This window comes from Oryza brachyantha, chromosome 10 (assembly GCF_000231095.2).
Source record: "Oryza brachyantha chromosome 10, ObraRS2, whole genome shotgun sequence".
In the NCBI taxonomy this organism is placed as follows: domain Eukaryota; kingdom Viridiplantae; phylum Streptophyta; class Magnoliopsida; order Poales; family Poaceae; genus Oryza; species Oryza brachyantha.
Genome location: NC_023172.2, coordinates 10,296,998 through 10,348,656, shown reverse-complemented (window position 1 = coordinate 10,348,656; position 51,659 = coordinate 10,296,998). Strand labels below are relative to the sequence as shown.

Sequence of the window (51,659 nt, the reverse complement as noted above, 5' to 3'; positions counted from 1 at the left end):
AAATTTGAATAAAAAATGATTAATGGATAAGTGATATTATAAATAGTACTAGAAATGTCTATATCATCTAATAATATTTGAATCTTAAAATGCCTATATTTTAGAAAGGAGAAAACTCTTTTTTATAATTATACTTCTATATCAAATAAATTATAGAGAATTTCTTATGCGCACATGAGTTCTCTCTCAATTTCTTATATACCTATGAATTTTGTCTTATTGCCTTTATGAATTTTCATTATCTTCCTATACTCATTCTGTAAGTTGAATGTGTGTTAACCGTTAGACTTCTCAAATGGAAAATAATTGTTTGATGTTAAATTTGAAAACAAAAAAAATCAAAATTTCAACCATATTTTAAAAAATATGATCAAATACATACATGAGTTTCACTAAGAAATTGAGACCATAATTATTTTTATTTAGTTTAAATTTTGGTAAAAATTTTGTTCTAATCTCATCAAATTCACTTTGAAATTTATCTATTTTTTATTTTACTTTTCAAATTTGTTGTCAAGTAATTCTACCCTCTTTGGTTTTTTAAATTCAATATTTTTCTAGAATTGTGTTTTTGTATTAGGCTACTCCTATATTTATCTATCTAGATTTATTAGTACACATATGAATATAGGTAAGCCAGAAAATCTTATAATATGAAACAAAGGAAATAACACAAAAGCGCTAGAGATAAGCAATATCGGTACGTTTAGCTCACGGTGTTAAACGGAATAGACAAAAAAAATCAAAATAAAATACTTATAGGCAAATAAGAGATGTGACAAAATTAAGAGGCACAAAAGGTATTAAGCAAAAAAACTGATATGCACATAAGGAATTTTATCTAAATAATACTCACTTCGATTGTTAATACACAACAAAACTGGTTTTAAAGATACATTTAATAATTTATCGTAGTTAAAAGATCGTGGAATTATTATTTACCTTTTCGTGAAGCTATCTATCACCAAGTGTTTCTTTTAGCATAACCTATATTTTCTATTTTTACATAAAAACATTTGAATAAGATAAATTATCAAACCTAAATACAAAAGCTAATCCATCCAATATTAAAAACTAGATGGTGCATATTTTTAAAAATAATGGTGGTCCAAAACAAAACAAAATTTTAGATTATATTTTTGTACGGAGGGAGGGGACCGATGATTTGGTTCAAATTAAATGAGGAGCAGTATTAAAAAAAAAGGAATTTACTACTACTATCTCGCTAGACCGCAGGACTGCCCCCAACTCTGACAGAAAGTCAACGTCCGACTTTGCCGGTGTATTGTTTTCTCTTTTTTTTTTGTTCTTAAAAAACATCGAGAAAAGTCAACTGCCTACCAGAACAACGAGTTCTTGATCTCCTTCCTCTCCACTTACCACCTCAGCCACTCGTCGTCGTCGTCGTCGTCCACCACCTCCTCCTCCTCGCGCGATCGGGCGCTCCGCGGCCATGGCGAGGCGCCTCTCGTGGCAGGACTTGCAGGCGTCGGGCTCGGCCATCGCGACCCGCCTCTCGCTGCAGGACTTGCAGTGCTTGGTGCGGAGGAAGCCAGCGTGCTCCGCCGACCGCGCCGAAACGTCGGCGGCGGCGGCGGCGGGGGGCGATGGGAGCAAAGGCCGGCACCTCGCCAAGGCGCTGTCCGTTCCCGACCTCATCGCCATCGGTATCCGCCTCGTGTCCTGGTCTCACCCCTCTTCGTTTCATTCTGCACAGAAACACACAAAAAAATGCATTCTTTTCTTTCTGAAGAAACAAGATGGATCATATTTGGGGTTGATCTTAGAGGAATTCGGAACCTGTCTGGCCGGGTTCTGGATTGCTTCAAGATGTAGAAATGTAATGCGTTCTTAGAATATTTCTCTATTTCAGTTTGTGCCTAAGGCAGAAATGCATTAGCACCTTGTTTCAATTGGCACATAGTGTGACATAGTGATAGGGATCTTGATTTTGCTGTATGAACGCGACAACATGTGCTCAGGTGATTAGCTCAATCGTAGTACTGTCGTCTCACTGTCAGTCTGTCACACCACTTATATAGCAGTGAAACACAAGATTACCAAGATATCTCAGATGTGCATGGTCAGGTTTCAGAATTTTCATTGTCATGGAGGATGACATAGGTTCTTGTTTTAGATAATGGATATCAATCCGGCCTCTACGTCCCACATGGAGTTTTGGATTTTTCAATCACCTTAGTCAATAATCATAGAAGTTCTTTCTGCTCTTCCATTGAGTTTGCTTTGCAAGAACTCAAGGTGTGGCATATCTCACCAAGTTACTTTGATGTTCGTCAGGTGTTGGCTCGACAATTGGTGCTGGCATCTATGTCCTGGTAGGAACTGTGGCTCGTGAGCATGCAGGGCCAGCCTTGACCCTTTCCTTTCTGATAGCTGGCATAGCAGCTGCTCTTTCAGCGTTATGCTATGCAGAACTCTCTTGCCGTTTTCCGTCAGCCGGAAGTGCCTATCATTACTCCTACATTTGCATTGGAGAAAGGTATAATACAACTGTACTGCCCCATCATTCTCTTAGAATTAACCTCTGTCCTAGATACTTTCTTATTTTTTCTCTCATTATCAAATTATGGTTAGCGTCGCTTGGTTGATTGGTTGGGCTTTGATTCTGGAGTACACAATCGGTGGATCATCAGTGGCACGTGGCATATCACCAAACTTGGTAATACTATAAAGCTCTCTTCAGATGTATGAGCTATAGATAAGCACTTACTGTTCTGTTTTTTTCAGGCTCTATTTTTTGGTGGCCATGAGAAGCTTCCCTTTTTTCTAACACAAATACATGTTAAATGGCTTAACACCCCGCTTGATCCTTGTGCTGCCATTCTTGTATTGATAGTTACTGCATTACTTTGCCTGGGAATTAAGGAGGTAAATTGTGTTGTTTGATACCTATACATAGTTTGGAGTACATGAATTACCTACTAGTTCAACTCACAGTTACATAGTACTGAAGTATGAACAATGTCCTGATCAGAGCTCATTTGTGGAAGGCATCATCACCATTGCAAATGTTATAGTTATGATGTTTGTCATTTGTGCTGGTGGATACTTAGCATTCCAGAATGGCTGGAGTGGATATAATGATAAACAAGGGTAAAGCCAAGATTTGCGCCTCAAATTTTTAACACATAACTCCATATGCGTATATCTCTGACATTTGCCTGGTTGGAATGCAGTTACTTCCCTAATGGTATGGCCGGTGTTTTGTCTGGATCAGCAACCCTCTTCTTTGCGTACATTGGATTTGATGCAGTTGCTAGCACAGCTGAAGAGGTTGTCTTTTATTCTGTTTTATTAATGTATTTTGAGCAAACTTCATGAAACAGCAAAACTTTTGGTAAAACTATAACAATACGACACCTTTAAGCAACAGTGTCATGGAACCACGCTTCCTTTTGCATACTGTTTCACTAAATTACATTTTAAGTATCCTCATTGTATCCAAGGGATTGGGTTCACGCAGTGGTCTCACAAGCTTACCCATTCCATTTGACAAAATGGATAAGTTTGAGAGACCATATAGTGGGTCTGAATGTCAATACAGTGGCCATGCAAGTCTATTTTTGTGGAATGTATGTAAAAGAAGTGTTCATATAGAATGGCTGCTTGAGTATGTGTGTTTATTTATTTTTACCAAAGATATTGTGGTTTTATGAAAATTACTCACTTAGTCCTGTTCCTATCTGGTGCTAACTCTATCCAGAGTCTGGTACTTCAGGGAAGGCCATTATAAATCTGCAGTTACACGTTTATCTTTATTTGTCAAAGTAATTTGCAGGTGAAGAACCCCCAACGTGATCTTCCATGGGGAATGTGTCTGACCTTGTCCTTATGCTGCTTCCTCTACATGATGGTTTCTGTTGTTATTGTTGGCCTGGTGCCATATTATGCATTGGATCCTAACACTCCTATTTCATCTGCTTTTGCTAAATACGGAATGCAATGGGCAGTGTAAGTACCACATATATGCCATTCAAATCTGCCTAGGTATTAAGGAGATTATGTTTATGATCACATGCTGTATATATGTCAGTGTTAGGTATCCATGTAATTATGTCTGTTATTATGTAGGTACGTTATTTCCACTGGGGCTGTTTTTGCTCTTATAGCATCCTTGATAGGTGCTATTCTCCCTCAGGTATGTATCTATAGTGAATTGAGAAATTAAAGCATCTGTGTATCTCCTTCCAGTTCATTTCCTTTCTCCTGCTACATGATACATAAATGTAAGCTTGACTAGAAAATGTAATAAACGAAGCTTCTTAACCTTTACCTTATTTTAGACAAACTACCATATGTTTATATATGATAGATGATCATCATATTTCCTGACAAACCAATGATCATCCAAATTACACCAGGAAAGAAAACTGACTAATTATTTCCACATATTGCCGTTGGCTAGCCAAGAATTGTGATGGCTATGGCAAGAGATGGATTGCTTCCGCCACTCTTTTCAGCCGTTGATCCAACGACTCAAGTCCCAACTTTGAGCACAATATTGTCAGGGATATGTGCTGCTATCCTGGCTCTTTTCATGGACGTCTCAGAATTGGCAGGGATGGTAATACGTTACTTGCCATTGAAATGGTAGCTTTGCTGAGTGGAGAGCTACTCCAGGTAGTAATAATCTCTTGATTGTTTGTTCAGGTAAGCGTGGGCACACTATTGGCATTTACTATGGTTGCCATTTCTGTTTTAATAGTGCGATATGCTCCTCCAAGTGAGATAGCAATGAAAGTGGCTCTTCCAGGTTCATCTGAATCACTAACTTCACTCTCTGGGTCTTCAGAGCCAGATGAGGAAAATTCAGGGGATCTTTTTGGCAATGGTAACAAAAATACTAGTGATTTGTATACCTGAGTTGATTTTACTTGACACTAAACCCGGCTAAATTTTACTTGGCGTTAATGGTGGTAAGATAAAAATCATTATTGACAAATGGATTATTTAATTAAACCTCATCGAAAGTACTGCATATGCCTAATTTAGTTCTCATTCTTCCTCTTTGCCTTTACCAGATTTCTTCTACTAACATAGATTCTAGGGACAATTGCAAATTTGCCACTGGTTTGAAACGTTATTGCAAAAATGCTACCAGAAAATTGCAAAAATGCCACTAAAACTGTCATTCGAGTGGCATCCTTGCAATTTAGAAAAAAACAGTGGCAAATTTGCAATGCCCCTAGATTCTATGTTCAATATTTTGGTAAAAAGATATCTCCTCAGCAGTATTGTCTTGTTTTATGTTCTAATCCCACTTCTGAATTGCCTTTCATGATATTGATGTATTATCTGTTGCCAGTAGTCCATCACATTGAAAATACATCGCATTACAGTCTGCTCTCATGGTTACTGAATTTCTGATTATTTTTTCCTTCTTTATGCATTCAGTTCAAGAAATACCTACCAGCAATGAAGCTAACAAGATAAGGCGACAGAAAGCCACGGCATGCATCATACTAATTTTCCTTGGGGCTGTCATTGTTGTATCTTCAGTTTCTTTTTCCTTTTTGCCAATGTAAGTAAAAACGAAACCAAATTTTCTCTCATGCCCTCAATATGGTTTCCATAATGCCAAAAGTGGGGTTAAGCCAGATTCTTCGCTCGAAGTGGGGATACAATCACACAAAACCACCTATTAACATTATGTTAACTAATATCATAAGCATGCTTCACTGTTAGACACCACACTCATTTGATCTGTTTTTCTTTGTATAGTTATTTGCGGTCCATTGGATGTGCTTTTGGTGGTTTGGTTTTGGTTAGTGCTACCATTGCACTCTGGTTCATTGGGCAAGACAAGAGCTCTACAAGACAAACTGGAGGTACAAAGACTATGGCCATTATACTACTAAGAAATTGGTAAAAATTATGTAATAGTAAAATTTACAAGTAACATCAAATTGTCTCCTTGTTACCCAGGTTTTATGTGCCCATTTGTTCCTATACTTCCAGTCTGTTGCATTCTCATCAACGTATACCTGCTTATGAACCTTGGGTAAGCAACTTAGGTTCAGGATTATGTTTTGCTCCATTTTACCTTGAGTTTTGAAGTGTGCACTATTTGTTATTATGTTATCTAGTGGAATTGCAAAATGAACCAACTAATTGTTGTTTTCATGAAACCAGAATCACCATTATTTAATTCACAATGCGTTGTAAACAGATCATCTGGATAGAGTAAACTAGGGTGAATTATCTAAAACCTACTGTTGTGCGTTGTGAGATTAGCAACTTCTGAAAACTATCTCATATCATATAACACACTCACCTTTTTGATTCATCATTCGCAGATTTCATACCTGGATTCGTGTTTCTATGTGGCTAATGGTTGGTGCCATCATATATGTGTTCTATGGGAGGAAGTACAGCTCACTGACAGGCGTAGCCTATCAGCGGATTTCATCTGAATAGTTCACTGCAGAGGGTGTTCTACGTCTTCATCTATACATGTCGATTATCTTGTGCAGCTTTCGTTGATTTTCCTTTGAATTTCACAGTTCCAATCTTCCTTGACCTATCAAAGTCTTCAAGCTCCCAAATCATCTCACAGAAATGGCCCTCATGTGTGGTCCAGCCTGTTTGAGCAAGAATCTGAGGAGTCTGAATTCTGAACTTTGAAGAGGGGTCAAGCAAAAGCATAACAAGAGTAGCAGCAGGAGAAGCACAACATTAGTATGTAGCTAGCTGCTTAGAATTTTGTTTCTCTACAATCATTTTTCACAAATTTTTGAACCCAGAAGCTGTAAATAATAAAGAGTAAATATATTTTTATCGCTGCAAGGAGATAAATTGCAGTATGGCACTATACCTGTATATATATGTGAAGTTGTGCGAGCTCAATTTCAGGGCCGGCAATGCTCCGGTGTTTGGATGAAGCAGGTAGGCAGTCGCGCCGCCTCTCGTCGGAATTCCGGCCCTCGCCGACTCGCCGGAGTTCCACCGCCTCCGTTCAGTAAAATTTGGCCAAATATGACTGTAAACTGTAATACTTTCAATAAGGCCTAGGAAATAGACGATGATACTGCAATTGGACCGAATTGAGGCGCACATTTGGTCCTAACTGATATAGATTCGGCCCTAATCGCGCCAAATCTTGGGCCAAATTTACTAGCACCTTCGGGCCAGATTGATGTGGAACTACAGGCCAAATTGACTATGAGTTATGGGCTAAATTCATGAGTAGTTTTGGGCTAAATTCACGCTCACTTGTAGGCCGAATTTAAGCATGCTGTGGACTTAATTGGTGCACATTTCAGGGCCGAATTGATGTGCAACATGGGCTGAAATGACGTTCACTGACGGGCCGAATTGATCTGAACTTTTGGGCTGAAATTAGGTGGAATTATGGGCTGAATTTACGAAAAGTTTTGGGCCAAAAGTACATGAAAGTATGAAACTATAGGCCGAATTTACATGCGCTTGTAAATAAGTTTTATGGGCAATACGGGTCAGATTTGCTCTCGCTTTTGGGCCAAATTGATGCACACTTTGGGCTGAATTTTCGCATATGTTTGCTGGCGGATTTACGATCAGTTTTGGACCACATGTTCACCCATTTCGGCTGAATTTCCATGTGCTTTTGGGCTGAAATGACGTTCACTGACGGGCCGAATTGATCTGAACTTTTGGGCTGAAATTAGGTGGAATTATGGGCTGAATTTACGAAAAGTTTTGGGCCAAAAGTACATGAAAGTATGAAACTATAGGCCAAATTTACATGCGCTTGTAAATAAGTTTTATGGGCAATACGGGTCAGATTTGCTCTCGCTTTTGGGCCAAATTGATGCACACTTTGGGCTGAATTTTCGCATATGTTTGCTGGCGGATTTACGATCAGTTTTGGACCACATGTTCACCCATTTCGGCTGAATTTCCATGTGCTTTTGGGCTGAAATGACGTTCACTGACGGGCCGAATTGATCTGAACTTTTGGGCTGAAATTAGGTGGAATTATGGGCTGAATTTACGAAAAGTTTTGGGCCAAAAGTACATGAAAGTATGAAACTATAGGCCAAATTTACATGCGCCTGTAAATAAGTTTTATGGGCAATACGGGTCAGATTTGCTCTCGCTTTTGGGCCAAATTGATGCACACTTTGGGCTGAATTTTCGCATATGTTTGCTGGCGGATTTACGATCAGTTTTGGACCACATGTTCACCCATTTCGGCTGAATTTCCATGTGCTTTTGGGCTGAAATGACGTTCACTGACGGGCCGAATTGATCTGAACTTTTGGGCTGAAATTAGGTGGAATTATGGGCTGAATTTACGAAAAGTTTTGGGCCAAAAGTACATGAAAGTATGAAACTATAGGCCAAATTTACATGCGCTTGTAAATAAGTTTTATGGGCAATACGGGTCAGATTTGCTCTCGCTTTTGGGCCAAATTGATGCACACTTTGGGCTGAATTTTCGCATATGTTTGCTGGCGGATTTACGATCAGTTTTGGACCACATGTTCACCCATTTCGGCTGAATTTCCATGTGCTTTTGGGCTGAAATGACGTTCACTGACGGGCCGAATTGATCTGAACTTTTGGGCTGAAATTAGGTGGAATTATGGGCTGAATTTACGAAAAGTTTTGGGCCAAAAGTACATGAAAGTATGAAACTATAGGCCAAATTTACATGCGCCTGTAAATAAGTTTTATGGGCAATACGGGTCAGATTTGCTCTCGCTTTTGGGCCAAATTGATGCACACTTTGGGCTGAATTTTCGCATATGTTTGCTGGCGGATTTACGATCAGTTTTGGACCACATGTTCACCCATTTCGGCTGAATTTCCATGTGCTTTTGGGCTGAAATTATGAACAAGAATTGATGTGTATTTGGGACGTAATTGTGCGCATATTTGGGCTGAATCTGCACTTTTTGTGCGGGTCGAATATATGATGCGGCCGAGCCACCTGGTATATCTTTCCGTGGAACAGCTCAAGCCACTGGCGGCGTGGCGACGAGAAGTCCACGGCCGGCGACCTCACCTTCGTCACTTCCTCCCGCATGTTCGTCTTCCCCGATGGCCTCCTGCAGCTCATCTCTCAGGTTCAGTTTCTTGGCGTTATAGCGTTCTCCTTTCCCTTTTTTTTCGTCAAGAATTTACTCGAAGCAATTCTGTATCTTCGAGGGTTTGTTTAGATTTTGGCCTGAATTGAATAGGCTCGACTGCTAGTTTCCATGTGATCTGTCGTTGCTCAGTGCTCACAAGTCACGTGCAACTGTGCAAGTACTGCTTTGCAATTGGTGTCACCATTTAAAGATCTCCTAGCAAGGATTTTGAGATGGAATGGCATTTGCCTATGTATGCGTATGCTGAATTGCTAATCATCTTTTACTGACAACTCACAGGTCAGTAACCAATTTCTAATATTATTAGTGAATTTATTTAGTTTGATGAACAATGTGCATCACTTTTATATTTTATTGAATCCATATATTTTACTCTAGCTTTACCACTAGCTGCAGTAACCGCGACCTCCGTCAGGGTCGTGGTAACGCCACGACCGCAGTAGGCCCAATAAATTTGGGGTGAATTCATAAAATTTGAGGAAATTTAGCGAAAAAATATATGTAGTAGAGGTTGATTTATAGTGTAGTTTTATGTGAAACATAGATGAAAAATTATATTTCCCGACCATTTAAAAATCATCTCGCAGAAATAGCCCTCATGTGTGGTCCAGCCTGTTTGAGCAAGAATCTGAGGAGTCTGAATTTTCTGAACTTTGAAGAGAGGGGTCAGGCAAAAGCATGACAACAGTAGCTGGAGAAGCACAACATTAGTATGTAGCTAGCTGCTTAGATTTTTGTTTCTCTATAGTCATTTTTCACAAATTTTTGAACCCAAAAACTGTAAATAATAAAGAGCAAATATATTTCTATCGCTGCAAGGAGATAACTGCAGTATGGCACTATACCTGTATATATGTGAAGTTGTGCGAGCTCAATTTCAGGGCCGGGCAATGCTCCGGCGTTTGGGCAATCGCGCCGCCTCTCGCCGGAGTTCCGCCGTCGCCGTTGTTTCACCGCCTCCGTTCAGTCAAATTTGGCCAAATATGACCGTAAATTGTAATACTTTCAATAAGGCCTAGGAAATAGATGATGATATGCAATTGGGCCAAATGTATCCCTGAATTTGGGCCGAATTGAGGCGCACATTTGGGTCCTAACTGACACAAATTCGGCCCTAGTCGCGTACAACTTTGGGCCAAATTTACTGGCATCTTCGGGCCAAATTGACGTGGAACTACAGGCTGAATTGACGATGAGTTACGGGTAAATTCGTTAGTAGTTTTGGGCTGAATTTACTTTCACTTGTAGGCCGAATTTAAGCACGCCGTGGGCTTAATTGATACTCAGCATGGGCTGAAATGACGTTCACTGACGGGCCGAACTGATTTGAACTTTTGGGCTGAAATTAGGTGGAATTATGGGCTGAATTTAGGCTAACTTTTCGGCCCAAAGTTCATGAAACAATAGGCCAAATTTACGTGCACTTGTAAATTCAGCCCATAACTTTACGGTCATATTTTTCCCATAAAACAATGGGCCTAAGTTTTATGCGCAATTACGGGCCGAATTTGCCCTCACTTTTGGGCCAAATTGATGCACACTTTGGGCTGAATGCGCATATTTTTGGGGGCAGATTTACGGTAACTTTTGGACCACATTTTCACCCACTTTGGGCTGGATTTTCATGTAATTTTGGGCTGAAATGACGAGCCTTGCTGGGCTGAATTCATAAGCACATTTGGGACAAAATTGTGCACAATATTTGGGCTGAATTTGTACCTGTTTGGGCGGGCCGAATATATGATGCGGCCTAGGCACCGCATTGTACATTTTTCCATGGAACGGCTGAAGCCAGTGGCGGCGCCCGAGATCCGGCGATCACCCGACGAGTCCACGGCCCGCGACCTCGCCTCCGTCGCTTCCTCCGGCCTGCTCGTCTTCCCCGATGACCTACTATCATGTTCAGTTTCTTGGCGTTCTCCTTTCTTTTTTTTTCATCAAGAATTTACTCGAAACATTTTTGTATCTTCGAGTTCGAGGGTAGTTTCAACGAGATTTTGGCCCGAATTGAATAGGCTCGGCTGCTAGTTTCTATGTGATCTGTAGTTGCTCAGTGCTCACAAATCACGTACAAGTACTGCTTCAGGAAGTCACGTACAAGTACTGAATTGTCAAATGGCCCGTTATGACTAGTGTCACCGCACATTTGGAATACAATATTGAAAACTTCAGAAATCTTCTCACCTACTAGCAGTGATCATTTTTTTGCTTTATCAATGCTTTAACCAAGAAGTGATGCCCAGTAGCGGCACTGCTCGCTTTGCCAACGCCAAGAAGAAAGCTGCAAACACCTGTTTATGGAATGTCCTTATGTCCTAAGGGGTTGGAGGCTGATCAAAGGTTGGTCCGGTGCAGCGTTTCAAACACCAGGCGAAACAAACGACAACCTGGGCGATTGGTGGACGGCAACAAGGAAAGTGTTTCGGAAGAGCTACAGGAAAAACTTTGACACACTGGTGATGCTTTCATGTTGGCTGTTTTGGAAGGAACGTAATGCAAGAATTTTTAACAATGTCAGTCGTTCAGCGGTGGAGTGGCTGAGAGATTTCAAAGAAGAAGCTATGATTTGGAAGGAGGCAGACTTTTTCAGAATCCCACAGGGAATTGGTTAACTGCCCTGGTTTTTTTCCTCCTTTTATTGCTTTTCGTTTCTCTTGCCTAGCCGGTTTCTAACGGCTGTTTGGCTTTGTTTTTCTGTCTGTGTTCTTTATACCTGTTTATTCTGATCTTAATGAAATCTGGAACCCAACCAAAAATATGCACTGATGCCCAGTCGATGCAGGGTAGTTTTAGAGTGCAAGTTAACAAAGAATTTGTTAGTTTCAAGAAAATAAACATTGGTCCTTTCAAAGTTTATTGACATGGTACAGACATCCTACTAGAAGTTTGTCACCCTGAAATTTGAGCTCTTAATATTTTTCTGAACCCTACCATGATTGTGTAATGGTAGTGTCGGCAACAGCATCATACCATTGCTGATGAGTATTTCTATAGGAATGTGTTTTCAATCAATTATCAGGCTGTTGCTTCACTAGTATTTATAAGTTCATTTTGCGACAATAGCACAGAAATTGAAATACCAATCTAAAAAAATATTTACATGGTGGTATATTACTTCCAGCACATAGGACAACAGTACAACTCCATAAGAGTTTTTTGCACATATAGATGTTCTATGGGAGGAATTACAGCTCACTGACAGGCGTAGCCTATCAGCGGATTTCATCTGAATAGTTCACTGTGGAGGATGTTCTACATCTTCATCTGTGCACGTCGATTATCTCCTACAGCTTTTATTGATTTTCCTTTGAATTTCACAGTTCCAATCTTCCTTGACCTATCAAAGTCTTCAAGCTCCCAAATCATCTCACAGAAATGGCCCTCATGTGTGGTCCGGCCTGTTTGAGCAAGAATTTGAGGAGTCTGAATTCTGAACTTAGCAAAAGCATAACAAGAGTAGCAGCAGGAGAAGCACGACATTAGTATGTAGCTAGCTGCTTAGAATTTTGTTTCTCTATAGCCATTTTTCACAAATTTTTGAACCAAGAGCTGTAAATAATAAAGAGTAAATATGTTTCTATCGCTGAAAGGAGATAATTGCAGTATGGCACTATACCTGTATATATGTGAAGTTGTGCGAGCTCAATTTCAGGGCTGGGCAATGCTCCGGCATTTGGATGAGCAGGTGGGCAGCCGCGCCGCCTCTCGCCGGAGTTCCGCAGTCGCCGTTGTTCCACCCCTCCGTTCAGTCAAATTTGGCCAAATGTGACCGTAAATGGTAATACCTTCAGTAAGGCCTAGGAAATAGACGAAGATACTGCAATTGGGCCGAATTAATCCCTGATTTTGGGCCAAATTGAGGTGCACATTTGCACATTCGGCCTTAATCACGCCAAACTTTGGGCCAAATTTACTAGTATCTTCGGGTTGAATTGACGATGAGTTGCGGGCTAAATTCATGAGTAGTTTTGGGTTGAATTTACGCTCACGTGTAGGCCGAATTTAAGCACGCTGTGGGCTTAATTGGTGCGCACTTCAGGGCCGAATTGATGCGCAGCATGGGCTGAAATGACGTTCACGGATGGGCCGAACTGATCAGAACTTTTGGGCTGAAATCAGATGGAATTATGGGCTAAATTTAGGCTACCTTTTGGGAAACTATAGGCCGAATTTACGTGCACTTCTAAGTAAGTTTTATGGTCAATTACGGGCCAAATTTGCCCTCACAATCTATTCACACTATGGGCTGAATTTGCGCATATTTTTTGGGGCGGATTTACGATTACTTTTGGACCACATTTTCACCCAATCTGGGCTGAATTTCCATGTACTTTTGGGCTGAAATTACGATCCTTACTGGGCTGAATTAATATGCACATCTGGGACGAAATTGTTTGCATATTTGGCCTGAATTTGTACTTGTTTGTTCAGGTCGAGTATATGATGAGGCCGAGCCAACGGCTTGTACATCTTTCCATGGAACGGCTCAAGCCAGTGGCAGCGTGGCGCCGCCGAGATCCGGCGATCACCGGACGAGTCCACGGCCGGCGACCTCGCCTTCGTCACTTCCTCCGGCCTGCTCGTCTTCCCCGATGACCTACTATCATGTTTAGTTTCTTGGCGCTCTCCTTTCTTCTTTTTCATCATGAATTTACTCGAAACATTTTTGTATCTTCGAATTCGAGGGTAGTTTCCATGAGATTTTGGCCTGAATTGAATAGGCTCGGCTGCTAGTTTCTCACGTACAAGTACTGCTTCAGGAAGTCACGTACAAGTACTGAATTGTCAAATGGCCATTATGACTAGAGTCACCACACATTTGGAATACAATATTGAAAGCTTCAGAAATCTTCTCACCTACTAGCAGTGATCATTTTTTGCTTTATCAATGCTTTAACCAAGAAGTGATGCACTGATGCCCAGTCGATGCAGGGTAATTTTAGAGTGCAAGTTAACAAAGAATTTGTTAGTTTGAAGAAAATAAACATTGGTCCTTTCAAAGTTTATTGACATGGTACAGAGACATCCTACTAGAAGTTTGTCACCCTGAAATTTGAGGTCTTAATAATTTTCTGAACCCTGCAATGATTGGGTAATGGTAGTGTCGGCAATAGCATCATACCATTGCTGATGAGTATTTCTAGAGGAATGTGTTTTCAATCAATTATCAGGCTGTTGCTTCACTACTATTTATAAGTTCATTTTGCGACAATAGCACAGAAATTGAAACACCACTCTAAAAAATAATTTACGTGGTGGTATATTACTTCCAGCACATAGGACAACAGTACAACTCCATAAGAGTTTTTTTTTTAACTCAGCAAACACATTACACATGTTTAAATGAACAAATAATGCAATCTTCTGTCTTCTGAAATGCAGGCAAATTGGCTCCCCGAAATCCAACAATGCCACCACCTGTTAGCCCCATGAAAGAAAGTGAAAAATCGAGGCAGATGCTGAATGTTAAATCCTGTCAAATCTGCAACCTTACTAAATGGCCCATGTTCTTATTTCTGTGAGATTACACTGTCACTAACCTCCTGACAACCAAACTCCAAAATTGCGCCAAACTTGCTGTAATTTGATTTCGTCTCTATCCCATACACATGACAACATCTGATCAAGAACTACACTGTATTATAGCACTTGCTTTCACCTACACTGTTGCCGTCTGAAATTCTTCGCAGACATCGTCTTGTTGAGCATGGCCCTGAGCCTCCTCGACCCAGCACCAGCCTTGATCATGGCCTTCCTGCCGGGCTCCAGGGGGTTGGACCACAGCCTCACTTCGCCGTCGGAGCACCAGCCGCCGTAGCTGAAGGTCCGCCGTCGGGGTTTGGTCGACGCAGGTGGGCAGTACGCCGCCTCTCGCCGGAGTTCGGCCGTAGCTGTAATTGCACTCCTCCGTTGAGTTAAATTTGGCCCAAATACGACCGTAAATTCTAATACCTTCAGTAAGGCGTATGAAATAGACGATGATACTGCAATTGGGCCAAATTTATCCCTGAATTTGGGCCGAATTGAGGCGCAAATTTGGTCCTAAGTGATACACATTCGGCCCTAATCTCGCCAAACATTGGGCCAAATTTACTAGGACATTCGGGCCGAATTGACATGGAACTACAGGCCGAATTCGTGAGTAGTATTGTGCTGAATTGACGCTCACTTGTAGGCTGAATTTAATCACGCAGTGGGCTGAATAGATGCGCAGCATGGGCTGAAATGACGTTCACTGACGGCCCGAATTGATCTGAACTGTTGGGCTGAAATTAGGTGAGATTATGGGCTGAATTTAGGATAACTTTTGCAGCACATTTTTCACCCACTTTGGGCTGGATTGCCATGTACTTTTCGGCTGAAATTATTAGCCTTGCTGGGCTGAATTCATATGCAAATTTGGGACGAAATTGTGCGCATATTTGGGCTGGGTTTGTACTTGTTTGTGCGGGCCAAATATATGATGCGGCCCAGACACCGAATTTCATCTGCATAGATCACTGCGGAGAGTGTTCTATGTCTTCATCTGTACATGTCGATTATCTCGTGCAGCTCTCGTTGATTTTCCTTTGAATTTCACAGTTCCAATCTTCCTTGACCTATCAAAGTCTTCGGGCTATCAAATCATCTCACAGAAATGGCCCTAATGTGTGGTCCAGCCTGTTTGAGCATGAATCCGAAGAGTTTGAATTCTGAACTTTGAATAGGGATCAAGCAAAAACATAACAACAGTAGCAACAGGTGAATCACAACATTATTAGTATGTAGCTAGCTGCTTAGAACTTTGCTTCTCTATAGTCATTTTTCACAAATTTTTGAACCCAAGAACTGTAAATAATAAAGAGTAAATATATTTCTATCGCTAAAATTAGATATGCAGTATGTCATTTTTCACCATTTTGCGAGCTCAATTTCTAGGCCGGGCAATGCTCCAGCGTTTGGCCGACGTAGGCTGCATTTGGCTTGAGTTAACTTATTCTGATACGGAAAATGTAGTAATAGATTAGTACATGATTAATTAATTATTAAAAAATATAAAATAGATTAATATGATTTTTTTAAAATAATTTTCCTATAGAAATTTTTAGTATAAGATACACCGATTAATCGTTCGGAAAGCATACGTAGAAAACGAGAGGTAAGTTAGCTTACTGGGGCCAAACGAACTCGGCCGTAGGTGGGCACTCCCACCGCCTCGCCGGAGTTCCGCTCGTCGCCGTCGTTCCACTCCTCCGTTGAGTTAAATTTGGCCCAAATATGACCGAAAATTCTATAGACGATGATACTGTAATTGGGCCAAATGTTATCCCTGAATTTGGGCCGAATTGAGGCGCACATTTGGTCCTAACTGATACACATTCGGCCCTAATCGTGCCAAACCCTGGACCAAATTTACTAGCACCTTCGGGCCGAATTGACAATGAGTTACGGGCTACATTCATGAGTAGTTTTGTGCTGAATTTACGCTCACGTGTAGGCCGAATTTAAGCAGGCCGTGGGCTTAATTGGTGCCGAATTGATGCGCAGCATGCGATGAAATGACGTTCACTGACGGGCCGAATTGATCTGAACTTTTGGGCTGAATTTAGGTGGGACTTTGGGCTGAATTTAGGCTAACTTTTGGAGCACATTTTTCACCCACTTCGGGCTGGATTTCCATGTACTTTGGGCTGAAATTACGAGTCTTGCTGGGCTGAATTGATACGCACATTTAGGACGAATTATGCCCATATTTGGGCTGGATTTGTAGTTATTGGTGTGGGCCGAATATATCATGTGGCCCAGTCACTGCCTTGTACATCTTTCTATGGAACGGCTCAAGCCAGTGGCAGCGTGGCGCCGCCGAGATCCGGCGATCACCCAGCGACCTCGCCTTCGTCACTTCCTCCGGCCTCTCGTATTCCCCGATGGCCTCCTTCAGTCCTGCAGCTCATCTGTGAGGTTCAGTTTCTTGACGTTTTCCTTTCTCTTTTTTGGTCAAGAATTTCCCTCGAAACAATTCTGTATCTTCGAGGGTTTGTTTCCAGGAGATTTTGGCCTGAATCAAATAGGCTCGACTGCTAGTTTCTACGTGATCTACCGTTGCTCAGTGAGTCAGTGCTCACAAGTCACGTACAAGTACTACCTTGCAATTGGTGTCACCATTTACAGATCTCCTAGCAGTACTTGTGAATATAAATTTCCTTCAAAATGCATAACATTGAGATATGGTTCTGCCTAAAAATACAAGACTGTTTGGAGCATTTAACAATTGTCAATTGGCTGTTATGAACTAGAGTCAGCACACAATTAGAATGCAATATTAGCTCAAGCTTCAGGGATCTTCTCACCTACTAGCTGCGTTCATTTTTTGCTTTATCAAAGCTTTAACCAAGAAGTGATGCACTGATGCCCAGTCGATGCAGGGTAATTTTAGAGCGCAAGTTAACAATGAAGTTGTTAGTTCCAAGAAAATAAACATTGGTCCTTTCAAAGTTTATTGGCATGGTACAGACATCCTACTAGAAGTTTGTCACCCTGAAATTTGAGCTCTTAATAATTTTCTGAACCCTGCCATGGTTGGGTAATGGTAGTGTCGGCAATAGCATCATACCATTGCTGATGAGTATTTCTAGAGGAATGTGTTTTCAATCAATTATCAGACTGTTGCTTCACCACTATTGATAAGTTTATTTTGCGACAATAGCACAGAAATTGAAATACCATTCTAAAAAAAATATTTACATGGTGGTATATTACTTCCAGCACATAGGACAAGTCAACAATACAACTCCACAAGAGTTATTTTTAACTCAACAAACACATGTTTAAATGAACAAATAATGCAATCTTCTGTCTTCTGAAATGCAGGCAAATCGGCTCCCCGAAATCCAACAATGCCACCACCTGTTAGCTCCATGAAAGAAAGTGAAAATCGAGGCAGATCCTGAATGTTAAATCCTGTAAATCTGCAACCTTGCTAAATGGCCCATGTTCTTATTTCTGTGAGATTACACTGTCACTCTACTCTTAACCTCCTGACAACCAAACTCCAAAATTGCCCCAAACTTGCTGTAATTTGATTTCTCTTCTCTATCATATACACATGACATATCTGATCAAGAACTACACTGTATTATAGCACTTGCTTTCACCTACACTGTTGCCGTCTGAAATTTCTCACAGACATCGTCTTGTTGAGCATGGCCTTGAGCCTCCTCGACCCAGCGCCGGCCTTGATCACGCCCTTCCTGCCGGGCTCGAGGGGGTTGGAGCACAGCCCGACGCCGCCGTCGGAGCACCAGCCGCCGTAGCTGAAGGTCCGGCCGGGGGCGGCGCCGTCGCGGCGGAGGATGTCCCTGTCGATCCGGTCGAGCACCGGGTCGTCCTCCCGGAACTTGCGGGCGAAGGCGGCGGCGCTGAGCAGCATCCGGCGGTAGTCTCTGGGGCCGAGGTAGAGCGGGTGCTGCTTGGGCGGGGTGTCCCAGCGGATGAAGTGCAGGTCGTGGTTCACCGTCGTGTTGCGGAACCGGCGGGAGTTGCAGGCCAGCGTCTGGAAGTAGAACTCCGGCGAGGAGATGAAGTTGGCATAGTAGAGCAGCAGCGTCCGCGGCAGGTTGTCCCACCCGACGGTGAAGTACTCGGCGAACGACCGCGACATCATCGTCCACGCTGACCCTGCATTTGAAGGTATGCTTGTGATTGTTCGGTTTTATGAACGAAAAAAAACCAAACGACATACGTGTAAACAAACAATTGAACTTTTATACAATGTTTTTAGTGATCTGAAAGCCAAGATAAAAAATAAACAACGAAAAAAATATAAAATTAAGATTAAAAATTTAAAGATTAGCTTATAATCAAGACGAGGGTGAAACTGTTGTTTTTTTCCCACGAATTTTCTATATTGCCAATCAAAAATAATATCATACAGACCTCCCTTGAAATGGACATTCTGCAAAAAATTAACTAATCCATGTAGCATAGTTCTGCAAAGTTTCTAAGCCATAAACTTTATACTATATACCTACCGTTTCTTGGAAGCAAGTGATTAGAGCAAGTATAATAGCAGGCTATAAGCTGGCTATATGCTTATGTGGAGAAAAGAGAGGATGAGAGAGAGTGTAAGCAGACTGTTAGCTTGTATCCAGTTTGGGCACAAGAACTAAAAAACTATGTGAAAGTGACATGTGGGTTCTGCATTAATAATAAAGATCTAACTAGTATATAGATGTGACTAAGAGAAGACTATAAAAAATCTTATAGCCAGCTTGTTGGCTATATTAACCTTGCTCTTAGTACTCCATCAAGCTTTGTCTCAGTGGATCAAAACAAAAGCGGCTTTTGCTTTGCCGATGCAACAGCACAGCACATTGGTTGGTCTGCCTGGATTTGCCAACTCCAGAGCATAAACTAAGCACTAAAAAATTCCTCGATCTCCACTGATTCAGATCTATCTCACATTAATTAACCATCTCCAGTACATAGATTGACGCATTGGCTTGGCTTAGCACAAGCTGCTCCATTGACTTGATACGTTTTTCAGATAAAGTTTGTTTTTTTACGCCAGATTCCAAGTTAGAGTACAACTACTACCGGTCTTACAATTTATCTGTTTCAAATATAACTATTTTTACGATTCAAATTTTATACCACAATATAACTATTTTTATACTGACTCCTATGATTCTAATCACTCCTATAATTCCAGAGCCAATCAAATGTTTAAAAAGAGAATCTAATCATTTCAAATATAAAAATTGACCACCAAAATAACTAAAAGTAAACCTTTTAACGTCTGTTTAACCTAAGCTAAATAACCTAGAAATACGAGTGAGGTACTACCACGCCTCCTATTACTTCAACGACAAATAAAGCCACGAATCCAACGACCAATCTGTACAACTATACCGTCAATAGCATTGGTTCGGTGTGACAGGTGAACCGGCGCAATGTACGGTACCGTACTCACTTGTCCGGTCAGCAATGAGTTGACGAAAACGCATCCCAAATCGGTCGCTGACACGCATACTTTTTCTACCGGTCTTGCGTACCTGCAGCATGGCATGTTCTTGCCATCACCGGAGGTTTTATGATTTGTACCACTTTGTAATTTGTACTCGATCTTTTGCCTTCTTGATATAATGATGCGCAAATCTTTTGTTTATTTCCGGAAATATACTGAGAGGTCTTCGTGGTGAAACTGAGGCAATAGATCATCTCTTCGTATTTTTTTCAAAAAAAAGTCAAACTATATATTTGCAAACGAAAAATAATTTCTAAATAAAACTTTTATGGTTATGTTCTTATTGATCTCAAAGTAAAACCTAGAAAATAAACTGTGATAAAAAACCTTAAATTCAACTTCAAATTTAAGATTGAGAATTTAAATTTTAGATTATAAACATAAACAAAAACGAAAAGATGGGAGCGGTGTTTGTGTGTACCTGTGAAGAGCTTGAAGGCGGTGGGGAGGTTTCGCCGGTTGGTGGTGAGGTTCGCCGGCCGGATGAGCTCCGACCGGTCGGCCTCGTAGAGCGCTGTGTCCAGGATCACCGGCCGCGCCCTCTTCTTTCTGCAGAGCTACCATGTTTCAATCCTCTTATCAAAATAGAGCCTTTTCTAACTTTGTAGACAATAATTCGAATTCCAGGGTTTGGAATTGATGTCTCATTGATGCCAAATTGAATTGCTTTTGCTCCTAAGAAATAATTCGAACCTATTAATCTTGAAATTGATGATCAATTGAAGTGATTGGAATTCTTACATCTTCCATCCAAGATGGCTGGTGTGCTGAATGAAGTTGAGATCCCTGGGCAGCCGGGAGAACACCTCCATCAAATCTGCCAAGAAGCAGCAGATTGTTTGATTAGCACACGCCAATTTTTTAGATAAAAAGCACACGCTAATGATGGCGATTAGCTGTCGTGATTACGGGTTAAGGAAAGATTTGGCATTACCGTCCTGGGTGACGAGCGGGTAGTCGGAGGCGCTGAGGTTGACGAACCAGTCCCACCGGCGGCCGAGCCGGAGCAGCATCGCCACCGCGTGCAGCGTCGTGGACAGCATCGTCGGCCCGCGGTAGGTGACGAGGTTGGGCCGGCCGACGATCCACACGTTGCCGGCGCGGGCGTACACCGGCTGCCCGGACACCAGCTCCGCCAGCCGCCGGTGCTCCTCCGCGGGGGCCTCCCGGTCCAGGTGGAGGAGGTAGCAGTTGGCCGGGTGGTACAGCGCCGCCAGCAGCCGCGCCGCCCGCGCCGCGTCCCCGGTCGACGCCGAGATGAGGTACGCGAACGACACCGGGTACGGCGAGACCTCCCCTCCTCCTCCTCCTCCGCCGCCGCCGCCGCCGCTACCGGTATCCCTCACCGCCGCCAAGAACGGCCAGTTCTTGTACGACCTTCCGCCGCCGCGGGTCGTCAGGAGCAGCGACGGGAGGGAGAGAATCGAGAAGACGAGCAGCGCCGTGAACACGCCGGAGACCACCACCTCCCTGCCCACCGGAGACCTCATCTCACCCACCCCGCACGCATCCACCTATCGATCTCTAGCTCCTTCCGAGCTTCCGCCACCCAGCCAGTGCAGCTTAGCCCTGTACCTACACCCACCGGTTGGTAGGCGCTCCTGCGGGCGAACGGCGGCGGCCAGGACGTCGCCGGAGCTGGAGGAGAGAGACGCGGCTTGAGCAAGCTTAAGCTAGTATTAGCTTGGGAGTGGCTTCTGTTGGGCTCGAGATAAGAGCGGGGTGGGTTGGAGTGAGGTCACTGTCGGCCGGTGGTGGGGGGTGGCTGACAGGTGAGCCCACCCAGCGAAAGTGGAACCGGTTAGAGCAGGTTCAATAGTACAGACAATCGACCAGTAGCTCCAATTTATCTATAATCAATCTAATAGCTAATTTATACCATAGTTAACTATAAAATATCAATACATGGTCTCATATGTCATAGACATATTTTATCTTGAAGCACGTGTATAGCTGGTTACAAATTAGTAGCCCACTTATATTCTCTTTTTCCTCTTATCTCTTTAAAATATGATTATAGCTGGCTTATAGCCTGCTACTGTACCTTCTCTTAGAATTGGAGGTGAAGTTGTGTGTGCATTTCTGTCCTGACCAACGAACCCAAAAGCTCCTAGAATGAAAGCGCAATAAAAAAGGAGTCCAAAAATGGGTAAAAAAAATACACAACGATAAGAGTGAAAGATATCGTATGCTATACCTTCGTTCCATAATAATTTTATTTTTCGTTTTTCCGAGTCTACCATTATCTTATTTAAAAATTTATTAAAAAACTTAAAATAATTAGTCACGCATAAAGTAATATTCATGTTTTATCATCTAGTAAGAATAAAAATATTAATCATAAAAAAGTTCAAATAAGACGAAGAGTCAAAACATTGTATCAAAAAACTAAAAAACGATCTTATTTCGGAACGGAGGTAGTATATTAGTGTATGTTTATCTATAATAGTATAAAAAGTTAAGGCCCTCCGTTGATTTGATTTATTCAGAATTCGAATTGATAGTTATAGCTTTTCTGGCTAGCGACCCCTGTCCTCCTTTTTTTTTCTAAAGACGCAGCAGAATCGTCAAATGGTGCGTCCTCCTTCGCGGAAACGTTTTCAATCACACGGACTATCAGTCGCTTAAAAAAATAATCTATCAATCGATTTGTGATATATTGGATTAAAATCAAACGGCAGAGTGGCACGTGGACAATAGATCTTAAAACAAATAAAATAGATAAAGAAATAAATTGATATATTTCAAACGATTAACAAATAGCAAATATGTACAAAGTTTGTCGAAATTTATTATGACTTTGACTAGAAGCTAATTATTTTAGCTATATTAAAGTGATTGACACACATGCCATGCTACTAGGGTAATACCTCCGTTCTATAATAATCTTATTTTTTGTTTTTCCGTATCAAACGTTTGACCATTCGTCTTATTTGAAATTTTTTACAATTAATATTTTTATTGTTACTAGATGATAAAATATGAATATACTTTATACGTGACTATTTTTTTAAAAGTTTTTATACAAATTTTTCAAATAAGACGAATGGTTAAACTTTGGACACGGAAAAACGAAAAATGAATTTATTATGGGACGGAGGTAATACTTCTGATTTCAAAACCATTGAATTCATTGTTTCACCCCCACCCCCCAAGTAACAAATGTTTACAGACCGGTAGAGCATCCAACCCTATGCGGTTCTGTTTAAGAAGCTCGAAGAAATAGCTGTGAAACAATTTGTAAATGTCAAATTTTTCAGTTTTTGATTATTAATTTATTTTGTAAATTCTAAAACTATATATTCCCAAAATCTATATATATGTCAAAAGCTGAAAATTTTTCAAAGAACTGTAGCCGTCAAAAAGCTCATCAACAGGACCCATATAGCTCGAAGATTCAGAGGAGTTTATTTCGTTACAGTACACACTGCCGCAAGCAGCAGAGGTTTGCAGAGGACGTGTCCATGAAACGCTTGGCCTTCATCGCCTTTTCGCTGGGCTTGGATCTCTCACGGGGGCGCATGCATCCAATTGGATTTCGCTTTTCCACATGCTCTCGTCACATGATTGATAAGATGACAGATGCCTGCACTAACTTTGTTCATGGTATTTTATTAGTAAATATTTAATTTTTTATACACATTTAACCATTCGTCCTATTTCAAAATTTACATAATTATCAATTATTTTTATATCATTTTATGTATTGTTAAATATATTTTTATGTGTATATATACCTTTAGATATTTTACAAAAGAAATTTGAATAAGACGAGTAGTCAAACACGTATAAAAAAAAGTTAACGTCGTCAAATATTTAGTAACGGATCAACTATTTCTATTAGTGATTGTTCCTCCGTTAATTTAATTCGGCAGTGCTGATCATTTGGAGATAGGGCAGAGAGTGACTGCCCTTTGGTGCTGCCGATTGTGTTTCGCACCAGATTCTGTCTGTTTTCGGCCTTTTTTGGGTTGGTGCATTCACCTTTGGAGCAAAGGACCCCAAAAAAGGCGTATTTTTTCAATGCTCCTTTTTTCTTTTACACAAAACGATTTTTGTAGGATTTTTAAATGTTTTGGTTTATTTCTTGTAAAATTCACAGAAATTTTCTCCATTCAAAAGAAAATCTTAGGGAAAACTAAGAATAGTAAAATATCTAGTTAAACAAATCTACTTTTGCCTAATCAGCAAAATGATGTTTAAAAAGTAAAGCACACAGAATGGAGGCACATTCGCGAATGATTTTGTTGTCATTTGTTTCAAAAAAATTACTACATCCTAAAATATAAGCATTTCTAGTCTATTGAGCATAGACTAAGGTCTAAGGGATATATCAAAAGATTTACTTTTAGTCACCCCAGCTATTAATTTTTGAATTATGTATTGATTAGATTCCTTTTATAAGCATATGATTGACTCTAGAATCATTTAAAAGATTGTAATTATGAGAACAAGTCTAAAAATATTTATATTATGGTCAAAAATTGAATACTAGAAATTCTATTTTTTTTGTAATGGAGGAGTATCATATTATAATAATATAACACCATTTAAGTATTGTTCGGGGTATATTTATTCGTGGTGTTTTCATATACGAAAACCACATATTTTCGTCTGAATTATTGTGGTTTGGTCATATGCCTACACAAAAAGCTTTTGCGACCGAGAACGAGTGAAATTTTGCTCAAATTTGACGTACCATGGATATCAAAGCAGCATTCCTATCTTGGAGATCTCCTTATCTTGCACGCTATTAACCCACCGACAATGTTTTCTAGACGAGACACTATTCACTAATTACAACATTGATTTTCTGAAAGAGAAACAATCCGATGATTACAGCATCAATTTTTGTTGCCTTGAAACAAACAAACAAAAAAGAAAACACCGACTGTTTTCTGAACAATGAATCTTTGCGTTCTAACAGCTGCACCGTACAAGGGTTTCCTTCAGATCACAAATCTTTTTCCAGGTTTAATTCCCAGCAACCTGAGGTGCCTTGCACGTATGCACAGCAGTAGGGCCACCTGATGATCTTTATCTTGGCTTAAACTCGAGACAATTATTCAGAGAGGGAAAGGTTAAGCTGGTACAGCTAACTACTGACGTGGACCAAAATTTTGGGAGCACGTTTTGCCAGAATCGCCAGACACATGGACGCGGAAAATAAAAAACATGAAACAAATCAAGAGATTGGGATGAAGTCGACGCATCGACGACAGAGGGAGAAGTAGCTAACGGTGGGCCTGATATGTCTGAACTCTGTTGATTCTGGAAGGGACAGATTAAATCCTGACACTGCAATGTTTATGCTATGCAGATCTCTGCTTCTTTTTTTTTTCAGATGATGAAGGCTTTAAAGGTATGATTGTTGGTTGGCTGGGAATGGGCTGGATGTGAGCTTTGTGGTTTTCGATCTTGTTGTGTATGCTGCTAACCTGGCATATCTGAAATATGATACCAGTCTTCAGAGTTCCTACCCGCCAGGACAATTTTTTAATGATGAAACAATATCCCAGTCTCTGCGCTCAAATACACTGAACCATATTTTTCCCTTTTACTTATATTTATAAATCAAAATTTATATGTTAACTTTGGAGTTTTACTATCATAGTTGATTTTTCAGCATTTACTTTTAGAAAGTTAAGAACGTAAAGTTTTATTTATAAATTATTTTTTATTTGCAAATATGTTATTTGACTTTTTTTTGAGAAAAACTAAAAGATGGCCCCATGAAGATGCTGAAGCCTTGGGCTTTCAAATACAAGATTCTGGAACAAAATGTGTCGAAAAAGATATTAACCGGTCATGTTCAGTGAACCATTATGTATTTTATTGTTCATTTGTGTTGTTTGGGTGCCCCATGGGAAACAATGTGAAGGGTCCTATTCCTACCGTGTTAATGCAATAATGCTTGTGTTGGTAAATTTCTGGTCATCACCCTTAAATGTATTGCTAAAAATATACATGCTATATTCTTCAGTATATTAAAACAAATAATTTCAGCTACAAAATCATTAGGGGGCAAAAAGTTCATAATAACGCAAATGCTTGTGAAATGTTGATGAATAGAAAGCACAAGTAAATGGCCAGGAGCCCAATCCCCAGCGTCCTGTCCACCCTCATCTCCCTCCTGGACATCACCGCCACGGCCCAGAATACGCCGGCGGCGGCGAAGCCCAGCGTCTGGAACGGCCCGGCCTCCGCCGGCATCGCCACGGGCCGCGGGTGCGCCGCCCAGGAAGCCAGGAGCATCGACACGCCGAGGCCCACGAGCACGTCGAACACCGGCCCGCCGTAGCACCCCGCCACGGCCACCTGCGCCCCGCCGCCGCCGCCGCCCCCGCGCGACGCCACGGCGAGGTTGGCGACGAGGTCGCCCAGGGAGTTCCCCCAGGCGAGCACGGTGAGCCCCAGGGACGCCGAGTCCACGCCCACGAGGTGCGCCGCGGAGACCAGCAGCGCGAGGAGCTCGCTCGCCACGGCGTACGCCCAGGCCACGCTCATGACGAACCCCGCGGCGATACAGGCGGCGAGGTGGTGGCTGGTTGGTGGGCCGTCGGAGGCGGTGTTGAGGAACGCGAGGAGGCCGAGAATGGCGCCGGCGAGGAGGGAGAGGGTGGTGGCGAGGGGTGAGGCGCTGCCGCCGGAGGCGGCGTGGCTGCAGAGGTGGGACAGGAGGACGGGGGCGAGGGTGGCCGCGGTCACCGCGGCCGGCTTGCTCCACCGCTCCTTGCTCGCGTCCGGGATGGTCAGACGCCGTGGAAGCCATAGCGGGAGCTCCAGTACGCGTAACACCGACCAGAACAAGCTCCTGACCTTCTTCTTGGTGCCTCCACCGTCGCCGTTGCCGTCGCCGGCGTAGTAGTTGAGTAGCGGCGCGGTTTCCGGCAGGAGCGGTTCTTGGTCGGCGTAGAACTTCGTCTCCGCTACGTTGCAGAGCTCGGAGAAGGCGTTCGCCGTGTGGTCGGCCTCCCCGCCGTCGCCGTGGCCTTTGCTCGTGACGCGGTCGTGGGTGAAGGCGACGGTGACGACGTAGACGACGTAGAGGGAGGTGAAGGCCAGGGCGCCCCAGATCGTCACCTCGCCGGCGGCGAGGACGACGGCCACGGCGGCGAGGGCAGCGAGGAGAAATGACGCGTCGCGGTAGAAGCTGACCCTATCGACGGCGACCCCCGCGCCAGCCGAGGCGGATGCCGATGATGCCGAGCACCGCGGAGGACACGAGCACGGCGCCTCCCAGCACGCCGTTGAGCCCCACGGCGGTGGCCTCTCCCCCTCCCCCGCCGCCGCCGGAGGCGAACGACGCGACGGTGGAGAGCGCGTCCGGCGCGCCGTTCCCGAGCGACAGGAGCGTCACGCCGGCGATCGCTGGGGAGAGGCGGAGCAGCCGCGAGAGGCCCTCGAGGCTGGAGCAGAAGTACACCGCCGCCGTGTCGCCGAGCAGGTAGAACAGCACGGCGAGCCACGCCGCCATCATGGCGTACCCAAGAACCCGCCGCTCCTCGCCGACGACGCAGTAGAACAGGTACACGTAGTCGACGTAGCCACGAGGCTGCTGGTATCGCCGGCGACCAATCCCACCCTCGGCGACTTGCTCGCACCTGTCCCCATACCTCTCACCCTGGAGCACACCGCCGTCGCAACCCCGGATCCCATCCCTGCGCGGCGAGACGACGAAGAAGGCGAGCAGGAGCAAGAAGGCCACGTTGACGCAGGCACCGATCAGCGCCCTCGCCGGCGCCGGCGCCGGCGCCGCCGTGGCAGCAGGCGGCCTTGCCATGCATAATGGTTCGGCCGGCGCAGCGCGAGTGGCGTGTGGGGAGATCACAACCGTAGCCGACAAAACGGATCACCGCCTATCACTCAAGCCCATCAGTAGCAACGTCACTGTTAGCCCAAACAAACGAACTCTCCCCGAATTTTGTCGAATTGAACGATTTTCATTTTCAAATCTGTGTTGTTTCAAATTGTGCTTCATACGAGGGCGTCAAATGGTGGCAAGCATGACATGTTGGATGCCATGAGACATTGGATGCAGGAAAAGGATAGAACTTCTTGGATAAACGATGAGTTGGGTGAAGGAAAATTAAAGATTGGGTTGGATAGTTGCAGGAGCAGGATGGCCAGGCAAAATTCATGGTAGGAAGTTAGCATGCAATGCATCTTGGATGTCTCTGCCAGATCGGTTCGTGACATCGACTCATGACCATATGAGGGCTACACCATCCGTCTAAAAAGGAATAAACGGCAAACAACTACGGCCTCTCTTTTCGCTTCTTCTCATATTTATTAGTCAAAATTTAAATTTTCAATCTAAAATTTAGAGAATATTTTAGGGTTTATTTTTTCAGTCTTGGCTTTTAAATCACCATGACAAGTATACAAAAGTTTTATTTATAAATTATTTTTTATTTACAAATACGCTATTTAACTTTTTCAAAAAAAAAACAAACAATCAATTCACGGTGAATGGAGTACGATGGTCAATTCAAGGACAAAAAGGGCTTGTACCACGATATCAACTTGGCAAGTGTGATCAAGGTTCACATTCCCAAATCCTGATACTAGATAAAGAAAACAAGCACTATCAATTGATAAAGCAACAAAAATTGATAAAAATAATATAGATCTTTTTTTGTCAAAAGTTTAAATTTGATTTGATTTTTTTTTGAACTTGACAAAAAAAACCGAGCAGTTTGTGTTAAACTGTCAATCCAATCCTGGAAGATTGAATTTCACCAAAACTGTCGGCTTCCATCAGTTTTGTAAACTGACTCAGATATCAATATGTTTTGGTGAATCTTGAAAGGAACCAGCGCAATTTCAAACAACTCAAACATAGACGGCAAACCTTAATAGTGCTAACAAGCAGACTAGCTACAGTGGTCTTTTGAAAAAACGCAGATCAGCAGGAAATTAACACTTCCCTTTTGGTTTCTCAATTATTGGCCTGGTCCAATTTACACCATGGGTCCTGATGGGTGTCGACAGCATTCAAACCATCCTACTGCCTTTGTAACCGCTAGACTACAGGCCTGTTCGTTACCGTGGTTATAAGTGTTAAATCACTTAAAAGCCTAAAACCATCCCCAGACCTTTGAGATGTGATTTACGCAGTTTTAGGAGTTATACGAATATACGATGTTTTCCTAAGAGACATTAGAGTTCATGGTGTAGGTTAAATCTAAGCAGGCTTGCGGTAGTACCATGTACATATAACATATGCATCTTTCATGTAATCGGGAAAAAAATGGACCAAGAGTTGAGGAGACTCGAACTACAATTTTCCAAGTGAAAAAAAAAGGACAAACCTAAATTTAGCCAAAATAATTTAGACCACCGAACGAGACGCAGCTCAAATATATGAAACTGAACTAATTGCATGGCCGTGGTGCAGTTGCAGTTTTAACCATGTTGGACAGAGCAAGAAGCACATGACATACCTGGGACTGGGCGGCTGGGGGTGGGACCAGTGTAGCTGCAAGCAGCCATCACAAGCCAATGCGAGTTTTCAGATCTGATGCTGTTCACTTGAGTCTTTGTACGTAATAGCCTGAAATCTACAGCTTGGAACGGGGAGGAGGAATAGGGAGAATTGCATGGATAGACAAGGCACAGACATTAACATTACCGTCCTCACATGGGCAAAGGCAGTGACCACTTTCCAGAACTGCAGTGCAGGGATAGTCCCAGCAACAAACATCTTAAAGCTGCCTCAGAATCCAGCCTAATTCAGTACACAACTAAAGTCACCAATTTAGCACCCTGTTTCCAATCTGGGGAAAACACAAAATGATGCCACAATTGCTGAAATGTCTGAGGTACTGTATAAAGCTAGAGGGAACATGCAGTTGTGTCAAGACAGTCCCAGTGACAACCGACGGACCTATATCTGAATGAGGTAGTAGTTACATGAGCTATATACCACTGTCTGCTAAGAACAAAGGCATGCCAGAGGCGAGAGCTATCTACTTCACCTGATCAGAGGTCTCCAGCAAAAACTTGCATATTGTGCAGCAGAGTTGGTCAGTGATGATGATGATATTGTCAAGTGAATTTCACGTTGCAGGGTTCCCAGCTGGACACACAGGCGCACAATTCACCAGACCCATTCCGACCCTGAGAGCCACACGGAAGGGCGCCGTGTCCGCTTGGCCACTGGTTCAGACGCGCGCTGGACACTGCGCTTGCGTTGTGATCTGAGTGACAGTGTGCGTGATGTGCTGCAGGTGGTGGCAGAAGTGGGTTGGTCCGCTGCTGCATCGAGGCCGCCTGGTCCGCCGGAGTTGAAGGGCTCCACCTTACCCTTGTCGGCCACGGCCACACCACGTCGTGGCCCTGGCTGCGGAGGCGCCTCCTCATCGCTTGAGCTCACCGGTTTTTGTGGCGTCTCGCTGTCGTTTGTGCTTGCTGACTTCTGAGGCACATCGTCGTCGCCCTCACACTCATCGTGCTGGTTGAACTCATCTGGCTGGTAGCTGGTACTGAAATACTCCTCTACAGAGTAAAGGGGCCAAAGAGAAGGTCGTTGAAATAGGAAAGTCAGTACTAGAAAATGAAGGAAAAAGCAAATAAGAAATGGTGTGTAATTTTTTCAGAGGTATTTGATAGGGGTCATGTTTTTAAGGGTCAAGAATTCAGTAATTTCAGGTGAAAAAAGATTGTTATATTTGCAATGCATAATGAAAAATCTCGCAGCACATTCTAGTATGCCAAATATGGACCACAATAACTCAATATCCCTTTATATCCAAGTGTTTTGTAAAATTCTAAGAGGACTAGTCAAGTAGTTGATCGGTATTAAACATTATGATGGTGATGCAATATTTTTTTGTTACAAAATGTAAAAGCCTGTAGAACCCCCTATAGTAGTGTAGTTGATGTATTAACTTGAGATTGCTACATAAACAGACTGACATTGTTAAGCTACGAGAAAACAGGAGTTTATATGAAGCAACTTACCGACATATGACATTTCAGAAAGTTTAAGAAGTGCATCTAAAAGGACCTTTTCTTGTTCCTGGTTCAAGTTTAAATGTCATTGAAGTTATGAAGTGCATTATGCTTAGAATAAGAGGAGATTGGATGAAAACTTTATGCTATCATATTGAGTAATCTAATTCAACAGGGTTCTCACCTTGAGGGCCACCTTTGCTGTCCCTAAATCAGCTGGGTTTGGATTTTCCCTAAAGAGTTTCTCAACCTGTAAAAAAATAGGAGTCTAAATCAGCTCCTCTTTAACAGTTTTCTTGTAGTATCAAACATTGCAAATCAAACAAGGCCAAATGGTATACACAAAAGACGGGGAAAAGACAGAAATAGTGGACAAAGACACACCTTAACCAGATAGTCTGATAACTTGATAGTTGATATAACTAAAAATAAACAGGCAGACAACCACAAAGAGAGAGAAAGTGCTACAAAGAAAGCGGTATATGATTAATGAAAATTTAACTTCTAGGAAACGTCATTAGGGAAAGAAATATTTAAAACAGTCCAGTCAGATATAAGAGTTTACATGGAGTTCACAGTCTAGACTCTAGAGACAAGTCTAATGTTAATTATAAGGATGATACATGTACCTTGCTCAGGAGGCTGGCAGTTAGCTCAAGCTTGATGATGTCAAAACCATGTTCTATATTTCCAATAATTGGCACGATGACAGTCAGGCTCTTAGATCCCATCACTCCTTGCACTTCAGTTTTCCTTTTCATTGATGCTTTCATGTCTTGATGAATGCACAAAGGAACATGACCAGTATTTGCTTGTCTGTGCTTTAATTGGATGGGAGATTGATTGCAGCCAGTAACTTCACAAGGTAATGTCTTAGTATCAAGCAGATCATCTGTGCTACGTTTCTGTCAAAAATTATAATCAGCACACAGGGCTAGAGCGCTGGATTATGAGCAGTGAACCTTCAGCAGTTTTAGCTGATTTATTGAAAAAACTTTAACTGATTTTTACTACAAAAACAGGTATATAAGTGGCAAAACTGTATACTAAACCACAGAGGCATTCATAATTTACAGTTCCACATAAGCATAATGGCACTTTACCAATTAGCAAGGGTGGTTTCCTTCTGAATAGTGTGGATTTTTTGTGATATTAAGATCATCATCCAGAGAAAATATTATTATAATAGAAAAAGGAACACCAAAATAAACCATAATAATCCAGAATAGCACAAGTTTGTTGTTTAAGATGTTAGCTGAAAAAGAAACAATAATATACCACCTGCGCAGAGGGAACTGCCACTGGCAATTGTTCAGAAGGATAGGATTTTAAGTATGCTAATGCACACCCATTTCCAGATTTCAACTCCTTAGCAGGAACTACTGCATGGGGATCAAGGCAGTATTGATTTTTGGTCATGAAGGGTTCTTTTTTAGTCATGTAGGAGCTGCCTAATATGTCAACACTCCTGTTTCATAAGAGATAAATTGGTCAGCAGACTTAAAATCCAACAGTTACTTGATTTTAGAACAATCTCAACATATGCGAAATAATTAAAGAAAACATTGTCACCTCATGAATGGCATTGCACACGAATATATTTGTGACTCCTGAGCCAAACTGTTTGTGAATGAGTTGAATACTTGTCCATCTTTGACAATCTTATCAGGAACCATGGCACGTGTATCAAAAGCAGAATCCTTAAGACCAGAGTTGTTTGCCAAACTACAATTCCTGCTAAGTGCAAAGATATAATAAACATCTAATTGATCAGCATGAATTTTGTTTCCTGGGAGGCTGTAAGTAGATATGCTCACCGCAAAGACTTGATATACTCATTTGAAGTAACATTCACAAGAACTTCTCTGAGCTCGGCATCTGATATTCTAAGTTCTTTTCTCAGTTTAGTAAGAAGCTTGGCCTGTGACTGTAAGGTAAAAAAAATAACATTATATACCGATGAAGCAATGACAGTTGATAAATCAAAATAACTCACCATAAGAATATAGTGACTACAACTGCACAAAAGAAAGATACTCTGTCCGTTTCAAAATGTAAGGTTTTTTGGTTTTGTTCAAAGTTAAACTTAAAGTTTGACCAAGTTTATAGAAAAACATAGCAATATCTACAATATCAAGTTAGTTGCACTAAATTCATTGTATAATATATTTTTGGTGTTGAAAATGTTGTTATGTTTTTCTATAATATTGGTCAAACTTAAAGAAATTTGACTTAGAACAAAACCAAAACACCTTCCATTCCGTAATGGAGGGAGTAGTATGGAATGGGCAATAATGTGAGCCTATTTCTTCAGCACTAACAAAAAAAAATGAGGCATCAGACACCTTTTCCCCAAAATTAAGCAATGAAAGTTTTGTACAGCAGAAGTTGCATTGCATAGTGATATCTCACACTCTAACTCATAGAAACAAGTGGACAACACAGTCACACTCATAGAAACAAGTGGACAACACAATCACATATATATGGTATACCCGTGTGAGAAGTTCTGACTGAGCAAAGAAAGCTCTTAACACACAAGCATATGCTGATCGCTCCAAGCAGTGAATCTGAAATGCAGTATCTTGAGCATCTTTTATCATGGGTACAAGATCTAGAGAATCCTTAATAACTTCAACATTAGAAATGCCTGCCTTTTTCAAACCAACACTGCAACAAGAAGTGCAGCACCATATTAGTCGATTTGTTTCATGATACTTGTCATAATATGACAAATTTTTGCACAACCAAGGAGATTTGAATTTTTCAATATTAAAATGACTGTAGGAAAATGAATTCAACATTATCAAATTTAAAGGGTCATTGGAAATTTGAAACGGTAGAAAAGGTAAGATCATGAGCAATTTTACAGTCTTTGAGAAGGTACCAGGAGGTATCAAAAATTCAGTGTAAAATTTTGATACCTCTTGGTATCTAGGTATTAGGAGGTACCAAATTTTACACTAAAATTTTGGTATCTCTCAGTATCTACTCAAGGATTGTAAAATTGCTCTAAGATCATTAGTCATTATAAACATATAATTTATATTATAAAAAACAATACTACTTGATTTGCGCACCTTAAAGACCTGATATGCTTATTTGAGATAGTCTTCATGAGATACTCTTCATGCTCAGTGTCAGATATTCTAAACTCATTTCTCAGTTCTGCAAGACTTCCTTCCTTGGCCTGTGACGAGTTGATGGTAATGAACACTAAAAATAAACATATATGGTAAAAGAAAATTTATTCCATGGTGCTCAGTTTTCTAATTATGAATCATGGTTAATTGAACCTACTCACATTGGATTTGCTGACCAGGCTATTATATTCTAGGTAATTCATTGTAACTAAACAACCATAAAAATACGCAGAATGCAAGATGAGTGATAAAACTAGATATAGTAACATCAAACAATAAGAACCTGAAAAGTGAGGTCACAACCATATTCTCCTCAAATAACATGCAAAAGAACAACACTGTACCTTCTCTTGGTCAGAAATCAACGTGGGGACGAGTGTTATGTAACAAAAATGGCAACGGATCTGATACTTCATATCATGTTGGATTTTCTAACTGGTATTTTGCAGTTGAACTTGTAGAGAAAACAGAAAGTACTCATGGAAAAAAATACCCCTGATAGAAGGTCTGATTGAGAATAGAATGCTGTCAGCAGAGCAGCATATGCTGATCGCTTTATGCAGTGAATCTGAAATGCCGTATCCCCAGCATATGGTATTGCACTTGCAGGGTCTAGAGATTCCATCATTGCTTCCGTTTTACTCTGTTGAAATCAACCGCAACAATAAATTCATGCACCGTTCCATATCAATTCATTTATAGTGTATGATGACCAATTGACCAGAGTGCCGATATTTTGCACCGTGAGGAGACATGACCAGAAAATTAGATACCAAGACTATCATAAAAGCATGAATATTGCAAGGGGACACCAACATATAGCACCAAATATGCCAACTAAAAGTTGTAAACATACAATAGACAAAGGGTTCCTTTGGCTTTGGGCCCTTCCTGTGCAATGATGACACATACAATAGAATAAGAAAAAAATACCGATCATCTTTATAGGATTTCCTTGTGTAATAAGTAAAGATCAAAAGATACACACCAAGGAAAATCCCACTAATTTGATTGGTTTTAGTCATCATTCTGACATTCTGTAAAACCCCCCACAAGTTCATACTGAAACTTTCTATTATATGTAGTGTAGCACATTTCTACAGGTTCATATTAGTGACCATCATCTCCCCCCCCCCCCCCCGCCGCCTCCTCTTTCAGAAATCAACACCGTTATGAAAAAATGGAGGAGCTATCACATCAATTACCCAGCAGGATTTGGGATCATCAGGGGACACCAACTCCACACGACCACGCTGCAGAAGGGCGCACAACTGCACAAGCGAGCTCTCTAGAGTCCAGAGCATAATCAAACTCCTAGGAACAAAACCTAAGAACCCTAAGGTTGCAGAGCTCATCAAAAGCGAGCCTTGTGGCCAGACCGGAGAAGAAGCACCGATCGAAGAGCGAGCATCCCCTTCCCCTACCTGGCGATCACTACCTCGAACTATACGCCGCCCTCGATGATCGGAGCTCCCCCGCAAGGGGACAGGGGTGGGGGAGAGAGAGAGAGAGAGAGAGAGAGAGAGAGGAGGGAATCTCGTACCAGCGAGGAGCCCGGAACGGACTCCTTCCACGGCGTCGCAGCGAGGTGCTCCGGCGCGGTGAGGCGAAAGCTTTCAGGCGATCAAACTCTCGCTGCTGCTGTTGCTGCTGCGGTTTTCCCCCCTCTACAAGAAAGGCAATTTGAAAATTTTGAATCCACCCACCCACCAGAATACGTATCCTCGCAATACGCCTTCCATGCAAGGAGACGTATTTTCCTCTTTCGCCCGTCGCACGATTTTTTTTTAATTTTTTAAATATTTTTAATAAATCATTTGATTACTAAACCTCGAGGGACAATATTCTCAATGTATGAGTTTTTTGGTCATGCCACCAATACTGATATGCTATCACCCCAATGTCACTAGCATAGCAAGCCTACGTGATAACATTGGTCTGTCACACCATCAACTCTGGTGTGGCCAAAATGTTTATCCGGTGAAAATATTTTTCTTCTAAATTTAATAATAAAATTATTTATTAAAAATGTTTTAAAAAATAAAAAAGTCCACCTACACCCAACGGGGCTCCACGCTTCGCAGTCCATTCTGAAACTTGCCAGTCACCGCCAGTGGCGGCTCGGCCTTCGGAGCCGCCATTGGAACCTGCAAGGCTATAGCCTGACGCCCATTGCGTAGTGCCAGAAATTCAGACATGTATATTCAGTAGTACAATTGTACAAACATGGGCATTCTCTTCATTCAGGCTTACAGAAACAAAGTTCTGCACAACAAATCTATGACAGGTGATGTTATTCAGATAAACACCCTGTGGCCAACTTATTGTTCAACTGGACAACAAACAATGTTTTATGCCAACAATTTACAGATAAATCTGTGACGAACAAATGCGCAAACGGTCGACGATCCGAGGAGCAGAGCAGGCTGTGCACATACATATATAGAAAGAAAAACCAATAGGGTAAAAATCATCAATGGTGACTGATCGACCGGGTGGAGTCGGGGACTGCACAGTGGGCTTTCTTCTAGCTCAGTCCTGGGCGAGCTTCTTCACTATGGAGGCCATGTACTTGCCCTGGTGCTCGGCGAGCGCCAGCTCCGTCTCGCTGGGCTGTCTGCTGCCATCGCCGGCGAAGACGCCAGCACCATAGGGGCTGCCTCCTCTGATCTCGTCCATCTTGAACATGCCTGACCCGAAGGTGTAGCCGATCGGGACAAAGAGCATTCCATGGTGCACTATCTGGGTGATTGCCGTCCAACTACAATGAAGAACATAAGCACGGTCAGCAATAGCTAAGCAGCGAGAATGCAGATCCATCCCAGAAGCAAAATAGGAATGTACATGCCAATCTTACTAAAACTAGCCGACTGGTTCATGCAAATTGTGTAATGTATTCAAATTCGACTCTGGAAACAAAAGTGGATTGAGAGGTGGTTCTTTTCAAAAATCAATATGTAATTCGACTATCATGTCTCTAACCTAGATCCACGAAATTAAAGGCTATATAGCCCCCCCATGTATATTCCGCTGTTCCTCTGTTTCTTAACATTTGTAAAATCCCGTGGTTCAGATTTTATTAGCAAACAGATTCAATATTAACTTGACATGTTTCATTTATTAAAAATTGTTGAGTAGTATAGACATAAACCAATAAAAGGAACCATAACCTTGTAAGAGAGCAAAAATGATCGATACTACAATGTATGATGCATCCTCTCAATCCCTATAATGTCCAAATGACTTGGTGAGGAACATTTTTACCTCAAAATCAATAAGAGTTTAAACCAGTGAATGGCTATTTTATTTTCCTCACACTTGGCGTGCAAGAAGTGGATTAAATATTTGGATCAAGACAAGAACTGGAATTCCAACTGAGTTCAAACATGATAGATCCAAAATTTTCAAAGATACTGCTGAAAGTTGTGCTGTACCCTCTCCCTGTGTCTATCACAATTAATTGGTTATGAATTTCATATCCAATGCTTAGGACAACACCTGGGTTAGCCGGAGTACGGCAGATCCTGATCAGCTAGAGAACAAGATGTATTGCATGCTGTGCATTAAATTAAGATCCCTTTGTACAAATCATATCAATATCCAACTGTCTTTGTTGTTAATAGTCTCGCAGTACAGAATCATGGCTGTTGATTATTGAGGAAATAGTGCGTAAGGATTTTGAATAGCCACAAGAATAGTACTTCATTTCCACAATTTGAAGCTACCAAACCATTGCTAAAGCGTCATGACAAGGACATGTTAGTTTGTGACTTTAACCTGCTCATGCTCTTGAAGGCGAATTACTTGAAATTTGTCAATGCATCACAGTGCAATTTGAATTAAGCATATTGAAACCCTTTCAGTCTCAGACTAACTCACCTACTATATTTGACTTATAGGTCTTTCCTAGTGGTAAACGCACACCCGCTGAACACCACAGAAACATATTGAGTGCAACAGCAAGTATCATGCCAAAAGTTGGCATGAAGCAACAATAGAAAAAAATTCAAACCTATGCTGTTAAACCAAAACGGGCAAATAAGATAAAATTTCATCATGACAAAATTGGTACCAAATGGAACGTATGCTGATATCGCCAGCCAACAATTCCTTTTTAGATAATGGATAGAAATCTGGCCTCTAAATCACTAACAGTGGATATACACACCAAACAGCCAACAATTTGGTGGGAAGCACTTACCACTATCCAAAGAAATGAACAAAAGACAGTCCACTGATAAGGAGTATGTTCAAGTTTGAACTGACTAAAACAACATCCCTTAAGTCAGTTCTCATCCCAAGAATTTAGATAATCTTGTGAAAAGAAAAAGGGAATGTTCTAATCATGTCCACTCTAAAGAATCAATACCCTCTTACCCATCAAAACGAGCATTGACATAAAGATAAAATGATTAGCGTCTTAGTTAATCCATTTCTGTAGAAAAGGGGATGAGATGCTTACGCGGTGGTCTCCTGGCCGCCTCCCTGTGTGCCGGTGCTGACGAAGAACCCGGCGGGCTTGCCGGCGAGCTTCTGCTCCTCCCAGAGGGAGCCGGTGGAGTCGAAGAACGCCTTCATCTGCGCGGCCATGGCGCCGTACCTCGTCGGGAACCCGAACAGCACGCCGTCGGCCTCCTCCAGGTCCGCCGCCGCCGCGATGACCGGAACGGCGGGGTCCTTGGCCGGCGCCTGCATCTTCTCCAGCACGTCCGGCGGGAGCGTCTCCGGCACGCGCCGCAGGACCGCCTCCACCCCCTCCACCGCCCCCGCGCCCGCCGCCGCCTGCCGCGCCAGCGCCTCCACGTGCCCGTACATGGAGTAGAACACGATGTACAGCCGCAGCTTCCGCCCACCCGCCGCCGCCGCCGCCTCCACCTCGGGGGCGTCCCGCGGCGCTGCCCCGGGCGCGGACGACGACGAGGGCGCGCCGGCGACGGTGCTGGCCGGCGGCTGCCGCTTCTTGCTGGGGACGCAGCCGCCGCCCTTCCCCATCGCCGGCCCGGCCCTTGGTCTACTCCGTCAAACCAAAACCCTCCCCTCCCCCCCTCCTATCCAATTCCGTCCAAGAAAACCTGCACCGAATCAAACAACTGGCAATTCAGCAACAAACCCCGCAAATCTTGGCCAATTCCGCAACACACACACCCCGAGACAGAGCGCCGCGGATCTGGGGCAGCGCCCGGGTGAGCCGCGGATTGAGGCCAAAACAAATGCGATCTTGGAAGGAGCGTAGCGGAGAGGAGAAGGTTGCATACGCCTCGGGAGTTCGGCCGTGCGTGCAGCTCGCGCGGGGGGGGGGGGGGGGGGGGGGGATGCAGCCAAATGCCAGCTCAGGGAGAGGAAGGCAGTGCGTTGGAAAAGGGGTTAGTTTAATAAGGAAGGTTCATCACCGGTTTGGATGGGCCAGGTTCATGAAATTGGTTCAAAAATGATACGGTAGTCTAATAGCACGTAGGGCTCACCAGTCTTTCTGATCGTACAATATATTTTTCTCATGTATACTCTATTTTTATAAATGGTCTATATTTTTGGAATTGTATTAAGATTAAAGTTGAATTTGTATGCATTGTCTCGTACTCCCGCGTCCTTAATTTCATAGTGAAATTTGGGGTTTTCAACTATTTGTCACTTTGTTCGTCATTCCCAATTGCTAACTCCTCGTTAACTTTGATTTTTTTTAGCCATATGGGCTCATCAATAGTTGATTCAATGCTATTCTGACCATTTTTTTTGCCTCCACATCTGATGGTTACATGGCAGACCAATGCTAGATCTCTTCTCTACCCTTATACGGTTGTAAAAAGGAGGAAATTACTAATGCACACAGTGATTTCAGTTGTCTTTTGAGGTCAAAAAACATGTTAAGCATTATTATCATGTGATTGTGAAAATCTATTTTACTTATGTTGTATGTACTAGGAATTTGGTATGTCTGGGCATTTATGTTGGTGGCAAGGACCATGTTATGACATCCATGTTTTATCTGGATAATGTTAAGTTTGTAAATGGATGTGCTCATTTTCTACGGAAAGTATCTCTCTGTGTTGTTAAATATCCTTAAAAAAGGTTAGGGATAGCAATGCCCTTTCATCACTGCTGTCATCTTGCCCAGATGATGTGGCGCTGACGTGGAGGCAAAAATATGATGAAAATAGCATTATATCAACAATTCTCACATTCCAATGACAAAAAATAAAAGTTAGCCAGGAGAATGGCATTTAGGAATGCAGCAACGAATAGAATGGCAAATAGTTGAAAAACCTGTGAAATCATAGAGTGGCAAATAGTTAAAAAACTTGTGAAATCATATGCATATAACAAAACAAACATCATATATTAAGTTTGCATGCTCGGGACATGCGATATCTATTCGATCCGGAAACAAATAAAAAAGATACATGCTACAAAAGGCCAAAAAAAAAAAACCTAATAGGTAGATCATTTCCGGATAGGAGTTCGTAAACAGTGATGTTACAATGTGAAGTAAGCTGCTAATTCCGAGGTGTATGTACTGGGATGATGGAAATTAGTTGATCATTAAATACGATTGCCAAATCCTTCCCACCACTTTGAAAACCAATTTTCTTTTGGGTGAATGGGATTTCTAAACTTTATTTCCTTATTGCGAAAATGTTACGGCTGAGAAAGTATGACGATTTTATATATGTATAGGTTATCCTGCGATGGACAGAATACATTAATTGATGTTTTGTGGCAGGATAGTATGCCAAGTGGGTGCTATACGGTTTATATTTAGAACATATTTAGGAGGACAATAAAAATAGAGTGGTAATATGAGAAACTTATGAACTTGATCATGCAACATAAACTGTATAGTAAAGTATTTAGCCGTGTATAACAAAGATACTAGCATATGCTTATTGCTTCATAATATTTTCAGTCTTCGTGAGTTTGATCTATGTGATCTTACTGTGGATCATAGAGGTCTTTCCGTAGATGTTTTCCCTTGCAGTCTTTAGAATCATCCCTTTCTAGGATAATCTTTTTACTTATACTTATAAACTAAAATTTAAAAATTATTTAAAGTTGATTTTAAGGTTTTATTATCAATTTATATGCTAACATTTTCTTTTAAATCGGTAAATTATATATATATATTTATATATAACTTTTATCCTAAATTGTATTTTAATTTAATATAAAACTAAACATATTTTCTATTTAAAAAAGGGCAGCATTATTGCAACACAACACACAAAATGCTCCATTTTGCAACTTTTCGGGATACACCACAGAATGTTGGTAGGTACCTTGGTCTTCTAGAAGACATTGACCGGCAGACAGCCGACCTGTTCTGTTCTTTGTTTTGTCTGCAGCGTGTTCATGCCTAATAGGCAGAGTAATCTTGGTATCTTTGTTTTTCACCAACTCTCTGGGTCCATGCTGTACACATGATGCTCCTGTGGAGGCACCATTATAGACTAATGTAATTATTGATCTTTCGCAGACCATCTGTTAAAGAGAAACTCCTTTTGACGTGTGATAGAACTGCCTGTATATGATTCATCACACTGAAAGTTTTGAATTTAATTATGCATATACATGAGTATTTTCGATAGAAACAAATATCTCATCTTTTCACTTTTGGTTATGCTTATAGGTAAAATTTGAATTTTTAATCTTAAATTTAAAGTTGAGTTCAAGATTTTTTTAATTATAGTTTATTTTCCAAGATTGACTTTTAAATTATAGTTTATTTTCCAGGATTGACTTTTAAATCACTAAGAAAAAATATATATATATATAATATATGTGTGTGTGTTTTATTCATGAATTATTTTTTTTGTTAGAAAATATGTCGTTTAGTTATTTCCAAAAAAACCCAAACAATCACGCCCAAGGTTCACACATTTGTCCTTAGTCATTGGGCGTTAAGGTTCCGTTTGGCACAAGAAAACAGGAGAAAAGCGTTTTTCGTAAGCAAGCTTCACAAACTATTAAACAGTAACCTTTCAGCAAAAGATTTTTATCTAAAAGTTGTTTTAAGAACTATATCAATATATTATTTAAGTTTGTAAAAACTATAATTAATTTATTTTCATTAGATAACTCATTTTGCATTATATTCTACTCCTCTTATACTTGCTCTCCAACTACCCAAAGTGTGTTAAGAAGATACGGTTGCAGTATGTGCATGTGTAATGGTGTGTTCGTGTAAACGTTGTCCGTGCAATTGAAAAAAAAATGATCCTGAACCTCACAAACAGCTTATTTCAAAGGGTTGGAACTGATCGCCATCAAGCAAGATTTCTGTTAAAATATTGTAATCTAAATAGGGCCCTTACAATAGTGATGGGAACAATTCAGTTGGGCACCCAAACACCAAAGTGTAACTGCAATGTCTGATGATGACCTGGGAGCAACTACTGTCTTAACAGGGCCTGTACAAAGAGTGCCAGTCAAATGAATATACAGATACATGAAAGTGAGAGAATTTGACATAATTGGACATAAGCTTTTAATTATGGACCCAATCCCTCTTATGCAAAGACCCGTTATTGCACATTAGTATTATTGCCACAACATAGACATCGATCACCTCCTAGAGGGTGTCCCCGCCATGCGAGCACAATTTTTCCTGAAGTACCTTGGACTACCTCTAGTCTTAGGGAGGACGCGCAAGACAGACACTCGACAGATACTAGACAAAATCATGGCAAGAATCACAGGATGGAGAAGGCAAAAATTTAGGACCAGCAGGAAGGTCAGTCCTAGTCAAATCAGTGCTAACAGCGCAGCCGATCTATCTTCTCATAGCCTTAAAGATCACCAAGGAGTCCCTAAACCAAATTGATGCTAAAAGACGAAGGTTCCTGTGGGCAGGGACGGGAGACATCACATGAGGTAAATGTAAGGTTAACTGGGAAAGAACATGCATGCCAATAAAACAAGGGGGGCTGGGCGTGCTGAACTTGGAGAAATTCACGAGAGCCCTTAGGCTGAGATGGCTCTGGCATGAATGGAGTGACCCCGCTAAATCGTGGGTGGGGATGGACACACCGTGTGACGAAATGGACAGAGCATTGTTCGAGGCGGCGTCGAAAATAACGATAGGGGACGGCAATACCATCCGCTTTTGGGACTCCGCTTGGCTAATGGGGTGTAGACCAAAGGACGTGATGCCATTCGTCTATGCAGCATCAAGTAAAAGGAAGAAAACTCTACGAGAAGGCATTACAAATAACGCCTGGATCGCTGACCTCAAGCTAAATAACAGTACCAGCCTCACGGTAGAGCTGATTAACCAGTTGGTCTATCTATGGGGTGCGACCCAAGAGATCCCACTTCAGCAAGGGGTTTCAGACCAGATCACTTGGAAGCTTTCGGACCATGGCGAATACTCCGCCTCGTCGGCCTATAAAGCGCAATGCTTGGGATTTTCAGACTCCAAACTCAACAGCCTCATTTGGAAAGCTCGGGCCCCTCCAAAGTGTAAATTCTACGCTTGGTTGGTGACTCAAAATAGAGTGTGGACCTTAGATCGGCTCGCAGCTAGAGGTTGGCCAAACAACGGAGTATGCCCCCTTTGTCGCATGACGGACGAGTCAGCAAAACACCTCCTTGCCCACTGGAGATACACCAAAAGAATCTGGACGATGACAGCTACATGGGTGGCATACTAACAACTAGACCCAGGACGTTGGAACCCCACCGAGAGTATTCAGGAATGGTGGGAGATGTTATCCAATGCTAGGGGAGTACCAAAGAAAGGATTGCAAACCCTTATTCTTCTGATCGCCTGGAAAATCTGGAAAGAGAGGAACCGACGTGTCTTCGACAGGGAGGAGACCTCGGTTACTAGCCTCATGGCAAAAATTAAAGATGAGGCCAAAATTTGGTCCATGGCGGGCGCCAAGAGACCTGGAGACTTAATTGCTCCTAACATATAGAGCCCAACGTGCATGTTTATCTGTCCCCCCTCCCCTTTCTCTTTTGTTCTCTTCTGCCCCTAGGGGCTTGTACTCTTCTCCATCTTTATTAATGAAATAGCACAATCTCGTGCTGATTTTTTTCAAAAAAAATTATTGTATTTTCATAGAAAAAAAACATCAATGCGTGCGGTTGCTAATCCATGTGTGTGCTCTGCTTTGAATTGAGCTGGCCATGACAATTTTTGTTAATTCTTGTACTAGTAGATTTCGTGGTGCAGCTCTAATGAAAACGTTTCCATCTAACTCAATGATCTAAAATTGAAAACAACTACGGCCTCCGTTTGTTTGACTTTTTTGGTTGTAACGTTTGACTATTTGTCTTATTTAAAAATTTAGTACATATATAAAAAATGACAAGTCACGCTTAAAGCTTTTTTATAATAAACTAAGTCACAAGCAAAATAAATGATATTTCCATAATTTTTGAATAAGATAAATGGTCAAACATTACAAGTACAAAAGTCAACATCTTATATTATGAAACGGAGGGAGTAGATGTTACTGTATTAAGCTGATAAACTGATTAATCAAGCAATTAATAGATCGATTAATTAAATATTATTATATAGCTAAAAAAACTAAAAAGAATACAATCAATGCTGGTGAACGCAATTTTCCGATAAATAATACTTTTCAAAGTGTGTCATGAATAATCCATATTTCCTTTAGTTTAGTTTAGTTTAAGGGAAAGTTACAACCATGTCATTATAATTTTGCTAAACTAGAGATATGTTATCCTGGCCTACGTGTCATTGACTCATGTGTGTCCCACATATCAGTGAGATATCAATGACATATTTCTAACTTTACAAAATTATAATGACACGGTTACAAATTTCATGTAGTTTAAAAGAATAATGGTCTAAAATCGAGCTTCACTGTAGATTTGTGCATGAGTTTTGAAGAACAATTTGCATAACATGTTATCTATTAAGTAGATCCATATAACTGATGATTTGATCATGTAGATTCTCTGTGCGACGATATAAAACCCTACAATGATTCGCATAAAACCATAGTACCTTCTCTCTGATAGGCCTTTATCCACCACCAAATCTGATACGACTGAACTAGGAATGACTATCTTATGGTCTACTGCTAACACCATCCCATTATTCATGGCCCTGAGCTAAGAAACCATCTTGTCCTTACCAACTGAACTACTAACTACAGTTTGTGTGAAATGGATTATGCCAAAGGGAATCTAGGAGACCAGTGCAGTAGGGCGGTTTAGCACTGACAGTTTGCTGGATCATTCCGGCCGTACCATCAAGCGAAAAGCACTATGCAACAATCACTGCGAGATGATCCTCCAAAAGATGCCTAGTCAAATTAATTAAGCTGCAGAATGCCTAATTGCATATCGTCGGAGATTTCCTCTTGCTTGCAATTTCGTACTCGTTTTAAGTTATAAGTTGTTTCGTCAAAATCAAATTGCTTTAAGTTTGATCAGGTTTATATAAAATAAGTAACATCTACAACCAAATATACACATATAATGAAAATATTTTCAATCACATATTTAATAGAACTAATTTAGTGTTTATATGTTTCTATATTTATCTATAAATTTAGTCATATTTAGAACGACTATATTTTACTTACTAAAGTCCCTAAACATTAAAGTCAGGATGGCCGAGTGGTCTAAGGCGCCAGACTCAAGTTCTGGTCCTCTAACGAGGGCGTGGGTTCAAATCCCACTTCTGACAATATATTTATATTTTTTAAATTTTTCCTCCCTACTTATTCCGTTCATTTTCTGCCTATTTATTTGCTTCCGAGTTTAATAGCAACTGGGGCGATCAATGATCAATAATTATGTTGCTTCAGTCTTGCCACATTAGATAGTTATTTTGTTGGGCTGGATAACGACTCACTGGGCCATATGGGCTTCACTTTTCTATTTTAGCAAATTTATTTGGAAATTTCATAAATATAGATGAAAGTTTAAATTTGAGTTGAAAATTACTTTCAAATTTTTTATTAAAAGTTTCAAAATTTGAATTGAAAATTTTACCTTTTAACTTGAAAGTTCCAAAGAGTTAAAATTTCTTGATTTTTTAAATTTAAGCTGAAACATTCAAATGATCACTTGATACATATGTCGGTCCATATAATAATGCAATAATAACAACGTGTGGAAGTGGCAAGTTCGAATCAGGAAGGGTGCTATAATCAAATGTGCTTTTAAGGTAAGGTGATGTACATTTTTTTTATATTTGCATATTATTTTTTTAAAAAAATAAATAGTCAAACATAAGTCCAAAGTCAATAGCCATGAACATTTTAAAAAGCAGATGCATTATTCTTTATTTCTTCTTGCTTGAATGCATGAGGGTATTTTTTTTTTTGAAAACCTGACATGTATTTTTCGGCAAATCTTCGAAGGCCACGGAAGAAAAAAAAAAGGATAATGGATTACTCGTCCTAGTACTCCCTTTACCTTATAAAAAACCAACTTTTATGGCTGCGTTCTTTCTATACAAATGATTCCTCAACTTTTTTATGTACATATTCTAAATGGTGTATTTTTCTTAAAAAATTATATAGAGTTTCATCATCTTATATTTTTAAAATAGATATATAAACTACTAAATTTCACTATTTATACTATAAAATAACTATAACACAAATCAAATAATCTTTTATCTAGATTCATTCTTGCAATTTTATTTGTTTTTATTTCTTAAAATGTGGAGTAGTGTTCAATCATGCATGCCACACAAACGAGCTCAATACGCGCCTCGTACGCACCAAAGCGCTGTGAAGCATATTGTCCTCTTGTGACCATAAAGAATCAACAATTTGCACGCGCCATATCTTTTTTTTCATGAAAAGAGAGAAAAAAAAGCTCACAACATAACCAAGCGCCTAAGCTACGCCGCAGGCGAAACAATATACTTACAAATAAAAAATAAAAAATAGTTAAAAACTTTTATATATTTATTCTTAATAATTTAAAAATAACAGTGAAAATAAACTTTAATAAAAAATATAATTTTAAATTTTAAATTTAATTTATAAATATGAACACAAGTGAAATAAAAAAAATGAACGACTCGATTGGCTCAGCTGCGGCCCCCGGACGGCACGGCACGCGAACGAGGCAACGACCATCCCTGTCTCCCCCGGTTCGGGTCGAGCTCCCGGCGCGCGCCAGCTTGGACCCGACCCGTACCGCGCCCGACCGACCGACCCAGTCCTTACCGGGCGCGACCGACCCGGACTTTCCCCAAGCCCCTCCCGTCTATATATACCCGGGACCCGGTCCCCCGCCGCAGTATAAATCCCGTCCCGTCTCTCTCCTCGCGACCGACCCACCCAGCCCCGCGGCGAGCGAACCAACCAAACCCTAACCCGCGATCCCCCGCCGCCGCCACCGCCACCTACCCACCCACCCACCCGATCTCCTCCTCCCTATAAAGCCGGCCCGGTTTGAAATCCTCCTCTGCATCGGATGAAGGCCGCCGCGCCGGTGGATCCGATGGATCCGGGGCTCGGTACGAGCGGGGGAGGAGGAGGAGGAGGAGGAGCTGAGGCGGTGGTGAGCGATGGGGGGCAGCAGGTGGATCTTACCATTCACCCCTCCGGGATCATCCCCACCCTCCAGTGAGTCCCCGCCCCGTCGCAGGCTTGACGAGACGATGGGTTCTGGATCTGAATGTGGGAGGCATATAAACTGGAACGTGTGTGTGTTTTGGGGGGGGGGGGGGGGTGGGGAGCCCTTTGGGATCTTGATTTGATCTGCGGCGGTCTATTCTGATCCGGAAACCGACCGATCCGCGCTGGTTATTTATGTTTTAATGCAGATGGAAATTGGAACTTTCCTGGGGGGGGGGGGGAGAGGGAACCGATATCTAATTTGAAACGGATTGGATCTTGGGTGTCCTGCACGGCCTTCTAAACATAAACATCGCAAATGTATTAGGGTTTTCCGTTTCGAATTGAAACGAATTATTCCGTAGTATCTGTAGTTGAGGTGTAATCCGCACAACTTAATCAAAGAACGAAATGGTGTGCTTAAGTTAGGAGTGTTTAAGTGGTTGCTGTCTGTTGCAGATGCTTATCAGTGTGATTAATGGGCGTCGCAAGTTCTAGATGTAACTTTTTCTTGATGTATGTACTGAAAAAGATGATTGGCATACGCCTTCAGCAATAAAAGTGTGCAAGGTGTAATATATATGTTGTTGATCTGTCAGGAACATCGTTTCGACAGTAAACCTGGACTGCAGGTTGGATCTGAAACAAATTGCTCTACAGGCTCGTAATGCAGAGTACAACCCAAAGGTATATTTGGTTTCTTTCTAGAACAAAACACAGTTTGTATATACTAGTATCTAGAATTTAACTGCATCTAAGCTATAGGGAATCTGACTGCATCTGTTCTATTGGACAGCGTTTTGCTGCAGTTATCATGAGGATAAGGGAGCCAAAGACAACAGCACTTATATTTGCTTCGGGAAAGATGGTTTGCACTGGAGCAAAGAGCGAAGATCATTCAAAGCTTGCTGCGAGGAAGGTAAAATCCAATAGTCATATTATTTTATCACTGTATATGCTTAGGAACGCTTGTTGTTACATCATGCAGGGAGAAATTGTTCATTGATCCTATTTTCAGCTTTTGCTGAATTGCTCTATAACAATTTTAATCTGATTATTTGTTAGCGCAGTATGCGCGAATCGTCCAAAAGCTTGGCTTCCCAGCAAAGTTCAAGGTACTGTCTCATACTCCCATGAATTCGTTCAGAACTTCAGATTATTTGTCCTTGTTTTACCCTGCTTGACACATTGGAATTTGGTGCAGGAATTCAAGATCCAGAACATTGTTGGCTCATGTGATGTCAAATTTCCAATTCGTTTGGAGGGCCTTGCATATTCTCATGGCGCATTCTCTAGTGTAAGTTGATTACTTCTGTTTTTATTCCAACTTCTTTGGTGCACTCTTTGAACCACCATTGAAATGGATAGCTTATAGAAAATATTTTCATTGCTCCATTTTAATTTTGCGCCCAATTTTAACCCTTTTCACTTGCTTGCTATTGCAGTATGAGCCAGAGCTCTTCCCTGGGCTGATTTACCGGATGAAGCAGCCAAAGATTGTGCTCCTGATTTTTGTTTCTGGTAAGATTGTTCTCACTGGAGCCAAGCAACGCGAAGAGATTTACGCTGCCTTTGAGAACATGCACCCAGTGCTAACTGAATACAGGAAAACTCAGCAGCGCTGGTAAGTCTCTATCTCTTCTTGCACATTCCAGAGATCCATGAGCTTATTTCTGGTAAATGACATGAATTCTTGTCCTCAACAGAGTGAATTCTTGTCCTCAACAGAGTGGGGTGATCTGTCAATCGAATGGGGGATATTTGCTGCCGCCGCTGTACATACCAGCTTAAGGACCTGGCTGCCAAAATTCACACGCACCTGGCGTCACTCCTTTACTTTCCTTTGTTCATCGTAGCTCAGGATAGGAGAGCAACTGAGCAAAGAAGAGTTTGTAAACAACTTGATCGAAGGATTCTTTTGATAAAACTAATGCTGACATGAATGGGAATGCAAATTGACTTGAGATCTTGTGCATATGCATCTGTCATCAAAAGTTCGTCTAACATGTTAACAATAGCAAAGGTTATAAAAAACGAATGACAGAGCAGAAGCTGGAACCAATTTTGTCATCTGTCTTTTTCTAAACCAATTTTTTCGTCGGTCTTAGAGTACTGTCTTCAACCATTTTCCTTTTTTTTTCGTCGGTTAGTAAGTGGGCGTACTGAAAAGTTGTAAAAAAAAAACAGTAAGTCACTGAAATCGCATTGGATTTTAGGGCCTCAGTGGTTGGGCTTTGAGCGGAGATATCTTGAGACAAAAATTCAAACCTGATTGCTGCTGGCGACGCTGCTCCTGGGATTTTAGGGCCTCCTTGGTTGAAGGCAGTATTCTAAGACCGACGAAAAAAATGGTTTGTGACACTAGGATAGGATAGCAACGGTGTAAATATGAGTTTGTAAACAATTTGAGGCAATGATTCCTTGGGAAATTAATGTTGACATGCAACTGCACTTTTTTCCAAAATGGTTTCTGAGATGGTCCTATGGACAGAAACGATCCAAAATGGTAGTACTATCAAATTCTTCTTTACATTATGAAGCTTTGAAGGCTTAAATTCACTGAAGCAAGTTCTTTGTCATCCACCATGAAACACAGATTCAGATAACACATAACAAGAGAACATCAAGATGATATCAACTTTGTCATCACTCCACTAAAGTGAAACTACTTGACCTGGAAACTGTTATGAAATCATGAAACCACAAACAATCTACACGGAATTATAAAGTCAAAATTTAAAAATTCATAATTGTTTTGGATTATAATCCAAAGTAGCGCCAAACAGCGCAGCAGTAGTTAGGTTTCAAGCTGAAATCTCTAGACCTGAAATTGATATAAAATCATGAAACCTGCCATAATTCCATCCGAACATGAAAACAACCATGTAAATCTGACCGTCAACAGCAATTCAAATCTGACAGAGCTGCAGCTAGCTCGAGCTGAAGCATTCATAAATACATTTTCTATATTGAAAAGCTTTTCACTGTAGAATCCGAAGGGAAATGGTATAGGTTGTGCAAACATTAGTAAAAGAATGATTACCACACAAATGTGCAAAAGAGCATGAGAAATCAATGTAACCTTACTTTTGCACCAAAGCACAATCACATAAATGTAATGTTAGGTTATAATACATGAAGACAAAAAGTAGGAGAAAGCATGGTTCTGTGGGATGGACATTTCTGCCATGTAGGCACATTGACAGTTTATTACAAAACTGGAATGTGCCATGTACAATGATTGCATAACCTTGTGCCAGCATCATGGCCTCAGTTTGATCATCTAGACATCTAGTTATATGGTATTCTGTTCTCTAGAGATGCTGTTGGTTGATTGCACCAGTTGATGAAACGAACAAAGTTTTCAATTGTGTGTTGGGGACTGGCCCGCTGGATGCAATGGATGCAAAAAGGTTAACAAATGCACCGTCTGCACAATAAACTTGACCTGCTTTCCCTCGTGCAATCATCCTATCAATTGTCTCCTAGGAGCCTAGTTATCCAAGAAAAGAAGATCAACCTGTCAACCATATAAAACCTATGGACCATTGAGTATTAACAAACAATCTTTAGGTTTCCCTAAAGGACTTTCAACTTTCAATGTTAAAGTCAATAATTCGAAGGATACCTTTAACAATGCAGAGGAGTTTACATGGAGTTTTCTGCACGCTGAAGATAACATGTAAAGTAAACTAGAGTGCTTCATCACTAGGCAAGTAGACATTCTGCACATAATTGATCAAAGACTAAGGCTGCGTTCTTTTACCTGATTATTCTTAGTTTTTTTTCTCGGCTTTTGCACATACAATTCCCGTACTGCTAAATGGTATGTTTTTTGTAAAAAGTTTCTATGACGAAATTTATCATCTTAAATTTCTAATTAGATTTTAAATTTTGTAGTAGTTAA

The 51,659-nt window shown here is 41.4% G+C and overlaps 5 protein-coding genes, 1 non-coding gene and 1 pseudogene across 8 annotated transcripts; 3 read left to right on the top strand and 4 right to left on the bottom strand.

Annotated features, from left to right (window-relative positions):
• Positions 1-1,419: 1,419 nt before the first annotated feature.
• Positions 1,420-6,891, top strand: LOC102718682 (cationic amino acid transporter 3, mitochondrial-like). The gene is made up of 14 exons (XM_006662312.3): positions 1,420-1,667; positions 2,299-2,500; positions 2,596-2,680; positions 2,749-2,889; positions 2,996-3,114; positions 3,198-3,294; positions 3,800-3,972; positions 4,093-4,159; positions 4,427-4,585; positions 4,672-4,852; positions 5,416-5,542; positions 5,743-5,849; positions 5,947-6,022; positions 6,318-6,891. The coding sequence occupies exons 1-14, from the start codon at positions 1,454-1,456 to the stop codon at positions 6,436-6,438; spliced, it is 1,869 nt and encodes a 622-aa protein (XP_006662375.1). The 5' UTR covers positions 1,420-1,453; the 3' UTR covers positions 6,439-6,891.
• Positions 6,892-18,199: 11,308 nt separating this feature from the next.
• LOC102722802 (beta-glucuronosyltransferase GlcAT14A-like) lies at positions 18,200-21,755 on the bottom strand. Its single transcript, XM_006661727.3, has 4 exons — positions 21,035-21,755; positions 20,842-20,917; positions 20,522-20,649; positions 18,200-18,752 (listed from the first exon to the last, which is right to left on the bottom strand). Exons 1-4 carry the CDS (start codon positions 21,588-21,590, stop codon positions 18,226-18,228), a joined length of 1,287 nt encoding a protein of 428 aa, XP_006661790.2. The 5' UTR covers positions 21,591-21,755; the 3' UTR covers positions 18,200-18,225.
• A 4,154-nt stretch (positions 21,756-25,909) lies between these two features.
• Positions 25,910-28,286, bottom strand: LOC102718396 (annotated as a pseudogene).
• A 1,458-nt stretch (positions 28,287-29,744) lies between these two features.
• LOC102718114 lies at positions 29,745-35,848 on the bottom strand. Its single transcript, XM_015841749.2, has 11 exons — positions 35,743-35,848; positions 34,693-34,842; positions 34,137-34,246; positions 33,552-33,726; positions 32,874-32,983; positions 32,629-32,790; positions 32,338-32,524; positions 31,686-31,961; positions 31,241-31,306; positions 31,066-31,123; positions 29,745-30,600 (listed from the first exon to the last, which is right to left on the bottom strand). The coding sequence occupies exons 2-11, from the start codon at positions 34,825-34,827 to the stop codon at positions 30,203-30,205; spliced, it is 1,677 nt and encodes a 558-aa protein (XP_015697235.1). The 5' UTR covers positions 34,828-34,842; positions 35,743-35,848; the 3' UTR covers positions 29,745-30,202.
• A 617-nt stretch (positions 35,849-36,465) lies between these two features.
• On the bottom strand, positions 36,466-39,483 carry LOC102717832 (probable NAD(P)H dehydrogenase (quinone) FQR1-like 2). 2 transcript variants are annotated; one of them, XM_040527933.1, is made up of 3 exons: positions 39,455-39,483; positions 38,662-39,271; positions 36,466-36,960 (listed from the first exon to the last, which is right to left on the bottom strand). In XM_040527933.1, exons 2-3 carry the CDS (start codon positions 39,189-39,191, stop codon positions 36,732-36,734), a joined length of 759 nt encoding a protein of 252 aa, XP_040383867.1. In that variant the 5' UTR covers positions 39,192-39,271; positions 39,455-39,483; the 3' UTR covers positions 36,466-36,731. The 2 variants fall into 2 exon arrangements, with proteins under 2 accessions (XP_040383867.1, XP_006662374.2); XM_006662311.3 differs by lacking the exon at positions 39,455-39,483 and having other exon boundaries at positions 38,662-39,272.
• Positions 39,484-45,777: 6,294 nt separating this feature from the next.
• Positions 45,778-45,861, top strand: TRNAL-CAA. The gene has a single exon. It is a non-coding gene; the product is annotated as a tRNA-Leu (tRNA).
• Positions 45,862-47,567: 1,706 nt separating this feature from the next.
• Positions 47,568-50,037, top strand: LOC102717556 (TATA-box-binding protein 2-like). Of its 2 annotated transcripts, none has more exons than XM_040528166.1 (7): positions 47,568-47,761; positions 48,352-48,439; positions 48,549-48,671; positions 48,823-48,867; positions 48,957-49,049; positions 49,198-49,376; positions 49,481-50,037. In XM_040528166.1, coding segments are annotated over exons 1-7 (681 nt in total). In that variant the 5' UTR covers positions 47,568-47,609; the 3' UTR covers positions 49,482-50,037. The 2 variants fall into 2 exon arrangements, with proteins under 2 accessions (XP_040384100.1, XP_040384099.1); XM_040528165.1 differs by having other exon boundaries at positions 47,571-47,761; positions 49,459-50,037.
• The last annotated feature ends 1,622 nt before the right edge of the window (positions 50,038-51,659 follow it).

Excerpts from the sequence above, each read along its gene's own strand:
- LOC102718114 (XM_015841749.2), bottom strand. The coding sequence starts at position 34,827 with ATGATGGAATCTCTAGACCCTGCAAGTGCAATACCATATGCTGGGGAT. Across the intron at positions 34,247-34,692 it reads AATCAGACCTTCTATCAGGG|GCCAAGGAAGGAAGTCTTGC; the intron begins GTATTTTTTTCC and ends AACTCGTCACAG. Across the intron at positions 30,601-31,065 it reads TTCTGAAATGTCATATGTCG|AGGAGTATTTCAGTACCAGC; the intron begins GTAAGTTGCTTC and ends TTTACTCTGTAG.
- LOC102722802 (XM_006661727.3), bottom strand. The coding sequence starts at position 21,590 with ATGAGGTCTCCGGTGGGCAGGGAGGTGGTGGTCTCCGGCGTGTTCACG. Across the intron at positions 20,918-21,034 it reads CCCGCTCGTCACCCAGGACG|ATTTGATGGAGGTGTTCTCC; the intron begins GTAATGCCAAAT and ends GCTTCTTGGCAG. Across the intron at positions 20,650-20,841 it reads AGCCATCTTGGATGGAAGAT|AAAGAAGAGGGCGCGGCCGG; the intron begins GTAAGAATTCCA and ends GTAGCTCTGCAG.
- LOC102717832 (XM_040527933.1), bottom strand. The coding sequence starts at position 39,191 with ATGGGGAAGGGCGGCGGCTGCGTCCCCAGCAAGAAGCGGCAGCCGCCG. Across the intron at positions 36,961-38,661 it reads GGCGGCCAGGAGACCACCGC|TTGGACGGCAATCACCCAGA; the intron begins GTAAGCATCTCA and ends TCTTCATTGTAG.
- LOC102717556 (XM_040528166.1), top strand. The coding sequence starts at position 47,610 with ATGAAGGCCGCCGCGCCGGTGGATCCGATGGATCCGGGGCTCGGTACG. Across the intron at positions 48,440-48,548 it reads ATGCAGAGTACAACCCAAAG|CGTTTTGCTGCAGTTATCAT; the intron begins GTATATTTGGTT and ends TCTATTGGACAG. Across the intron at positions 48,672-48,822 it reads CAAAGCTTGCTGCGAGGAAG|TATGCGCGAATCGTCCAAAA; the intron begins GTAAAATCCAAT and ends TTGTTAGCGCAG.
- LOC102718682 (XM_006662312.3), top strand. The coding sequence starts at position 1,454 with ATGGCGAGGCGCCTCTCGTGGCAGGACTTGCAGGCGTCGGGCTCGGCC. Across the intron at positions 2,890-2,995 it reads TTTGCCTGGGAATTAAGGAG|AGCTCATTTGTGGAAGGCAT; the intron begins GTAAATTGTGTT and ends TGTCCTGATCAG. Across the intron at positions 5,850-5,946 it reads CTCTACAAGACAAACTGGAG|GTTTTATGTGCCCATTTGTT; the intron begins GTACAAAGACTA and ends CTTGTTACCCAG.